This window comes from Heterodontus francisci, chromosome 16 (genome assembly GCF_036365525.1).
Source record: "Heterodontus francisci isolate sHetFra1 chromosome 16, sHetFra1.hap1, whole genome shotgun sequence".
Classification (NCBI taxonomy): domain Eukaryota; kingdom Metazoa; phylum Chordata; class Chondrichthyes; order Heterodontiformes; family Heterodontidae; genus Heterodontus; species Heterodontus francisci.
In genome coordinates this window covers 12,078,659-12,149,861 of record NC_090386.1, presented here as the reverse complement: position 1 = coordinate 12,149,861, position 71,203 = coordinate 12,078,659, and positions in this window count along the sequence as shown.

Genomic DNA, 71,203 nt, shown 5'->3' with positions numbered 1-71,203 from the left:
GGCAGTCAGTTACTCCGGAAACAGGGCATTCAGTTACCCTGGAAACAGGGCAGTCAGTTATCTTGGAAACAGGGCAGTCAGTTATCCCGGAAACAGGGTGATCTGTTACCCGGGAAACAGGTTATTCAGTTACTCTGGAAACTGGGCAGTCAGTTACCCTGGAAACAGGGCAGTCAGTTATCCCGGAAACAGGGTTATCAGTTACCCTGGAAACAGGGCAGTCAGTTATCCCGGAAACAGGGCAGTCAGTTACCCTGGAAACAGGGAAGTCAGTTACCCCGGAAACTGGGCAGTCAGTTACCCCGGAAACAGGGTGATCAGTTATCCCGGAAACAGGGCAGTTAGTTATCCCGGAAACAGGGTGATAATTTACCCTGGAAACAGGGCGGTCAGTTACCCTGGAAACAGGGCAGTCAATTATCCTGGAAACAGGGTGATCAGTTACACTGGAAGGTGGGCTGTCAGATTCCCTGGAAACAGAGCAGTCAGTTACCCTGGAAACTGGGCAGTCAGTTACCCCGGAAACAGGGCAGTTAGTTACCCTGGAAACTGGGCAGTCAGTTACCCTGGAAACTGGGCAGTCAGTTCCCCCGGAAACAGGGCGGTCAGTTGCCCTGGAAACAGGGCAGTCAGTTACCCCGGAAACATGGTGATCCGTTGCACTGGAAACAGGGAGATCAGTTACCCTGGAAACAGGGCAGTCAGTTACCCAGGAAACAGGGCAGTCAGTTACCCGGAAACAGGGAGATCAGTTACCCTGGAAATAGGGCTTTCAGTTATCCTGGAAACAGGGTGGTCAGTGACCCTGGAAACAGGGCGGTCAGTTACCCCGGAAACAGGGCAGTCAGTTACCCCGGAAACAGGGAGATCAGTTACCCCGGAAACAGGGCAGTCCGTTACCCTGGAAACAGGGAAGTCAGTTATCCTGGAAACAGGGTGGTCAGTGACCCTGGAAACAGGGTGGTCAGTTACCCCGGAAACAGGGTGATCAGTTATCCTGGAAACATGGCAGTCAGTTACCCCGGAAACAGGGTGATCCGTTATCCTGGAAACAGGGCAGTCAGTTAGCCTGGAAACAGGGCAGTCAGTTACCCCGGAAACAGGGCAGTCAGTTACCCTGGAAACAGGGCAGTCAGTTATCTTGGAAACAGGGCAGTCAGTTATCCCGGAAACAGGGTGATCTGTTACCCTGGAAACAGGGCAGTCAGTTAGCCTGGAAACAGGGTAAGTCAGTTACCCTGGAAACAGGGCAGTCAGTTATCCCGGAAACAGGGCAGTCAGTTATCCCGGAAACAGGGTGATCAGTTATCCTGGAAACAGGGCAGTCAGTTAGCCTGGAAACAGGGTAAGTCAGTTACCCTGGAAACAGGGCAGTCAGTTATCCCGGAAACAGGGCAGTCAGTTATCCCGGAAACAGGGTGATCAGTTATCCTGGAAACAGGGCAGTCAGTTAGCCTGGAAACAGGGCAGTCAGTTACCCCGGAAACAGGGCAGTCAGTTACCCTGGAAACAGGGCAGTCAGTTATCCCGGAAACAGGGCAGTCAGTTACCCTGGAAACAGGGCACTCAGTTATCCCGGAAACAGGGCAGTCAGTTACCCTGGAAACAGGGTATTCAGTTACTCTGGAAACTGGGCAGTCAGTTACCCTGGAAACAGGGCAGTCAGTTACCCCGGAAACAAGGCAGTCAGTTAACCTGGAAACAGGGCGGTCAGTTATCCAGTAAACAGGGCAGTCAGTTATCCCGGAAACAGGGCAGTCAGTTATCCTGGAAACAGGGCGGTCAGTTACCCCGGAAACAGGCAGATCTGTTACCCCGGAAACAGGATGGTCAGTTACACTGGAAACAGGGTGATCAGTTATCCTGGAAACAGGGCGGTCAGTTACCCCGGAAACAGGGCAGTCAGTTACCCCAGAAACAGGGCTATCAGTAACCCTGGAAACAGATTAGTCAGTTACCCCGGAAACAGGGTGGTCAGTTACCCCAGAAACAGAGTGATCAGTTACACCGGAAACAGAGTGATCAGTTATCCTGGAAACAGGGCAGTCAGTTACCCCGGAAACAGGGCAGTCAGTTACCCTGGAAACAGGGGAGTCAGTTATCCTGGAAACAGGGTGGTCAGTGACCCTGGAAACAGGGTGGTCAGTTACCCCGGAAACAGGGTGATCAGTTATCCTGGAAACAGGGCGGTCAGTTACCCCGGAAACAGGGCAGTCAGTTACCCCGGAAACAGGGTGATCTGTTATCCTGGAAACAGGGCAGTCAGTTAGCCTGGAAACAGGGCAGTCAGTTACCCCGGAAACAGGGTTATCAGTTACCCTGGAAACAGGGCAGTCAGTTATCCCGGAAACAGGGCAGTCAGTTACCCTGGAAACAGGGCAGTCAGTCACCCTGGAAACTGGTTAGTCAGTTAACCCGGAAACAGGGTGATCTGTTACCCCGGAAACAGGGCAGTCAGTTACCCTGGAAACAGGGCAGTCAGTTAACCTGGAAATAGGTAGATCAGTTATCCTGGAAACAGGGCGGTCAGTAACCCCGGAAACAGGGAGATTAGTTACCCCGGAAACAGGGCAGTCAGTTACCCTGGAAACAGGGCTTTCAGTTATCCTGGAAACAGGGTGGTCAGTGACCCTGGAAACAGGGTGGTCAGTTACCCCGGAAACAGGGTGATCAGTTATCCTGGAAACAGGGCGGTCAGTTACCCCGGAAACAGGGCAGTCAGTTACCCCGGAAACAGGATGATCAGTTATCCTGGAAACAGGGCAGTCAGTTAGCCTGGAAACAGGGCAGTCAGTTACCCCGGAAACAGGGCAGTCAGTTACCCTGGAAACAGGGCAGTCAGTTATCTTGGAAACAGGGCAGTCAGTTATCCCGGAAACAGGGTGATCTGTTACCCTGGAAACAGGTTATTCAGTTACTCTGGAAACTGGGCAGTCAGTTACCCTGGAAACAGGGCAGTCAGTTATCCCGGAAACAGGGTTATCAGTTACCCTGGAAACAGGGCAGTCAGTTAACCCGGAAACAGGGCAGTCAGTTACCCTGGAAACAGGGAAGTCAGTTACCCCGGAAACTGGGCAGTCAGTTACCCCGGAAACAGGGTGATCAGTTACCCCGGAAACAGGGCAGTCAGTTATCCCGGAAACAGGGCAGTTAGTTATCCCGGAAACAGGGTGGTAATTTACCCTGGAAACTGGACAGTCAGTTAACCTGGAAACAGGGCGGTCAGTTACCCTGGAAACAGGGCAGTCAATTATCCTGGAAACAGGGTGATCAGTTACACTGGAATGTGGGCTGTCAGTTACCCTGGAAACAGGGCAGTCAGTTACCCTGGAAACTGGGCAGTCAGTTACCCCGGAAACAGGGCAGTTAGTTACCCTGGAAACTGGGCAGTCAGTTACCCTGGAAACTGGGCAGTCAGTTCCCCCGGAAACAGGGCGGTCAGTTGCCCTGGAAACAGGGCAGTCAGTTACCCCGGAAACATGGTGATCCGTTGCACTGGAAACAGGGAGATCAGTTACCCTGGAAACATGGCAGTCATTTACACCGGAAACAGGGCAGTCAGTTACCCGGAAACAGGGAGATCAGTTACCCCGGAAACAGGGAGATCAGTTACCCTGGAAACAGGGCTTTCAGTTATCCTGGAAACAGGGTGGTCAGTGACCCTGGAAACAGGGCGGTCATTTCCCCCGGAAACCGGGCAGTCAGTTACCCCGGAAACAGGGTGATCAGTTATCCTGGAAACAGGGCAGTCAGTTAGCCTGGAAACAGGGCAGTCAGTTACCCCGGAAACAGGGTAAGTCAGTTACCCTGGAAACAGGGCAGTCAGTTATCCCGGAAACGGCAGTCAGTTATCCCGGAAACAGGCTGATCAGTTACCCTTGAAACAGGGCAGTCAGTTACCCCGGAAACTGGGCAGACAGTTGCCCTGGAAACAGGGCAGTCAGTCACCCTGGAAACTGGTTAGTCAGTTACCCCGGAAACAGGGTGATCTGTTACCCCGGAAACAGGGCAGTCAGTTCCCCTGGGAACAGGGCAGTCAGTTATCCTGGAAACAGGGCAGTCAGTTAACCTGTAAATAGGTTGGTCAGTTATCCTGGAAACAGGGCGGTCAGTAACCCCGGAAACAGGGAGATCAGTTACCCCGGAAACAGGGCAGTCAGTTATCCTGGAAACAGGGTGGTCAGTGACACTGGACACAGGGTGGTCAGTTACCCCGGAAACAGGGTGGTCAGTTACCCCGGAAACAGGGTGATCAGTTATCCTGGAAACAGGGCGGTCAGTTACCCCGGAAACAGGGCAGTCAGTTACCCCGGAAACAGGGTGATCAGTTATCCTGGAAACAGGGCAGTCAGTTAGCCTGGAAACAGGGCAGTCAGTTATTCCGGAAACAGGGCATTCAGTTACCCTGGAAACAGGGCAGTCAGTTATCTTGGAAACAGGGCAGTCAGTTATCCCGGAAACAGGGTGATCTGTTACCCGGGAAACAGGTTATTCAGTTACTCTGGAAAGTGGGCAGTCAGTTACCCTGGAAACAGGGCAGTCAGTTATCCCGGAAACAGGGTTATCAGTTACCCTGGAAACAGGGCAGTCAGTTATCCCGGAAACAGGGCAGTCAGTTACCCTGGAAACAGGGAAGTCAGTTACCCCGGAAACTGGGCAGTCAGTTACCCCGGAAACAGGGTGATCAGTTATCCCGGAAACAGGGCAGTTAGTTATCCCGGAAACAGGGTGATAATTTACCCTGGAAACAGGGCGGTCAGTTACCCTGGAAACAGGGCAGTCAATTATCCTGGAAACAGGGTGATCAGTTACACTGGAAGGTGGGCTGTCAGATTCCCTGGAAACAGAGCAGTCAGTTACCCTGGAAACTGGGCAGTCAGTTACCCCGGAAACAGGGCAGTTAGTTACCCTGGAAACTGGGCAGTCAGTTACCCTGGAAACTGGGCAGTCAGTTCCCCCGGAAACAGGGCGGTCAGTTGCCCTGGAAACAGGGCAGTCAGTTACCCCGGAAACATGGTGATCCGTTGCACTGGAAACAGGGAGATCAGTTACCCTGGAAACAGGGCAGTCAGTTACCCAGGAAACAGGGCAGTCAGTTACCCGGAAACAGGGAGATCAGTTACCCTGGAAATAGGGCTTTCAGTTATCCTGGAAACAGGGTGGTCAGTGACCCTGGAAACAGGGCGGTCAGTTACCCCGGAAACAGGGCAGTCAGTTACCCCGGAAACAGGGAGATCAGTTACCCCGGAAACAGGGCAGTCCGTTACCCTGGAAACAGGGAAGTCAGTTATCCTGGAAACAGGGTGGTCAGTGACCCTGGAAACAGGGTGGTCAGTTACCCCGGAAACAGGGTGATCAGTTATCCTGGAAACAGGGCAGTCAGTTACCCCGGAAACAGGGTGATCCGTTATCCTGGAAACAGGGCAGTCAGTTAGCCTGGAAACAGGGCAGTCAGTTACCCCGGAAACAGGGCAGTCAGTTACCCTGGAAACAGGGCAGTCAGTTATCTTGGAAACAGGGCAGTCAGTTATCCCGGAAACAGGGTGATCTGTTACACTGGAAACAGGGCAGTCAGTTAGCCTGGAAACAGGGTAAGTCAGTTACCCTGGAAACAGGGCAGTCAGTTATCCCGGAAACAGGGCAGTCAGTTATCCCGGAAACAGGGTGATCAGTTATCCTGGAAACAGGGCAGTCAGTTAGCCTGGAAACAGGGTAAGTCAGTTACCCTGGAAACAGGGCAGTCAGTTATCCCGGAAACAGGGCAGTCAGTTATCCCGGAAACAGGGTGATCAGTTATCCTGGAAACAGGGCAGTCAGTTAGCCTGGAAACAGGGCAGTCAGTTACCCCGGAAACAGGGCAGTCAGTTACCCTGGAAACAGGGCAGTCAGTTATCCCGGAAACAGGGCAGTCAGTTACCCTGGAAACAGGGCAGTCAGTTATCCCGGAAACAGGGCAGTCAGTTACCCTGGAAACAGGGTATTCAGTTACTCTGGAAACTGGGCAGTCAGTTACCCTGGAAACAGGGCAGTCAGTTACCCCGGAAACAGGGCAGTCAGTTAACCTGGAAACAGGGCGGTCAGTTATCCAGTAAACAGGGCAGTCAGTTATCCCGGAAACAGGGCAGTCAGTTATCCTGGAAACAGGCAGATCTGTTACCCCGGAAACAGGATGGTCAGTTACACTGGAAACAGGGTGATCAGTTATCCTGGAAACAGGGCGGTCAGTTACCCCGGAAACAGGGCAGTCAGTTACCCCAGAAACAGGGCTATCAGTAACCCTGGAAACAGATTAGTCAGTTACCCCGGAAACAGGGTGGTCAGTTACCCCAGAAACAGAGTGATCAGTTACACCGGAAACAGAGTGATCAGTTATCCTGGAAACAGGGCAGTCAGTTACCCCGGAAACAGGGCAGTCAGTTACCCTGGAAACAGGGGAGTCAGTTATCCTGGAAACAGGGTGGTCAGTGACCCTGGAAACAGGGTGGTCAGTTACCCCGGAAACAGGGTGATCAGTTATCCTGGAAACAGGGCGGTCAGTTACCCCGGAAACAGGGCAGTCAGTTACCCCGGAAACAGGGTGATCTGTTATCCTGGAAACAGGGCAGTCAGTTAGCCTGGAAACAGGGCAGTCAGTTACCCCGGAAACAGGGTTATCAGTTACCCTGGAAACAGGGCAGCCAGTTATCCCGGAAACAGGGCAGTCAGTTACCCTGGAAACAGGGCAGTCAGTCACCCTGGAAACTGGTTAGTCAGTTAACCCGGAAACAGGGTGATCTGTTACCCCGGAAACAGGGCAGTCAGTTACCCTGGAAACAGGGCAGTCAGTTAACCTGGAAATAGGTAGATCAGTTATCCTGGAAACAGGGCGGTCAGTAACCCCGGAAACAGGGAGATTAGTTACCCCGGAAACAGGGCAGTCAGTTACCCTGGAAACAGGGGAGTCAGTTATCCTGGAAACAGGGTGGTCAGTGACCCTGGAAACAGGGTGGTCAGTTACCCCGGAAACAGGGTGATCAGTTATCCTGGAAACAGGGCGGTCAGTTACCCCGGAAACAGGGCAGTCAGTTACCCCGGAAACAGGATGATCAGTTATCCTGGAAACAGGGCAGTCAGTTAGCCTGGAAACAGGGCAGTCAGTTACCCCGGAAACAGGGCAGTCAGTTACCCTGGAAACAGGGCAGTCAGTTATCTTGGAAACAGGGCAGTCAGTTATCCCGGAAACAGGGTGATCTGTTACCCTGGAAACAGGTTATTCAGTTACTCTGGAAACTGGGCAGTCAGTTACCCTGGAAACAGGGCAGTCAGTTATCCCGGAAACAGGGTTATCAGTTACCCTGGAAACAGGGCAGTCAGTTAACCCGGAAACAGGGCAGTCAGTTACCCTGGAAACAGGGAAGTCAGTTACCCCGGAAACTGGGCAGTCAGTTACCCCGGAAACAGGGTGATCAGTTACCCCGGAAACAGGGCAGTCAGTTATCCCGGAAACAGGGCAGTTAGTTATCCCGGAAACAGGGTGATAATTTACCCTGGAAACTGGACAGTCAGTTAACCTGGAAACAGGGCGGTCAGTTACCCTGGAAACAGGGCAGTCAATTATCCTGGAAACAGGGTGATCAGTTACACTGGAATGTGGGCTGTCAGTTACCCTGGAAACAGGGCAGTCAGTTACCCTGGAAACTGGGCAGTCAGTTACCCCGGAAACAGGGCAGTTAGTTACCCTGGAAACTGGGCAGTCAGTTACCCTGGAAACTGGGCAGTCAGTTCCCCCGGAAACAGGGCGGTCAGTTGCCCTGGAAACAGGGCAGTCAGTTACCCCGGAAACATGGTGATCCGTTGCACTGGAAACAGGGAGATCAGTTACCCTGGAAACATGGCAGTCATTTACACCGGAAACAGGGCAGTCAGTTACCCGGAAACAGGGAGATCAGTTACCCCGGAAACAGGGAGATCAGTTACCCTGGAAACAGGGCTTTCAGTTATCCTGGAAACAGGGTGGTCAGTGACCCTGGAAACAGGGCGGTCATTTCCCCCGGAAACCGGGCAGTCAGTTACCCCGGAAACAGGGTGATCAGTTATCCTGGAAACAGGGCAGTCAGTTAGCCTGGAAACAGGGCAGTCAGTTACCCCGGAAACAGGGTAAGTCAGTTACCCTGGAAACAGGGCAGTCAGTTATCCCGGAAACGGCAGTCAGTTATCCCGGAAACAGGCTGATCAGTTACCCTTGAAACAGGGCAGTCAGTTACCCCGGAAACTGGGCAGACAGTTGCCCTGGAAACAGGGCAGTCAGTCACCCTGGAAACTGGTTAGTCAGTTACCCCGGAAACAGGGTGATCTGTTACCCCGGAAACAGGGCAGTCAGTTCCCCTGGGAACAGGGCAGTCAGTTATCCTGGAAACAGGGCAGTCAGTTAACCTGTAAATAGGTTGGTCAGTTATCCTGGAAACAGGGCGGTCAGTAACCCCGGAAACAGGGAGATCAGTTACCCCGGAAACAGGGCAGTCAGTTATCCTGGAAACAGGGTGGTCAGTGACACTGGACACAGGGTGGTCAGTTACCCCGGAAACAGGGTGGTCAGTTACCCCGGAAACAGGGTGATCAGTTATCCTGGAAACAGGGCGGTCAGTTACCCCGGAAACAGGGCAGTCAGTTACCCCGGAAACAGGGTGATCAGTTATCCTGGAAACAGGGCAGTCAGTTAGCCTGGAAACAGGGCAGTCAGTTATTCCGGAAACAGGGCATTCAGTTACCCTGGAAACAGGGCAGTCAGTTATCTTGGAAACAGGGCAGTCAGTTATCCCGGAAACAGGGTGATCTGTTACCCGGGAAACAGGTTATTCAGTTACTCTGGAAACTGGGCAGTCAGTTACCCTGGAAACAGGGCAGTCAGTTATCCCGGAAACAGGGTTATCAGTTACCCTGGAAACAGGGCAGTCAGTTATCCCGGAAACAGGGCAGTCAGTTACCCTGGAAACAGGGAAGTCAGTTACCCCGGAAACTGGGCAGTCAGTTACCCCGGAAACAGGGTGATCAGTTATCCCGGAAACAGGGCAGTTAGTTATCCCGGAAACAGGGTGATAATTTACCCTGGAAACAGGGCGGTCAGTTACCCTGGAAACAGGGCAGTCAATTATCCTGGAAACAGGGTGATCAGTTACACTGGAAGGTGGGCTGTCAGATTCCCTGGAAACAGAGCAGTCAGTTACCCTGGAAACTGGGCAGTCAGTTACCCCGGAAACAGGGCAGTTAGTTACCCTGGAAACTGGGCAGTCAGTTACCCTGGAAACTGGGCAGTCAGTTCCCCCGGAAACAGGGCGGTCAGTTGCCCTGGAAACAGGGCAGTCAGTTACCCCGGAAACATGGTGATCCGTTGCACTGGAAACAGGGAGATCAGTTACCCTGGAAACAGGGCAGTCAGTTACCCAGGAAACAGGGCAGTCAGTTACCCGGAAACAGGGAGATCAGTTACCCTGGAAATAGGGCTTTCAGTTATCCTGGAAACAGGGTGGTCAGTGACCCTGGAAACAGGGCGGTCAGTTACCCCGGAAACAGGGCAGTCAGTTACCCCGGAAACAGGGAGATCAGTTACCCCGGAAACAGGGCAGTCCGTTACCCTGGAAACAGGGAAGTCAGTTATCCTGGAAACAGGGTGGTCAGTGACCCTGGAAACAGGGTGGTCAGTTACCCCGGAAACAGGGTGATCAGTTATCCTGGAAACAGGGCGGTCAGTTACCCCGGAAAAAGGGCAGTCAGTTACCCCGGAAACAGGGTGATCCGTTATCCTGGAAACAGGGCAGTCAGTTAGCCTGGAAACAGGGCAGTCAGTTACCCCGGAAACAGGGCAGTCAGTTACCCTGGAAACAGGGCAGTCAGTTATCTTGGAAACAGGGCAGTCAGTTATCCCGGAAACAGGGTGATCTGTTACCCTGGAAACAGGGCAGTCAGTTAGCCTGGAAACAGGGTAAGTCATTTAACCTGGAAACAGGGCAGTCAGTTATCCCGGAAACAGGGCAGTCAGTTATCCCGGAAACAGGGTGATCAGTTATCCTGGAAACAGGGCAGTCAGTTAGCCTGGAAACAGGGTAAGTCAGTTACACTGGAAACAGGGCAGTCAGTTATCCCGGAAACAGGGCAGTCAGTTATCCCGGAAACAGGGTGATCAGTTACCCTGGCAACAGGGCAGTCAGTTACCCCGGAAGCAGGGCAGTCAGTTACCCTGGAAACAGGGCAGTCATTTCTCCCGGAAACAGGGCAGTCAGTTCTCCCAGAAACAGGGTGATCATTTACCCTGGAAACTGGGCAGTCAGTTACCCTGGAAAATGGGCAGTCAGTTATCCCGGAAACAGGGCAGACTGTTATCCCGGAAACAGGGTGATCAGTTACCCTGGAAACAGGGCAGTCAGTTATCCCGGAAAAAGGGCAGTCAGTTATCGCGGAAACAGGGCAGTCAGTTATCCCGTAAAAAGGTTGATCAGTTACCCTGGAAACTGGGCAGTCAGTTACCCTGGAAACAGGCCAGTCAGTTACCCCGGAAGCAGGGCAGTCAGTTACCCAGGAAACAGGGCAGACAGTTTTCCCGGAAACAGGGCAGTCAGTTACCATGGAAACAGGGCTTTCAGTTATCCTGGAAACAGGGTGGTCAGTGACCCTGGAAACAGGATGGTCAGTTACTCCGGAAACAGGGCAGTCTGTTACCCTGGAAACTGGGCAGTCAGTTATCCCGGAAACAGGGCAGACAGTTATCCCGGAAACAGGGTGATCAGTTACCCTGGAAACAGGGCAGTCAGTTATCCCGGAAACAGGGCAGTCAGTTATCCCGGAAAAAGGGTGATCAGTTACCCTGGAAACTGGGCAGTCAGTTACCCTGGAAACAGGCCAGTCAGTTACCCCGGAAACAGGGAGATCAGTTACCCTGGAAATAGGGCTTTCAGTTATCCTGGAAACAGGGTGGTCAGTGACCCTGGAAACAGGGCGGTCAGTTACCACGGAAGCAGGGCAGTCAGTTACCCTGGAAACAGGACAGTCATTTCTCCCAGAAACAGGGCAGTCAGTTCTCCCAGAAACACGGTGATCAGTTACCCTGGAAACTGGGCAGTCAGTTACCCTGGAAACAGGGCAGTCAGTTACCCCGGAAACAGGGCAGTCAGTTACCCTGGAAACTGGGCAGTCAGTTATCCCGTAAACAGGGCAGACAGTTATCCCGGAAACAGGGTGATCAGTTACCCTGGAAACAGGGCAGTCAGTTATCCCGGAAACAGGGCAGTTAGTTATCCCGGAAACAGGGTGATAATTTACCCTGGAAACTGGGCAGTCAGTTACCCTGGAAACAGGGCGGTCAGTTACCCTGGAAACAGGGCAGTCAATTATCCTGGAAACAGGGTGATCAGTTACACTGGAAGGTGGGCTGTCAGTTACCCTGGAAACAGGGCAGTCAGTTACCCTGGAAACTGGGCAGTCAGTTACCCCGGAAACAGGGCAGTTAGTTACCCTGGAAACTGGGCAGTCAGTTACCCTGGAAACTGGGCAGTCAGTTCCCCCGGAAACAGGGCGGTCAGTTGCCCTGGAAACAGGGCAGTCAGTTACCCCGGAAACATGGTGATCCGTTGCACTGGAAACAGGGAGATCAGTTACCCTGGAAACAGGGCAGTCAGTTACCCCGGAAACAGGGCTGTCAGTTACCCGGAAACAGGGTGATCAGTTACCCCGGAAACAGGGAGATCAGTTACCCTGGAAACAGCACTTTCAGTTATCCTGGAAACAGGGTGGTCAGTGACCCAGGAAACAGGGCGGTCAGTTACCCCGGAAACAGGGCGGTCAGTTACCCCGGAAACAGGGTGATCAGTTATCCTGGAAACAGGGCAGTCAGTTAGCCTGGAAACAGGGCAGTCAGTTACCCCGGAAACAGGGTAAGTCAGTTACCCTGGAAACAGGGCAGTCAGTTATCCCGGAAACAGGGCAGTCAGTTATCCCGGAAACAGGGTGATCAGTTACCCTGGAAACAGGGCAGTCAGTTACCCCGGAAGCAGGGTAGTCAGTTACCCTGGAAACAGGGCAGTCATTTCTCCCGGAAACAGGGCAGTCAGTTCTCCCAGAAACAGGGTGATCATTTACCCTGGAAACTGGGCAGTCAGTTACCCTGGAAACTGGGCAGTTAGTTATCCCGGAAACAGGGCAGACAGTTATCCCGGAAACAGGGTGATCAGTTACCCTGGAAACAGGGCAGTCAGTTATCCCGGAAACAGGGCAGTCAGTTATCCCGGAAAAAGGTTGATCAGTTACCCTGGAAACTGGGCAGTCAGTTACCCTGGAAACAGGCCAGTCAGTTACCCCGGAAGCAGGGCAGTCAGTTACCCAGGAAACAGGGCAGACAGTTTTCCCGGAAACAGGGCAGTCAGTTACCATGGAAACAGGGCTTTCAGTTATCCTGGAAACAGGGTGGTCAGTGACCCTGGAAACAGGATGGTCAGTTACTCCGGAAACAGGGCAGTCTGTTACCCTGGAAACTGGGCAGTCAGTTATCCCGGAAACAGGGCAGACAGTTATCCCGGTAACAGGGTGATCAGTTACCCTGGAAACTGGGCAGTCAGTTATCCCGGAAACAGGGCAGACAGTTATCCCGGAAACAGGGTGATCAGTTACCCTGGAAACTGGGCAGTCAGTTCCCCCGGAAACAGGGCGGTCAGTTGCCCTGGAAACTGGGCAGTCAGTTACCCCGGAAACAGGGTGATAATTTACCCTGGAAACTGGGCAGTCAGTTACCCTGGAAACAGGGCGGTCAGTTACCCTGGAAACAGGGCAGTCAATTATCCTGGAAACAGGGTGATCAGTTACACTGGAAGGTGGGCTGTCAGTTACCCTGGAAACAGAGCAGTCAGTTACCCTGGAAACTGGGCAGTCAGTTACCCTGGAAACAGGGCAGTTAGTTACCCTGGAAACTGGGCAGTCAGTTACCCTGGAAACTGGGCAGTCAGTTCCCCCGGAAACAGGGCGGTCAGTTGCCCTGGAAACAGGGCAGTCAGTTACCCCTGAAACATGGTGATCCGTTGCACTGGAAACAGGGAGATCAGTTACCCTGGAAACAGGGCAGTCAGTTACCCCGGAAACAGGGCAGTCAGTTACCCGGAAACAGGGTGATCAGTTACCCCGGAAACAGGGAGATCAGTTACCCTGGAAATAGGGCTTTCAGTTATCCTGGAAACAGGGTGGTCAGTGACCCTGGAAACAGGGTGGTCAGTTACCCCGGAAAAAGGGTGATCAGTTACCCTGGAAACTGGGCAGTCAGTTACCCTGGAAACAGGGCAGTCAGTTACCCCGGAAGCAGGGCAGACAGTTACCCAGGAAACAGGGCAGTCAGTTAACCCGGAAACTGGGCAGTCAGTTACCCTGGAAACAGGGCAGTCAGTCACCCTGGAAACTGGTTAGACAGTTACACCGGAAACAGGGTGATCAGTTACCCCGGAAACAGGGCAGTCAGTAATCCCGGAAACAGGGCAGTCAGTTATCACGGAAAAAGGGTGATCAGTTACCCTGGAAACTGGGCAGTCAGTTACCCTGGAAACAGGGCAGTCAGTTACCCCGGAAGCAGGGCAGTCAGTTACTCAGGAAACAGGGAGATCAGTTACCCTGGAAACAGGGCAGTCAGTTACCCCGGAAACAGGGCAGTCAGTTACCCGGAAACAGGGTGATCAGTTACCCCGGAAACAGGGAGATCAGTTACCCTGGAAATAGGGCTTTCAGTTATCCTGGAAACAGGGTGGTCAGTGACACTGGAAACAGGGCGGTCAGTTACCCCGGAAACAGGGCAGTCAGTTACCCTGGAAACAGGGCAGTCATTTCTCCCAGAAACAGGGCAGTCAGTTCTCCCGGAAACAGGGTGATCAGTTACCCTGGAAACTGGGCAGTCAGTTACCCTGGAAACAGGACAGTCAGTTACCCCGGAAACAGGGCAGTCAGTTACCCTGGAAACTGGGCAGTCAGTTATCCCGGAAACAGGGCAGTCAGTTATCCCGGAAACAGGGTGATCAGTTACCCTGGAAACAGGGCAGTCAGTTATCCCGGAAACAGGGCAGTCAGTTATCCCGGAAAAAGGGTGATCAGTTACCCTGGAAACTGGGCAGTCAGTTACCCTGGAAACAGGGCAGTCAGTTACCCCGGAAGCAGGGCAGACAGTTACCCAGGAAACAGGGCAGTCAGTTAACCCGGAAACTGGGCAGTCAGTTACCCTGGAAACAGGGCAGTCAGTCACCCTGGAAACTGGTTAGACAGTTACCCCGGAAACAGGGTGATCAGTTACCCCGGAAACAGGGCAGTCAGTAATCCCGGAAACAGGGCAGTCAGTTATCACGGAAAAAGGGTGATCAGTTACCCTGGAAACTGGGCAGTCAGTTACCCTGGAAACAGGGCAGTCAGTTACCCCGGAAGCAGGGCAGTCAGTTACTCAGGAAACAGGGCAGTCAGTTCCCCCGGAAACTGGGCAGTCAGTTACCCTGGAAACATGGGAGTCAGTTATCCCGGAAACAGGGTGATCAGTTACCCTGGAAACAGGGCAGTCAGTTATCCCGGAAACAGGGCAGTCAGTTATCCCGGAAAAAGGGTGATCAGTTACCCTGGAAACTGGGCAGTCAGTTAACCTGGAAACTGGGCAGTCAATTACCCAGGAAGCAAGGCAGTCAGTTACCCCGGAAACTGGGCAGTCAGTTACCCTGGAAACAGGGCAGTCAGTCACCCTGGAAACTGGTTAGTCAGTTACCCCGGATACAGGGTGATCATTTACCCCGGAAACAGGGCAGTCAGTTCCCCTGGAAACAGGGCAGTCAGTTACCCTGGAAACAGGGTGATCAGTTACCCTGGAAACAGGGCAGTCAGTTATCCCGGAAACAGGGCAGTCAGTTACCCTGGAAACAGGGTATTCAGTTACTCTGGAAACTGGGCAGTCAGTTACCCTGGAAACAGGGCATTCAGTTACCCCGGAAACAGGGCAGTCAGTTAACCTGGAAACAGGGCGGTCAGTTTTCCAGTAAACAGGGCAGTCAGTTATCCCGGAAACAGGGCAGTCAGTTATCCTGGAAACAGGGCAGTCAGTTACCCCGGAAATAGGGCGGTCAGTTATCCTGGAAACAGGGCGGTCAGTTACCCCGGAAACAGGGAGATCTGTTACCCCGGAAACAGGGCAGTCAGTTACCCTGGAAACTGGGCAGTCAGTTACCCTGGAAACAGGATGGTCAGTTGCACTGGAAACAGGGTGATTAGTTATCCTGGAAACAGGGCGGTCAGTTACCCCGGAAACAGGGCAGTCAGTTACCCCAGAAACAGGGCTGTCAGTAACCCTGGAAACAGAGTGATCAGTTACCCCGGAAACAGAGTGATCAGTTATCCTGGAAACAGGGCAGTCAGTTACCCCGGAAACAGGGCAGTCAGTTACCCTGGAAACAGGGCAGTCAGTTACCCTGGAAACAGGGGAGTCAGTTATCCTGGAAACAGGGTGGTCAGTGACCCTGGAAACAGGGTGGTCAGTTAACCCGGAAACAGGGTGATCAGTTATCCTGGAAACAGGGCGGTCAGTTACCCCGGAAACAGGGCAGTCAGTTACCCCGGAAACAGGGTGATCAGTTATCCTGGAAACAGGGCAGTCAGTTAGCCTGGAAACAGGGCAGTCAGTTACCCCGGAAACAGGGTTATCAGTTACCCTGGAAACAGGGCAGTCAGTTACCCCGGAAACAGGGCAGTCAGTTATCCCGGAAACAGGGTGATTATTTACCCTGGAAACTGGGCAGTCAGTTACCCTGGAAACAGGGCGGTCAGTGACCCTGGAAACAGGGCAGTCAATTATCCTGGAAACAGTGTGATCAGTTACACTGGAAGGTGGGCTGTCAGTTACCCTGGAAACAGGGCAGTCAGTTACCCTGGAAACTGGGCAGTCAGTTACCCCGGAAACAGGGCAGTTAGTTACCCTGGAAACTGGGAAGTCAGTTACCCTGGAAACTGGGCATTCAGTTCCCCCGGAAACAGGGCGGTCAGTTGCCCTGGAAACAGGGCAGTCAGTTACCCCGGAAACATGGTGATCCGTTGCACTGGAAACAGGGAGATCAGTTACCCTGGAAACAGGGCAGTCAGTTACCCTGGAAACAGGGCTGTCAGTTACCCGGAAACAGGGTGATCAGTTACCCCGGAAACAGGGAGATCAGTTACCCTGGAAACAGCACTTTCAGTTATCCTGGAAACAGGGTGGTCAGTGACCCAGGAAACAGGGCGGTCAGTTACCCCGGAAACAGGGCGGTCAGTTACCCCGGAAACAGGGTGATCAGTTATCCTGGAAACAGGGCAGTCAGTTAGCCTGGAAACAGGGCAGTCAGTTACCCCGGAAACAGGGTAAGTCAGTTACCCTGGAAACAGGGCAGTCAGTTATCCCGGAAACAGGGCAGTCAGTTATCCCGGAAACAGGGTGATCAGTTACCCTGGAAACAGGGCAGTCAGTTACCCCGGAAGCAGGGCAGTCAGTTACCCTGGAAACAGGGCAGTCATTTCTCCCGGAAACAGGGCAGTCAGTTCTCCCAGAAACAGGGTGATCATTTACCCTGGAAACTGGGCAGTCAGTTACCCTGGAAACTGGGCAGTCAGTTATCCCGGAAACAGGGCAGACTGTTATCCCAGAAACAGGGTGATCAGTTACCCTGGAAACAGGGCAGTCAGTTATCCCGGAAACAGGGCAGTCAGTTATCCCGGAAAAAGGTTGATCATTTACCCTGGAAACTGGGCAGTCAGTTACCCTGGAAACAGGCCAGTCAGTTACCCCGGAAGCAGGGCAGTCAGTTACCCAGGAAACAGGGTAGACAGTTTTCCCGGAAACAGGGCAGTCAGTTACCATGGAAACAGGGCTTTCAGTTATCCTGGAAACAGGGTGGTCAGTGACCCTGGAAACAGGATGGTCAGTTACTCCGGAAACAGGGCAGTCTGTTACCCTGGAAACTGGGCAGTCAGTTATCCCGGAAACAGGGCAGACAGTTATCCCGGAAACAGGGTGATCAGTTACCCTGGAAACAGGGCAGTCAGTTATCCCGGAAACAGGGCAGTCAGTTATCCCGGAAAAAGGGTGATCAGTTACCCTGGAAACTGGGCAGTCAGTTACCCTGGAAACAGGCCAGTCAGTTACCCCGGAAACAGGGCAGTCAGTTACCCGGAAACAGGGTGATCAGTTACCCCGGAAACAGGGAGATCAGTTACCCTGGAAATAGGGCTTTCAGTTATCCTGGAAACAGGGTGGTCAGTGACCCTGGAAACAGGGCGGTCAGTTACCCCGGAAGCAGGGCAGTCGGTTACCCTGGAAACAGGGCATTCATTTCTCCCAGAAACAGGGCAGTCAGTTCTCCCGGAAACACGGTGATCAGTTACCCTGGAAACTGGGCAGTCAGTTACCCTGGAAACAGGGCAGTCAGTTACCCCGGAAACAGGGCAGTCAGTTACCCTGGAAACTGGGCAGTCAGTTATCCCGGAAACAGGGCAGACAGTTATCCCGGAAACAGGGTGATCAGTTACCCCGGAAACAGGGCAGTCAGTTATCCCGGAAACAGGGCAGTCAGTTATCCCGGAAAAAGGGTGATCAGTTACCCTGGAAACTGGGCAGTCAGTTACCCTGGAAACAGGGCAGTCAGTTCCCCCGGAAGCAGGGCAGACAGTTACCCAGGAAACAGGGCAGTCAGTTAACCCGGAAACTGGGCAGTCAGTTACCCTGGAAACAGGCCAGTCAGTGACCCTGGAAACAGGGTGGTCAGTTACCCCGGAAACAGGGTGATCAGTTATCCTGGAAACAGGGCGGTCAGTTACCCCGGAAAAAGGGCAGTCAGTTCCCCCGGAAACAGGGTGATCAGTTATCCTGGAAACAGGGCAGTCAGTTAGCCTGGAAACAGGGCAGTCAGTTACCCCGGAAACAGGGTTATCAGTTACCCTGGAAACAGGGCAGTCAGTTACCCCGGAAACAGGGCAGTCAGTTATCCCGGAAACAGGGCAGTTAGTTATCCCGGAAACAGGGTGATAATTTACCCTGGAAACTGGGCAGTCAGTTACCCTGGAAACAGGGCGGTCAGTTACCCTGGAAACAGGGCAGTCAATTATCCTGGAAACAGGGTGATCAGTTACACTGGAAGGTGGGCTGTCAGTTACCCTGGAAACAGGGCAGTCAGTTACCCTGGAAACTGGGCAGTCAGTTACCCCGGAAACAGGGCAGTTAGTTACCCTGGAAACTGGGCAGTCAGTTACCCTGGAAACTGGGCAGTCAGTTCCCCCGGAAACAGGGCGGTCAGTTGCCCTGGAAACAGGGCAGTCAGTTACCCCGGAAACATGGTGATCCGTTGCACTGGAAACAGGGAGATCAGTTATCCTGGAAACAGGGCAGTCAGTTACCCCGGAAACAGGGCTGTCAGTTACCCGGAAACAGGGTGATCAGTTACCCCGGAAACAGGGAGATCAGTTACCCTGGAAACAGCACTTTCAGTTATCCTGGAAACAGGGTGGTCAGTGACCCAGGAAACAGGGCGGTCAGTTACCCCGGAAACAGGGCGGTCAGTTACCCCGGAAACAGGGTGATCAGTTATCCTGGAAACAGGGCAGTCAGTTAGCCTGGAAACAGGGCAGTCAGTTACCCCGGAAACAGGGTAAGTCAGTTACCCTGGAAACAGGGCAGTCAGTTATCCCGGAAACAGGGCAGTCAGTTATCCCGGAAACAGGGTGATCAGTTACCCTGGAAACAGGGCAGTCAGTTACCCCGGAAGCAGGGCAGTCAGTTACCCTGGAAACAGGGCAGTCATTTCTCCCGGAAACAGGGCAGTCAGTTCTCCCAGAAACAGGGTGATCATTTACCCTGGAAACTGGGCAGTCAGTTACCCTGGAAACTGGGCAGTCAGTTATCCTGGAAACAGGGCAGACTGTTATCCCGGAAACAGGGTGATCAGTTACCCTGGAAACAGGGCAGTCAGTTATCCCGGAAACAGGGCAGTCAGTTATCCCGGAAAAAGGTTGATCAGTTACCCTGGAAACTGGGCAGTCAGTTACCCTGGAAACAGGCCAGTCAGTTACCCCGGAAGCAGGGCAGTCAGTTACCCAGGAAACAGGGCAGACAGTTTTCCCGGAAACAGGGCAGTCAGTTACCATGGAAACAGGGCTTTCAGTTATCCTGGAAACAGGGTGGTCAGTGACCCTGGAAACAGGATGGTCAGTTACTCCGGAAACAGGGCAGTCTGTTACCCTGGAAACTGGGCAGTCAGTTATCCCGGAAACAGGGCAGACAGTTATCCCAGAAACAGGGTGATCAGTTACCCTGGAAACAGGGCAGTCAGTTATCCCGGAAACAGGGCAGTCAGTTATCCCGGAAAAAGGGTGATCAGTTACCCTGGAAACTGGGCAGTCAGTTACCCTGGAAACAGGCCAGTCAGTTACCCCGGAAACAGGGCAGTCAGTTACCCGGAAACAGGGTGATCAGTAACCCCGGAAACAGGGAGATCAGTTACCCTGGAAATAGGGCTTTCAGTTATCCTGGAAACAGGGTGGTCAGTGACCCTGGAAAAAGGGCGGTCAGTTACCCCGGAAGCAGGGCAGTCAGTTACCCTGGAAACAGGGCAGTCATTTCTCCCAAAAACAGGGCAGTCAGTTCTCCCGGAAACAGGGTGATCAGTTACCCTGGAAACTGGGCAGTCAGTTACCCCGGAAACAGGGCAGTCAGTTACCCTGGAAACTGGGCAGTCAGTTATCCCGGAAACAGGCCAGACAGTTATCCCGGAAACAGGGTGATCAGTTACCCTGGAAACAGGGCAGTCAGTTATCCCGGAAACAGGGCAGTCAGTTATCCCGGAAAAAGGGTGATCAGTTACCCTGGAAACTGGGCAGTCAGTTACCCTGGAAACAGGGCAGTCAGTTACCCCGGAAGCAGGGCAGACAGTTACCCAGGAAACAGGGCAGTCAGTTAACCCAGAAACTGGGCAGTCAGTTACCCTGGAAACAGGGCAGTCAGTCACCCTGGAAACTGGGCAGTCAGTTACCCTGGAAACAGGACAGTCAGTTACCCCGGAAACAGGGCAGTCAGTTACCCTGGAAACTGGGCAGTCAGTTATCCCGGAAACAGGGCAGACAGTTATCCCGGAAACAGGGTGATCAGTTACCCTGGAAACAGGGCAGTCAGTTATCCCGGAAACAGGGCAGTCAGTTATCCCGGAAAAAGGGTGATCAGTTACCCTGGAAACTGGGCAGTCAGTTACCCTGGAAACAGGGCAGTCAGTTACCCCGGAAGCAGGGCAGACAGTTACCCAGGAAACAGGGCAGTCAGTTAACCCGGAAACTGGGCAGTCAGTTACCCTGGAAAAAGGGCAGTCAGTCACCCTGGAAACTGGTTAGACAGTTACCCCAGAAACAGGGTGATCAGTTACCCCGGAAACAGGGCAGTCAGTAATCCCGGAAACAGGGAAGTCAGTTATCACGGAAAAAGGGTGATCAGTTACACTGGAAACTGGGCAGTCAGTTACCCTGGAAACAGGGCAGTCAGTTACCCCGGAAGCAGGGCAGTCAGTTACTCAGGAAACAGGGCAGTCAGTTCCCCCGGAAACTGGGCAGTCAGTTACCCTGGAAACATGGGAGTCAGTTATCCCGGAAACAGGGTGATCAGTTACCCTGGAAACAGGGCAGTCAGTTATCCCGGAAACAGGGCAGTCAGTTATCCCGGAAAAAGGGTGATCAGTTACCCTGGAAACTGGGCAGTCAGTTAACCTGGAAACTGGGCAGTCAATTACCCAGGAAACAGGGCAGTCAGTTACCCCGGAAACTGGGCAGTCAGTTACCCTGGAAACAGGGCAGTCAGTCACCCTGGAAACTGGTTAGTCAGTTACCCCGGATACAGGGTGATCATTTACCCCGGAAACAGGGCAGTCAGTTCCCCTGGAAACAGGGCAGTCAGTTACCCTGGAAACAGGGTGATCAGTTACCCTGGAAACAGGGCAGTCAGTTATCCCGGAAACAGGGCAGTCAGTTACCCTGGAAACAGGGTATTCAATTACTCTGGAAACTGGGCAGTCAGTTACCCTGGAAACAGGGCAGTCAGTTACCCCGGAAACAGGGCAGTCAGTTAACCTGGAAACAGGGCGGTCAGTTTTCCAGTAAACAGGGCAGTCAGTTATCCCGGAAACAGGGCAGTCAGTTATCCTGGAAACAGGGCAGTCAGTTACCCCGGAAATAGGGCGGTCAGTTATCCTGGAAACAGGGCGGTCAGTTACCCCGGAAACAGGGAGATCTGTTACCCCGGAAACAGGGCAGTCAGTTACCCTGGATACTGGGAAGTCAGTTACCCTGGAAACAGGGTGGTCAGTTGCACTGTAAACAGGGTGATTCGTTATCCTGGAAACAGGGCGGTCAGTTACCCCGGAAACAGGGCAGTCAGTTACCCCAGAAACAGGGCTGTCAGTAACCCTGGAAACAGATTAGTCAGTTACCTCGGAAACAGGGTGGTCAGTTACCCCGGAAACAGAGTGATCAGTTACCCCGGAAACAGAGTGATCAGTTATCCTGGAAACAGGGCAGTCAGTTACCCCGGAAACAGGGCAGTCAGTTACCCTGGAAACAGGGCAGTCAGTTACCCTGGAAACAGGGGAGTCAGTTACCCTGGAAACTGGGCAGTCAGTTCTCCCGGAAACAGGGCAGACTGTTATCCCGGAAACAGGGTGATCAGTTACCCTGGAAACAGGGCAGTCAGTTATCCCGGAAACAGGGCAGTCAGTTATCCCGGAAAAAGGTTGATCAGTTACCCTGGAAACTGGGCAGTCAGTTACCCTGGAAACAGGCCAGTCAGTTACCCCAGAAGCAGGGCAGTCAGTTACCCAGGAAACAGGGCAGACAGTTTTCCCGGAAACAGGGCAGTCAGTTCCCATGGAAACAGGGCTTTCAGTTATCCTGGAAACAGGGTGGTCAGTGACCCTGGAAACAGGATGGTCAGTTACTCCGGAAACAGGGCAGTCTGTTACCCTGGAAACTGGGCAGTCAGTTATCCCGGAAACAGGGCAGACAGTTATCCCGGAAACAGGGTGATCAGTTACCCTGGAAACAGGGCAGTCAGTTATCCCGGAAACAGGGCAGTCAGTTATCCCGGAAAAAGGGTGATCAGTTACCCTGGAAACTGGGCAGTCAGTTACCCTGGAAACAGGCCAGTCAGTTACCCCGGAAACAGGGCAGTCAGTTACCCGGAAACAGGGTGATCAGTTACCCCGGAAACAGGGAGATCAGTTACCCTGGAAATAGGGCTTTCAGTTATCCTGGAAACAGGGTGGTCAGTGACCCTGGAAACAGGGCGGTCAGTTACCCCGGAAGCAGGGCAGTCAGTTACCCTGGAAACAGGGCAGTCATTTCTCCCAGAAACAGGGCAGTCAGTTCTCCCGGAAACACGGTGATCAGTTACCCTGGAAACTGGGCAGTCAGTTACCCTGGAAACAGGGCAGTCAGTTACCCCGGAAACAGGGCAGTCAGTTACCCAGGAAACTGGGCAGTCAGTTATCCCGGAAACAGGGCAGACAGTTATCCCGGAAACAGGGTGATCAGTTACCCCGGAAACAGGGCAGTCAGTTATCCCGGAAACAGGGCAGTCAGTTATCCCGGAAAAAGGGTGATCAGTTACCCTGTAAACTGGGCAGTCAGTTACCCTGGAAACAGGGCAGTCAGTTACCCCGGAAGCAGGGCAGACAGTTACCCAGGAAACAGGGCAGTCAGTTAACCCGGAAACTGGGCAGTCAGTTACCCTGGAAACAGGCCAGTCAGTGACCCTGGAAACAGGGTGGTCAGTTACCCCGGAAACAGGGTGATCAGTTATCCTGGAAACAGGGCGGTCAGTTACCCTGGAAACAGGGCAGTCAGTTACCCCGGAAACAGGGTGATCAGTTATCCTGGAAACAGGGCAGTCAGTTAGCCTGGAAACAGGGCAGTCAGTTACCCCGGAAACAGGGTTATCAGTTACCCTGGAAACAGGGCAGTCAGTTACCCCGGAAACAGGGCAGTCAGTTATCCCGGAAACAGGGTGATAATTTACCCTGGAAACTGGGCAGTCAGTTACCCTGGAAACAGGGCGGTCAGTTACCCTGGAAACAGGGCAGTCAATTATCCTGGAAACAGGGTGATCAGTTACACTGGAAGGTGGGCTGTCAGTTACCCTGGAAACAGGGCAGTCAGTTACCCTGGAAACTGGGCAGTCAGTTACCCCGGAAACAGGGCAGTTAGTTACCCTGGAAACTGGGCAGTCAGTTACCCTGGAAACTGGGCAGTCAGTTCCCCCGGAAACAGGGCGGTCAGTTGCCCTGGAAACAGGGCAGTCAGTTACCCCGGAAACATGGTGATCCGTTGCACTGGAAACAGGGAGATCAGTTACCCTGGAAACAGGGCAGTCAGTTACCCCGGAAACAGGGCTGTCAGTTACCCGGAAACAGGGTGATCAGTTACCCCGGAAACAGGGAGATCAGTTACCCTGGAAACAGCACTTTCAGTTATACTGGAAACAGGGTGGTCAGTGACCCAGGAAACAGGGCGGTCAGTTACCCCGGAAACAGGGCGGTCAGTTACCCCGGAAACAGGGTGATCAGTTATCCTGGAAACAGGGCAGTCAGTTAGCCTGGAAACAGGGCAGTCAGTTACCCCGGAAACAGGGTAAGTCAGTTACCCTGGAAACAGGGCAGTCAGTTATCCCGGAAACAGGGCAGTCAGTTATCCCGGAAACAGGGTGATCAGTTACCCTGGAAACAGGGCAGTCAGTTACCCCGGAAGCAGGGCAGTCAGTTCCCCCGGAAACAGGGCGGTCAGTTGCCCTGGAAACAGGGCAGTCAGTTACCCCGGAAACATGGTGATCCGTTGCACTGGAAACAGGGAGATCAGTTACCCTGGAAACAGGGCAGTCATTTCTCCCGGAAACAGGGCAGTCAGTTCTCCCAGAAACAGGGTGATCAGTTACCCTGGAAACTGGGCAGTCAGTTATCCCGGAAACAGGGCAGATTGTTATCCCGGAAACAGGGTGATCAGTTACCCTGGAAACAGGGCAGTCAGTTATCCCGGAAACAGGGCAGTCAGTTATCCCGGAAAAAGGTTGATCAGTTACCCTGGAAACTGGGCAGTCAGTTACCCTGGAAACAGGCCAGTCAGTTACCCCGGAAGCAGGGCAGTCAGTTACCCAGGAAACAGGGCAGACAGTTTTCCCGGAAACAGGGCAGTCAGTTACCATGGAAACAGGGCTTTCAGTTATCCTGGAAACAGGGTGGTCAGTGACCCTGGAAACAGGATGGTCAGTTACTCCGGAAACAGGGCAGTCTGTTACCCTGGAAACTGGGCAGTCAGTTATCCCGGAAACAGGGCAGACAGTTATCCCGGAAACAGGGTGATCAGTTACCCTGGAAACAGGGCAGTCAGTTATCCCGGAAACAGGGCAGTCAGTTATCCCGGAAAAAGGGTGATCAGTTACCCTGGAAACTGGGCACTCAGTTACCCTGGAAACAGGCCAGTCAGTTACCCCGGAAACAGGGCAGTCAGTCATCCCGGAAACAGGGCAGTCAGTTATCCCGGAAAAAGGGTGATCAGTTACCCTGTAAACTGGGCAGTCAGTTACCCTGGAAACAGGGCAGTCAGTTACCCCGGAAGCAGGGCAGACAGTTACCCAGGAAACAGGGCAGTCAGTTAACCCGGAAACTGGGCAGTCAGTTACCCTGTAAACAGGCCAGTCAGTGACCCTGGAAACAGGGTGGTCAGTTACCCCGGAAACAGGGTGATCAGTTATCCTGGAAACAGGGCGGTCAGTTACCCTGGAAACAGGGCAGTCAGTTACCCCGGAAACAGGGTGATCAGTTATCCTGGAAACAGGGCAGTCATTTAGCCTGGAAACAGGGCAGTCAGTTACCCCGGAAACAGGGTTATCAGTTACCCTGGAAACAGGGCAGTCAGTTACCCCGGAAACAGGGCAGTCAGTTATCCCGGAAACAGGGCAGTTAGTTATCCCGGAAACAGGGTGATCATTTACCCTGGAAACTGGGCAGTCAGTTACCCTGGAAACTGGGCAGTCAGTTATCCCGGAAACAGGGTAAGTCAGTTACCCTGGAAACAGGGCAGTCAGTTATCCCGGAAACAGGGCAGTCAGTTATCCCGGAAACAGGGTGATCAGTTACCCTGGAAACAGGGCAGTCAGTTCCCCCGGAAGCAGGGCAGTCAGTTCCCCCGGAAACAGGGCGGTCAGTTGCCCTGGAAACAGGGCAGTCAGTTACCCCGGAAACATGGTGATCCGTTGCACTGGAAACAGGGAGATCAGTTACCCTGGAAACAGGGTAGTCATTTCTCCCGGAAACAGGGCAGTCAGTTCTCCCAGAAACAGGGTGATCATTTACCCTGGAAACTGGGCAGTCAGTTACCCTGGAAACTGGGCAGTCAGTGATCCCGGAAACAGGGCAGACTGTTATCCCGGAAACAGGGTGATCAGTTACCCTGGAAACAGGGCAGTCAGTTATCCCGGAAACAGGGCAGTCAGTTATCCCGGAAAAAGGTTGATCAGTTACCCTGGAAACTGGGCAGTCAGTTACCCTGGAAACAGGCCAGTCAGTTACCCCGGAAGCAGGGCAGTCAGTTACCCAGGAAACAGGGCAGACAGTTTTCCCGGAAACAGGGCAGTCAGTTACCATGGAAACAGGGCTTTCAGTTATCCTGGAAACAGGGTGGTCAGTGACCCTGGAAACAGGATGGTCAGTTACTCCGGAAACAGGGCAGTCTGTTACCCTGGAAACTGGGCAGTCTGTTATCCCGGAAACAGGGCAGACAGTTATCCCGGAAACAGGGTGATCAGTTACCCTGGAAACTGGGCAGTCAGTTATCCCGGAAACAGGGCAGACAGTTATCCCGGAAACAGGGTGATCAGTTACCCTGGAAACAGGGCAGTCATTTCTCCCAGAAACAGGGCAGTCAGTTCTCCCGGAAACAGGGTGATCAGTTACCCTGGAAACTGGGCAGTCAGTTACCCTGGAAACAGGCCAGTCAGTTACCCCGGAAACAGGGCAGTCAGTTACCCGGAAACAGGGTGATCAGTTACCCCGGAAACAGGGAGATCAGTTACCCTGGAAATAGGGCTTTCAGTTATCCTGGAAACAGGGTGGTCAGTGACCCTGGAAACAGGGCGGTCAGTTACCCCGGAAGCAGGGCAGTCAGTTACCCTGGAAACAGGGCAGTCATTTCACCCAGAAACAGGGCAGTCAGTTCTCCCGGAAACAGGGTGATCAGTTACCCTGGAAACTGGGCAGTCAGTTACCCCGGAAACAGGGCAGTCAGTTACCCTGGAAACTGGGCAGTCAGTTATCCCGGAAACAGGGCAGACAGTTATCCCGGAAACAGGGTGATCAGTTACCCTGGAAACAGGGCAGTCAGTTATCCCGGAAACAGGGCAGTCAGTTATCCCGGAAAAAGGGTGATCAGTTACCCTGGAAACTGGGCTGTCAGTTACCCTGGAAACAGGGCAGTCAGTTACCCCGGAAGCAGGGCAGACAGTTACCCAGGAAACAGGGCAGTCAGTTAACCCGGAAACTGGGCAGTCAGTTACCCTGGAAACAGGGCAGTCAGTCACCCTGGAAACTGGTTAGACAGTTACCCCGGAAACAGGGTGATCAGTTACCCCGGAAACAGGGCAGTCAGTAATCCCGGAAAAAGGGCAGTCAGTTATCACAGAAAAAGGGTGATCAGTTACCCTGGAAACTGGGCAGTCAGTTACCCTGGAAACAGGGCAGTCAGTTACGCCGGTAGCAGGGCAGTCAGTTACTCAGGAAACAGAGCAGTCAGTTCCCCCGGAAACTGGGCAGTCAGTTACCCTGGAAACAGGGGAGTCAGTTATCCCGGAAACTGGGCAGTCAGTGACCCTGGAAACAGGGCAGTCAGTTAACCTGGAAACTGGGCAGTCAATTACCCAGGAAACAGGGCAGTCAGTTACCCCGGAAACTGGGCAATCAGTTACCCTGGAAACAGGGCAGTCAGTCACCCTGGAAACTGGTTAGTCAGTTACCCCGGAAACAGGGTGATCATTTACCCCGGAAACAGGGCAGTCAGTTCCCCTGGAAACAAGGCAGTCAGTTACCCTGGAAACAGGGCTGTCAGTTAACCTGGAAACAGGGCAGTCAGTTATCCTGGCAACAGGGCGGTCAGTTACCCCGGAAACAGGGCAGTCAGTTACCCTGGAAACAGGGGAGTCAGTTATCCCGGAAACAGGGTGATCAGTTATCCTGGAAACAGGGCAGTCAGTTAGCCTGGAAACAGGGCAGTCAGTCACCCCGGAAACAGGGCAGTCAGTTACCCTGGAAACAGGGCAGTCAGTTATCCCGGAAACAGGGCAGTCAGTTACCCTGGAAACAGGGTATTCAGTTACTCTGGAAACTGGGCAGTCAGTTACCCTGGAAACAGGGCAGTCAGTTACCCCGGAAACAGGGCTGTCAATTAACCAGGAAACAGGGCGGTCAGTTATCCAGTAAACAGGGCAGTCAGTTATCCCGGAAACAGGGCAGTCAGTTATCCTGGAAACAGGGCAGTCAGTTACCCCGGAAATAGGGCGGTCAGTTATCCTGGAAACAGGGCGGTCAGTTACCCCGGAAACAGGGAGATCTGTTACCCCGGAAACAGGGCAGTCAGTTACCCTGGAAACTGGGCAGTCAGTTACCCTGGAAACAGGATGGTCAGTTACACTGGAAACCGGGTGATCAGTTATCCTGGAAACAGGGCGGTCAGTTACCCCGGAAACAGGGCAGTCAGTTACCCCAGAAACAGGGCTGTCAGTAACCCTGGAAACAGATTAGTCAGTTACCCCGGAAACAGGGTGGTCAGTTACCCCGGAAAAAGAGTGATCAGTTACCCCGGAAACAGAGTGATCAGTTATCCTGGAAACAGGGTGATCAGTTACCCCGGAAACAGGGAGATCAGTTACCCTGGAAACAGCACTTTCAGTTATCCTGGAAACAGGGTGGTCAGTGACCCTGGAAACAGGGCGGTCAGTTACCCCGGAAACAGGGCGGTCAGTTACCCCGGAAACAGGGTGATCAGTTATCCTGGAAACAGGGCAGTCAGTTAGCCTGGAAACAGGGCAGTCAGTTACCCCGGAAACAGGGAAAGTCAGTTACTCTGGAAACAGGGCAGTCAGTTATCCCGGAAACAGGGCAGTCAGTTATCCCGGAAACAGGGTGATCAGTTACCCTGGAAACCGGGCAGTCAGTTACCCCGGAAGCAGGGCAGTCAGTTACCCTGGAAACAGGGCAGTCATTTCTCCCGGAAACAGGGCAGTCAGTTCTCCCGGAAAAAGGGTGATCAGTTACCCTGGAAACTGGGCAGTCAGTTACCCTGGAAACAGGGCAGTCAGTTACCCCGGAAACAGGGCAGTCTGTTACCCTGGAAACTGGGCAGTCAGTTATCCTGGAAACAGGGCAGACAGTTATCCCGGAAACAGGGTGATCAGTTATCCTGGAAACAGGGCAGTCAGTTATCCCGGAAACAGGGCATTCAGTTATCCCGGAAAAAGGTTGATCAGTTACCCTGGAAACTGGGCAGTCAGTTACCCTGGAAACAGGCCAGTCAGTTACCCCGGAAGCAGGGCAGTCAGTTACCCAGGAAACAGGGCAGACAGTTTTCCCGGAAACAGGGCAGTCAGTTACCCTGGAAACAGGGCTTTCAGTTATCCTGGAAACAGGGTGGTCAGTGACCCTGGAAACAGGATGGTCAGTTACTCCGGAAACAGGGCAGTCTGTTACCCTGGAAACTGGGCAGTCAGTTATCCCGGAAACAGGGCAGACAGTTATCCCGGAAACAGGGTGATCAGTTACCCTGGAAACAGGGCAGTCAGTTATCCCGGAAACAGGGCAGTCAGTTATCCCGGAAAAAGGGTGATCAGTTACCCTGGAAACTGGGCAGTCAGTTACCTTGGAAACAGGCCAGTCAGTTACCCCGGAAACAGGGCAGTCAGTTACCCGGAAACAGGGTGATCAGTTACCCCGGAAACAGGGAGATCAGTTACCCTGGAAATAGGGCTTTCAGTTATCCTGGAAACAGGGTGGTCAGTGACCCTGGAAACAGGGCGGTCAGTTACCCCGGAAGCAGGGCAGTCAGTTACCCTGGAAACAGGGCAGTCATTTCTCCCAGAAACAGGGCAGTCAGTTCTCCCGGAAACAGGGTGATCAGTTACCCTGGAAACTGGGCAGTCAGTTGCCCTGGAAACAGGACAGTCAGTTACCCCGGAAACAGGGCAGTCAGTTACCCTGGAAACTGGGCAGTCAGTTATCCCGGAAACAGGGCAGGCAGTTATCCCGGAAACAGGGCTGTCAATTAACCAGGAAACAGTGCGGTCAGTTATCCAGTAAACAGGGCAGTCAGTTATCCCGGAAACAGGGCAGTCAGTTATCCTGGAAACAGGGCAGTCAGTTACCCCGGAAATAGGGCGGTCAGTTATCCTGGAAACAGGGCGGTCAGTTACCCCGGAAACAGGGAGATCTTTTACCCCGGAAACAGGGCAGTCAGTTACCCTGGAAACTGGGCAGTCAGTTACCCTGGAAACAGGATGGTCAGTTACACTGGAAACAGGGTGATCAGTTATCCTGGAAACAGGGCGGTCAGTTACCCCGGAAACAGGGCAGTCAGTTACCCCAGAAACAGGGCTGTCAGTAACCCTGGAAACAGATTAGTCAGTTACCCCAGAAACAGGGTGGTCAGTTACCCCGGAAAAAGAGTGATCAGTTACCCCGGAAACAGAGTGATCAGTTATCCTGGAAACAGGGTGATCAGTTACCCCGGAAACAGGGAGATCAGTTACCCTGGAAACAGCACTTTCAGTTATCCTGGAAACAGGGTGGTCAGTGACCCTGGAAACAGGGCGGTCAGTTACCCCGGAAACAGGGCGGTCAGTTACCCCGGAAACAGGGTGATCAGTTATCCTGGAAACAGGGCAGTCAGTTAGCCTGGAAACAGGGCAGTCAGTTACCCCGGAAACAGGGAAAGTCAGTTACCCTGGAAACAGGGCAGTCAGTTATCCCGGAAACAGGGCAGTCAGTTATCCCGGAAACAGGGTGATCAGTTACCCTGGAAACAGGGCAGTCAGTTACCCCGGAAGCAGGGCAGTCAGTTACCCTGGAAACAGGGCAGTCATTTCTCCCGGAAACAGGGCAGTCAGTTCTCCCGGAAAAAGGGTGATCAGTTACCCTGGAAACTGGGCAGTCAGTTACCCTGGAAACAGGGCAGTCAGTTACCCCGGAAGCAGGGCAGACAGTTACCCAGGAAACAGGGCAGTCAGTTAACATGGAAACTGGGCAGTCAGTTACCCTGGAAACAGGGCAGTCAGTCACCCTGGAAACTGGTTAGACAGTTACCCCGGAAACAGGGTGATCAGTTACCCCGGAAACAGGGCAGTCAGTAATCCCGGAAACAGGGCAGTCAGTTATCACGGAAAAAGGGTGATCAGTTACCCTGGAAACTGGGCAGTCAGTTACCCTGGAAACAGGGCAGTCAGTTACCCCGGAAGCAGGGCAGTCAGTTACTCAGGAAACAGGGCAGTCAGTTCCCCCGGAAACTGGGCAGTCAGTTACCCTGGAAACATGGGAGTCAGTTATCCCGGAAACAGGGTGATCAGTTACCCTGGAAACAGGGCAGTCAGTTATCCCGGAAACAGGGCAGTCAGTTATCCCGGAAAAAGGGTGATCAGTTACCCTGGAAACTGGGCAGTCAGTTAACCTGGAAACTGGGCAGTCAATTACCCAGGAAACAGGGCAGTCAGTTACCCCGGAAACTGGGCAGTCAGTTACCCTGGAAACAGGGCAGTCAGTCACCCTGGAAACTGGTTAGTCATTTACCCCGGAAACAGGGTGATCATTTACCCCGGAAACAGGGCAGTCAGTTCCCCTGGAAACAGGGCAGTCAGTTACCCAGGAAACAGGGTTATCAGTTACCCTGGAAACAGGGCAGTCAGTTATCCCGGAAACAGGGCAGTCAGTTACCCTGGAAACAGGGTATTCAGTTACTCTGGAAACTGGGCAGTCAGTTATCCCGGAAACAGGGCAGTCAGTTACCCTGGAAACAGGGCAGTCAGTTACCCCGGAAACAGGGCAGTCAGTTAACCTGGAAACAGGGCGGTCAGTTTTCCAGTAAACAGGGCAGTCAGTTATCCCGGAAACAGGGCAGTCAGTTATCCTGGAAACAGGGCAGTCAGTTACCCCGGAAATAGGGCGGTCAGTTATCCTGGAAACAGGGCGGTCAGTTACCCCGGAAACAGGGAGATCTGTTACCCCGGAAACAGGGCAGTCAGTTACCCTGGAAACTGGGCAGTCAGTTACCCTGGAAACAGGATGGTCAGTTGCACTGGAAACAGGGTGATCAGATATCCTGGAAACAGGCCGGTCAGTTACCCCGGAAACAGGGCAGTCAGTTACCCCAGAAACAGGGCTGTCAGTAACCCTGGAAACAGATTAGTCAGTTACCCCGGAAACAGGGTGGTCAGTTACCCCGGAAACAGGGTGGTCAGTTACCCCGGAAAAAGTGTGATCAGTTACCCCGGAAACAGAGTGATCAGTTATCCTGGAAACAGGGTGATCAGTTACCCCGGAAACAGGGAGATCAGTTACCCTGGAAACAGCACTTTCAGTTATCCTGGAAACAGGGTGGTCAGTGACCCTGGAAACAGGGCGGTCAGTTACCCCGGAAACAGGGCGGTCAGTTACCCCGGAAACAGGGTGATCAGTTATCCTGGAAACAGGGCAGTCAGTTAGCCTGGAAACAGGGCAGTCAGTTACCCCGGAAACAGGGAAAGTCAGTTACTCTGGAAACAGGGCAGTCAGTTATCCCGGAAACAGGGCAGTCAGTTATCCCGGAAACAGGGTGATCAGTTACCCTGGAAACCGGGCAGTCAGTTACCCCGGAAGCAGGGCAGTCAGTTACCCTGGAAACAGGGCAGTCATTTCTCCCGGAAACAGGGCAGTCAGTTCTCCCGGAAAAAGGGTGATCAGTTACCCTGGAAACTGGGCAGTCAGTTACCCTGGAAACAGGGCAGTCAGTTACCCCGGAAACAGGGCAGTCTGTTACCCTGGAAACTGGGCAGTCAGTTATCCTGGAAACAGGGCAGACAGTTATCCCGGAAACAGGGTGATCAGTTATCCTGGAAACAGGGCAGTCAGTTATCCCGGAAACAGGGCATTCAGTTATCCCGGAAAAAGGTTGATCAGTTACCCTGGAAACTGGGCAGTCAGTTACCCTGGAAACAGGCCAGTCAGTTACCCCGGAAGCAGGGCAGTCAGTTACCCAGGAAACAGGGCAGACAGTTTTCCCGGAAACAGGGCAGTCAGTTACCCTGGAAACAGGGCTTTCAGTTATCCTGGAAACAGGGTGGTCAGTGACCCTGGAAACAGGATGGTCAGTTACTCCGGAAACAGGGCAGTCTGTTACCCTGGAAACTGGGCAGTCAGTTATCCCGGAAACAGGGCAGACAGTTATCCCGGAAACAGGGTGATCAGTTACCCTGGAAACAGGGCAGTCAGTTATCCCGGAAACAGGGCAGTCAGTTATCCCGGAAAAAGGGTGATCAGTTACCCTGGAAACTGGGCAGTCAGTTACCTTGGAAACAGGCCAGTCAGTTACCCCGGAAACAGGGCAGTCAGTTACCCGGAAACAGGGTGATCAGTTACCCCGGAAACAGGGAGATCAGTTACCCTGGAAATAGGGCTTTCAGTTATCCTGGAAACAGGGTGGTCAGTGACCCTGGAAACAGGGCGGTCAGTTACCCCGGAAGCAGGGCAGTCAGTTACCCTGGAAACAGGGCAGTCATTTCTCCCAGAAACAGGGCAGTCAGTTCTCCCGGAAACAGGGTGATCAGTTACCCTGGAAACTGGGCAGTCAGTTGCCCTGGAAACAGGACAGTCAGTTACCCCGGAAACAGGGCAGTCAGTTACCCTGGAAACTGGGCAGTCAGTTATCCCGGAAACAGGGCAGGCAGTTATCCCGGAAACAGGGCTGTCAATTAACCAGGAAACAGGGCGGTCAGTTATCCAGTAAACAGGGCAGTCAGTTATCCCGGAAACAGGGCAGTCAGTTATCCTGGAAACAGGGCAGTCAGTTACCCCGGAAATAGGGCGGTCAGTTATCCTGGAAACAGGGCGGTCAGTTACCCCGGAAACAGGGAGATCTGTTACCCCGGAAACAGGGCAGTCAGTTACCCTGGAAACTGGGCAGTCAGTTACCCTGGAAACAGGATGGTCAGTTACACTGGAAACAGGGTGATCAGTTATCCTGGAAACAGGGCGGTCAGTTACCCCGGAAACAGGGCAGTCAGTTACCCCAGAAACAGGGCTGTCAGTAACCCTGGAAACAGATTAGTCAGTTACCCCAGAAACAGGGTGGTCAGTTACCCCGGAAAAAGAGTGATCAGTTACCCCGGAAACAGAGTGATCAGTTATCCTGGAAACAGGGTGATCAGTTACCCCGGAAACAGGGAGATCAGTTACCCTGGAAACAGCACTTTCAGTTATCCTGGAAACAGGGTGGTCAGTGACCCTGGAAACAGGGCGGTCAGTTACCCCGGAAACAGGGCGGTCAGTTACCCCGGAAACAGGGTGATCAGTTATCCTGGAAACAGGGCAGTCAGTTAGCCTGGAAACAGGGCAGTCAGTTACCCCGGAAACAGGGAAAGTCAGTTACCCTGGAAACAGGGCAGTCAGTTATCCCGGAAACAGGGCAGTCAGTTATCCCGGAAACAGGGTGATCAGTTACCCTGGAAACAGGGCAGTCAGTTACCCCGGAAGCAGGGCAGTCAGTTACCCTGGAAACAGGGCAGTCATTTCTCCCGGAAACAGGGCAGTCAGTTCTCCCGGAAAAAGGGTGATCAGTTACCCTGGAAACTGGGCAGTCAGTTACCCTGGAAACAGGGCAGTCAGTTACCCCGGAAGCAGGGCAGACAGTTACCCAGGAAACAGGGCAGTCAGTTAACACGGAAACTGGGCAGTCAGTTACCCTGGAAACAGGGCAGTCAGTCACCCTGGAAACTGGTTAGACAGTTACCCCGGAAACAGGGTGATCAGTTACCCCGGAAACAGGGCAGTCAGTAATCCCGGAAACAGGGCAGTCAGTTATCACGGAAAAAGGGTGATCAGTTACCCTGGAAACTGGGCAGTCAGTTACCCTGGAAACAGGGCAGTCAGTTACCCCGGAAGCAGGGCAGTCAGTTACTCAGGAAACAGGGCAGTCAGTTCCCCCGGAAACTGGGCAGTCAGTTACCCTGGAAACATGGGAGTCAGTTATCCCGGAAACAGGGTGATCAGTTACCCTGGAAACAGGGCAGTCAGTTATCCCGGAAACAGGGCAGTCAGTTATCCCGGAAAAAGGGTGATCAGTTACCCTGGAAACTGGGCAGTCAGTTAACCTGGAAACTGGGCAGTCAATTACCCAGGAAACAGGGCAGTCAGTTACCCCGGAAACTGGGCAGTCAGTTACCCTGGAAACAGGGCAGTCAGTCACCCTGGAAACTGGTTAGTCATTTACCCCGGAAACAGGGTGATCATTTACCCCGGAAACAGGGCAGTCAGTTCCCCTGGAAACAGGGCAGTCAGTTACCCAGGAAACAGGGTTATCAGTTACCCTGGAAACAGGGCAGTCAGTTATCCCGGAAACAGGGCAGTCAGTTACCCTGGAAACAGGGTATTCAGTTACTCTGGAAACTGGGCAGTCAGTTATCCCGGAAACAGGGCAGTCAGTTACCCTGGAAACAGGGCAGTCAGTTACCCCGGAAACAGGGCAGTCAGTTAACCTGGAAACAGGGCGGTCAGTTTTCCAGTAAACAGGGCAGTCAGTTATCCCGGAAACAGGGCAGTCAGTTATCCTGGAAACAGGGCAGTCAGTTACCCCGGAAATAGGGCGGTCAGTTATCCTGGAAACAGGGCGGTCAGTTACCCCGGAAACAGGGAGATCTGTTACCCCGGAAACAGGGCAGTCAGTTACCCTGGAAACTGGGCAGTCAGTTACCCTGGAAACAGGATGGTCAGTTGCACTGGAAACAGGGTGATCAGTTATCCTGGAAACAGGCCGGTCAGTTACCCCGGAAACAGGGCAGTCAGTTACCCCAGAAACAGGGCTGTCAGTAACCCTGGAAACAGATTAGTCAGTTACCCCGGAAACAGGGTGGTCAGTTACCCCGGAAACAGGGTGGTCAGTTACCCCGGAAAAAGTGTGATCAGTTACCCCGGAAACAGAGTGATCAGTTATCCTGGAAACAGGGTGATCAGTTACCCCGGAAACAGGGAGATCAGTTACCCTGGAAACAGCACTTTCAGTTATCCTGGAAACAGGGTGGTCAGTGACCCTGGAAACAGGGCGGTCAGTTACCCCGGAAACAGGGCGGTCAGTTACCCCGGAAACAGGGTGATCAGTTATCCTGGAAACAGGGCAGTCAGTTAGCCTGGAAACAGGGCAGTCAGTTACCCCGGAAACAGGGTAAGTCAGTTACCCTGGAAACAGGGCAGTCAGTTATCCCGGAAACAGGGCAGTCAGTTATCCCGGAAACAGGGTGATCAGTTACCCTGGAAACAGGGCAGTCAGTTACCCCGGAAGCAGGGCAGTCAGTTACCCTGGAAACAGGGCAGTCATTTCTCCCGGAAACAGGGCAGTCAGTTCTCCCGGAAACAGGGTGATCAGTTACCCTGGAAACAGGGTATTCAGTTACTCTGGAAACTGGGCAGTCAGTTACCCTGGAAACAGGGCAGTCAGTTACCCCGGAAACAGGGCTGTCAATTAACCAGGAAACAGGGCGGTCAGTTATCCAGTAAACAGGGCAGTCAGTTATCCCGGAAACAGGGCAGTCAGTTATCCTGGAAACAGGGCAGTCAGTTACCCCGGAAATAGGGCGGTCAGTTATCCTGGAAACAGCGCGGTCAGTTACCCCGGAAACAGGGAGATCTGTTACCCCGGAAACAGGGCAGTCAGTTACCCTGGAAACTGGGCAGTCAGTTACCCTGGAAACAGGATGGTCAGTTACACTGGAAACAGGGTGATCAGTTATCCTGGAAACAGGTCGGTCAGTTACCCCGGAAACAGGGCAGTCAGTTACCCCAGAAACAGGGCTGTCAGTAACCCTGGAAACAGATTAGTCAGTTACCCCAGAAACAGGGTGGTCAGTTACCCCGGAAAAAGAGTGATCAGTTACCCCGGAAACAGAGTGATCAGTTATCCTGGAAACAGGGTGATCAGTTACCCCGGAAACAGGGAGATCAGTTACCCTGGAAACAGCACTTTCAGTTATCCTGGAAACAGGGTGGTCAGTGACCCTGGAAACAGGGCGGTCAGTTACCCCGGAAACAGGGCGGTCAGTTACCCCGGAAACAGGGTGATCAGTTATCCTGGAAACAGGGCAGTCAGTTAGCCTGGAAACAGGGCAGTCAGTTACCCCGGAAACAGGGAAAGTCAGTTACCCTGGAAACAGGGCAGTCAGTTATCCCGGAAACAGGGCAGTCAGTTATCCCGGAAACAGGGTGATCAGTTACCCTGGAAACAGGGCAGTCAGTTACCCCGGAAGCAGGGCAGTCAGTTACCCTGGAAACAGGGCAGTCATTTCTCCCGGAAACAGGGCAGTCAGTTCTCCCGGAAAAAGGGTGATCAGTTACCCTGGAAACTGGGCAGTCAGTTACCCTGGAAACAGGGCAGTCAGTTACCCCGGAAACAGGGCAGTCTGTTACCCTGGAAACTGGGCAGTCAGTTATCCCGGAAACAGGGCAGACAGTTATCCCGGAAACAGGGTGATCAGTTATCCTGGAAACAGGGCAGTCAGTTATCCCGGAAACAGGGCAGTCAGTTACCCCGGAAAAAGGTTGATCAGTTACCCTGGAAACTGGGCAGTCAGTTACCCTGGAAACAGGCCAGTCAGTTACCCCGGAAGCAGGGCAGTCAGTTACCCAGGAAACAGGGCAGACAGTTTTCCCGGAAACAGGGCAGTCAGTTACCCTGGAAACAGGGCTTTCAGTTATCCTGGAAACAGGGTGGTCAGTGACCCTGGAAACAGGATGGTCAGTTACTCCGGAAACAGGGCAGTCTGTTACCCTGGAAACTGGGCAGTCAGTTATCCCGGAAACAGGGCAGACAGTTATCCCGGAAACAGGGTGATCAGTTACCCTGGAAACAGGGCAGTCAGTTATCCCGGAAACAGGGCAGTCAGTTATCCCGGAAAAAGGGTGATCAGTTACCCTGGAAACTGGGCAGTCAGTTACCTTGGGAACAGGCCTGTCAGTTACCCCGGAAACAGGGCAGTCAGTTACCCGGAAACAGGGTGATCAGTTACCCCGGAAACAGGGAGATCAGTTACCCTGGTAATAGGGCTTTCAGTTATCCTGGAAACAGGGTGGTCAGTGACCCTGGAAACAGGGCGGTCAGTTACCCCGGAAGCAGGGCAGTCAGTTACCCTGGAAACAGGGCAGTCATTTCTCCCAGAAACAGGGCAGTCAGTTCTCCTGGAAACAGGGTGATCAGTTACCCTGGAAACTGGGCAGTCAGTTGCCCTGGAAACAGGACAGTCAGTTACCCCGGAAACAGGGCAGTCAGTTACCCTGGAAACTGGGCAGTCAGTTATCCCGGAAACAGGGCAGACAGTTATCCCGGAAACAGGGTGATCAGTTACCCTGGAAACAGGGCAGTCAGTTATCCCGGAAACAGGGCAGTCAGTTATCCCGGAAAAAGGGTGATCAGTTACCCTGGAAACTGGGCAGTCAGTTACCCTGGAAACAGGGCAGTCAGTTACCCCGGAAGCAGGGCAGACAGTTACCCAGGAAACAGGGCAGTCAGTTAACCCGGAAACTGGGCAGTCAGTTACCCTGGAAACAGGGCAGTCAGTCACCCTGGAAACTGGTTAGACAGTTACCCCGGAAACAGGGTGATCAGTTACCCCGGAAACAGGGCAGTCAGTAATCCCGGAAACAGGGCAGTCAGTTATCACGGAAAAAGGGTGATCAGTTACCCTGGAAACTGGGCAGTCAGTTACCCTGGAAACAGGGCAGTCAGTTACCCCGGAAGCAGGGCAGTCAGTTACTCAGGAAACAGGGCAGTCAGTTCCCCCGGAAACTGGGCAGTCAGTTACCCTGGAAACATGGGAGTCAGTTATCCCGGAAACAGGGTGATCAGTTACCCTGGAAACAGGGCAGTCAGTTATCCCGGAAACAGGGCAGTCAGTTGTCCCGGAAAAAGGGTGATCAGTTACCCTGGAAACTGGGCAGTCAGTCACCCTGGAAACTGGTTAGTCAGTTACCCCGGAAACAGGGTGATCATTTACCCCGGAAACAGGGCAGTCAGTTCCCCTGGAAACAGGGCAGTCAGTTACCCAGGAAACAGGGTGATCAGTTACCCTGGAAACAGGGCAGTCAGTTATCCCGGAAACAGGGCAGTCAGTTACCCTGGAAACAGGGTATTCAGTTACTCTGGAAACTGGGCAGTCAGTTATCCCGGAAACAGGGCAGTCAGTTACCCTGGAAACAGGGCAGTCAGTTACCCCGGAAACAGGGCAGTCAGTTAACCTGGAAACAGGGCGGTCAGTTTTCCAGTAAACAGGGCAGTCAGTTATCCCGGAAACAGGGCAGTCAGTTATCCTGGAAACAGGGCAGTCAGTTACCCCGGAAATAGGGCGGTCAGTTATCCTGGAAACAGGGCGGTCAGTTACCCCGGAAACAGGGAGATCTGTTACCCCGGAAACAGGGCAGTCAGTTACCCTGGAAACTGGGCAGTCAGTTACCCTGGAAACAGGATGGTCAGTTGCACTGGAAACAGGGTGATCAGTTATCCTGGAAACAGGGCGGTCAGTTACCCCGGAAACAGGGCAGTCAGTTACCCCAGAAACAGGGCTGTCAGTAACCCTGGAAACAGATTAGTCAGTTACCCCGGAAACAGGGTGGTCAGTTACCCCGGAAACAGAGTGATCAGTTACCCCGGAAACAGAGTGATCAGTTATCCTAGAAACAGGGCTGTCAGTAACCCTGGAAACAGATTAGTCAGTTACCCCGGAAACAGGGTGGTCAGTTACCCCGGAAAAAGTGTGATCAGTTACCCCGGAAACAGAGTGATCTGTTATCCTGGAAACAGGGTGATCAGTTACCCCGGAAACAGGGAGATCAGTTACCCTGGAAACAGCACTTTCAGTTATCCTGGAAACAGGGTGGTCAGTGACCCTGGAAACAGGGCGGTCAGTTACCCCGGAAACAGGGCGGTCAGTTACCCCGGAAACAGGGTGATCAGTTATCCTGGAAACAGGGCAGTCAGTTACCCTGGAAACAGGGCAGTCAGTTACCCCGGAAACAGGGTAAGTCAGTTACCCTGGAAACAGGGCAGTCAGTTATCACGGAAACAGGGCAGTCAGTTATCCCGGAAACAGGGTGATCAGTTACCCTGGAAACAGGCCAGTCAGTTACCCCGGAAGCAGGGCAGTCAGTTACCCTGGAAACAGGGCAGTCATTTCTCCCGGAAACAGGGCAGTCAGTTCTCCCGGAAACAGGGTGATCAGTTACCCTGGAAACTGGGCAGTCAGTTACCCTGGAAACAGGGCAGTCAGTTACCCCGGAAAGTGGGCAGTCTGTTACCCTGGAAACTGGGCAGTCAGTTATCCCGGAAACAGGGCAGACAGTTATCCCGGAAACAGGGTGATCAGTTACCCTGGAAACAGGGCAGTCAGTTATCCCGGAAACAGGGCAGTCAGTTATCCCGGAAAAAGGTTGATCAGTTACCCTGGAAACTGGGCAGTCAGTTACCCTGGAAACAGGCCAGTCAGTTACCCCGGAAGCAGGGCAGTCAGTTACCCAGGAAACAGGGCAGACAGTTTTCCCGGAAACAGGGCAGTCAGTTACCCTGGAAACAGGGCTTTCAGTTATCCTGGAAACAGGGTGGTCAGTGACCCTGGAAACAGGATGGTAAGTTACTCCGGAAACAGGGCTGTCTGTTACCCTGGAAACTGGGCAGTCAGTTATCCCGGAAACAGGGCAGACAGTTATCCCGGAAACAGGGTGATCAGTTACCCTGGAAACAGGGCAGTCAGTTATCCCGGAAACAGGGCAGTCAGTTATCCCGGAAAAAGGGTGATCAGTTACCCTGGAAACTGGGCAGTCAGTTACCCTGGAAACAGGCCAGTCAGTTACCCCGGAAACAGGGCAGTCAGTTACCCGGAAACAGGGTGATCAGTTACCCCGGAAACAGGGAGATCAGTTACCCTGGAAATAGGGCTTTCAGTTATCCTGGAAACAGGGTGGTCAGTGACCCTGGAAACAGGGCCGTCATTTACCCCGGAAACAGGGTGATCCGTTACCCCGGAAACAGGGTGAACAGTTACCCTGGAAACTGGGCAGTCTGTTAACCCGGAAACAGGGCGGTCACTTGCCCTGGAAACCGGGCAGTCAGTTACCCTGGAAACTGGGCAGTCAATTGCCCTGGAAACAGGGCAGTCAGTTATCCCAGAAACAGGGTGATCAGTTACCCTGGAAACTGGGCAGTCAGTTGCCCTGGAAACAGGGTATTCAGTTATCCCGGAAACAGGGTGATCAGTTACCCCGGAAACAGGGCAGTTAGTTACCCTGGAAACTGGGCAGTCAGTTACCCTGGAAACTGGGCAGTCAGTTACCCTGGAAACAGGGCAGTCAGTTACGCTGGAAACTGGGCAGTCAGTTACCCCGGAAACAGGGCAGTCAGGAACCCTGGAAAAAGATTACTCAGTTACTCCGGAAACAGGGTGATCAGTTATACTGGAAACAGGGCGGTCAGTTACCCTGGAAACAGGGCAGTTTTTTACCCTGGAAATAGGGCTCACAGTTATCCCTGAAACAGGGCGGTCAGTTACCCTGGAAACAGGGCAGTCATTTACCCCGGAAACAGGGTGATCCGTTACCCCGGAAACAGGGTGAACAGTTACCCTGGAAACTGGGCAGTCAGTTACCCCAGAAACAGGGCGGTCAGTTGCCCTGGAAACAGGGCAGTCAGTTACCCCGGAAACATGGTGATCCGTTGCACTGGAAACAGGGAGATCAGTTACCCTGGAAACAGGGCAGTCAGTTACCCCGGAAACAGGGTGATCAGTTACCCTGGAAACAGGGACATCAGATACCCTGGAAACAGGGTATTCAGTTATCCCGGAAACAGGGTGATCAGTTACCCCGGAAACAGGGCAGTTAGTTACCCTGGAAACTGGGCAGTCAGTTACCCTGGAAACTGGGCAGTCAGTTACCCTGGAAACAGGGCAGTCAGTTACGCCGGAAACTGGGCAGTCAGTTACCCCGGAAACAGGGCAGTCAGTAACCCTGGAAAAAGATTACTCAGTTACTCCGGAAACAGGGTGATCAGTTATACTGGAAACAGGGCGGTCAGTTACCCTGGAAACAGGGCAGTTTTTTACCCTGGAAATAGGGCTCACAGTTATCCCTGAAACAGGGCGGTCAGTTACCCTGGAAACAGGGCAGTCATTTACCCCGGAAACAGGGTGATCCGTTACCCCGGAAACAGGGTGAACAGTTACCCTGGAAACTGGGCAGTCAGTTACCCCGGAAACAGGGCGGTCAGTTGCCCTGGAAACAGGGCAGTCAGTTACCCCGGAAACATGGTGATCCGTTGCACTGGAAACAGGGAGATCAGTTACCCTGGAAACAGGGCAGTCAGTTACCCCGGAAACAGGGTGATCAGTTACCCTGGAAACAGGGACATCAGATACCCTGGAAACAGGGCAGTCAGTTACCCGGAAACAGGGTGATCAGTTACCCCGGAAACAGGGAGATCAGTTACCCTGGAAACAGGGCTTTCAGTTATCCTGGAAACAGGGTGGTCAGTGACCCTGGAAACAGGGTGGTCAGTTACCCCGGAAACAGGGTGATCAGTTATCCTGGAAACAGGGCGGTCAGTTACCCCGGAAACAGGGCAGTCAGTTATCCCGGAAACAGGGTGATCAGTTATCCTGGAAACAGGGCAGTCAGTTAGCCTGGAAACAGGGCAGTCAGTTACCCCGGAAACAGGGCAGTCAGATATCCTGGAAACAGGGCAGTCAGTTATCCCGGAAACAGGGCAGTCTTTTATCCCGTAAACAGGGTGATCAGTTACCCTGGAAACAGGGCAGTCAGTTACCCCGGAAACAGGGCAGTCAGTTACCCTGGAAACAGGGCAGTCATTTATCCCGTAAACAGGGTGATCAGTTACCCTGGAAACAGGGCAGTCAGTTACCCCGGAAACAGGCAGTCAGTTACCCTGGAAACTGGGCAGTCAGTTACCCTGGAAACAGGGGAGTCAGTTATCCCGGAAACAGGGCAGTTAGTTATCCCGGAAACAGGGTGATAATTTACCCTGGAAACTGGGCAGTCAGTTACCCTGGAAACAGGGGAGTCAGTTATCCCGGAAACAGGGCAGTTAGTTACCCCGGAAACAGGGTGATCAGTTACCCCGGAAACAGGGCAGTCAGTTATCCCGGAAACAGGGCAGTTAGTTATCCCGGAAACAGGGTGATAATTTACCCTGGAAACTGGGCAGTCAGTTACCCTGGAAACAGGGCGGTCAGTTACCCTGGAAACAGGGCAGTCAATTATCCTGGAAACAGGGTGATCAGTTACACTGGAAGGTGGGCTGTCAGTTACCCTGGAAACAGAGCAGTCAGTTACCCTGGAAACTGGGCAGTCAGTTACCCCGGAAACAGGGTGATCAGTTATCCTGGAAACAGGGCGGTCAGTTACCCCGGAAGCAGGGCAGTTTTTTACCCTGGAAACAGGGCACACAGTTATCCCTGAAACAGGGCGGTCAGTTACCCCGGAAACAGGGCAGTCATTTATCCCGTAAACAGGGTGATCAGTTACCCTGGAAACAGGGCAGTCAGTTACCCCGGAAACAGGCAGTCAGTTACCCTGGAAACTGGGCAGTCAGTTACCCTGGAAACAGGGGAGTCAGTTATCCCGGAAACAGGGCAGTTAGTTATCCCGGAAACAGGGTGATAATTTACCCTGGAAACTGGGCAGTCAGTTACCCTGGAAACAGGGGAGTCAGTTATCCCGGAAACAGGGCAGTTAGTTACCCCGGAAACAGGGTGATCAGTTACCCCGGAAACAGGGCAGTCAGTTATCCCGGAAACAGGGCAGTTAGTTATCCCGGAAACAGGGTGATAATTTACCCTGGAAACTGGGCAGTCAGTTACCCTGGAAACAGGGCGGTCAGTTACCCTGGAAACAGGGCAGTCAATTATCCTGGAAACAGGGTGATCAGTTACACTGGAAGGTGGGCTGTCAGTTACCCTGGAAACAGAGCAGTCAGTTACCCTGGAAACTGGGCAGTCAGTTACCCCGGAAACAGGGTGATCAGTTATCCTGGAAACAGGGCGGTCAGTTACCCCGGAAGCAGGGCAGTTTTTTACCCTGGAAACAGGGCACACAGTTATCCCTGAAACAGGGCGGTCAGTTACCCCGGAAACAGGGCCGTCATTTACCCCGGAAACAGGGTGATCCGTTACCCCGGAAACAGGGTGAACAGTTACCCTGGAAACTAGGCAGTCTGTTAACCCGGAAACAGGGCGGTCACTTGCCCTGGAAACAGGGCAGTCAGTTACCCTGGAAACTGGGCAGTCAGTTGCCCTGGAAACAGGGCAGTCAGTTATCCCAGAAACAGGGTGATCAGTTACCCTGGAAACTGGGCAGTCAGTTGCCCTGGAAACAGGGTATTCAGTTATCCCGGAAACAGGGTGATCAGTTACCCCGGAAACAGGGCAGTTAGTTACCCTGGAAACTGGGCAGTCAGTTACCCCGGAAACAGGGCGGTCAGTTGCCCTGGAAACAGGGCAGTCAGTTATCCCGGAAACATGGTGATCCGTTGCACTGGAAACAGGGAGATCAGTTACCCTGGAAACAGGGCAGTCAGTTACCCCGGAAACAGGGTGATCAGTTACCCTGGAAAATGGGACATCAGATACCCTGGAAACAGGGCAGTCAGTTACCCGGAAACAGGGTGATCAGTTACCCCGGAAACAGGGAGATAAGTTACTCTGGAAACAGGGCTTTCAGTTATCCTGGAAACAGGGTGGTCAGTGACCCTGGAAACAGGGTGGTCAGTTACCCCGGAAACAGGGTGATCAGTTATCCTGGAAACAGGGCGGTCAGTTGCCCCGGAAACAGGGCAGTCAGTTATCCCGGAAACAGGGTGATCAGTTATCCTGGAAACAGGGCAGTCAGTTAGCCTGGAAACAGGGCAGTCAGTTACCCCGGAAACAGGGCAGTCAGTTGTCCTGGAAACAGGGCAGTCAGTTATCCCGGAAACAGGGCAGTCATTTATCCCGTAAACAGGGTGATCAGTTACCCTGGAAACAGGGCAGTCAGTTACCCCGGAAACAGGGCAGTCAGTTACCCTGGAAACAGGGCAGTCATTTCTCCCGCAAACAGGGCAGTCAGTTATCCCGGAAACAGGGGGATCAGTCACCCTGGAAACTGGGCAGTCAGTTACCCTGGAAACAGGGCAGTCAGTTACCCCGGAAACAGGGCAGTCAGTTACCCTGGAAACTGGGCAGTCAGTTACCCTGGAAACAGGGCAGTCAGTTACCCCGGAAACAGGGCAGTCAGTTACGCTGGAAACTGGGCAGTCAGTTACCCCGGAAACAGGGCAGTCAGTAACCCTGGAAAAAGATTACTCAGTTACTCCGGAAACAAGGTGATCAGTTATACTGGAAACAGGGCGGTCAGTTACCCTGGAGACAGGGCAGTTTTTACCCTGGAAATAGGGCTCACAGTTATCCCTGAAACAGGGCGGTCAGTTACCCTGGAAACAGGGCAGTCATTTACCCCGGAAACAGGGCGGTCAGTTGCCGTGGAAACAGGGCAGTCAGTTACCCCGGAAACAGGGCGGTCAGTTGCCCTGGAAACAGGGCAGTCAGTTATCCCGGAAACATGGTGATCCGTTGCACTGGAAACAGGGAGATCAGTTACGCTGGAAACAGGGCAGTCAGTTACCCCGGAAACAGGGTGATCAGTTACCCTGGAAAATGGGACATCAGATACCCTGGAAACAGGGCAGTCAGTTACCCGGAAACAGGGTGATCAGTTACCCCGGAAACAGGGAGATAAGTTACTCTGGAAACAGGGCTTTCAGTTATCCTGGAAACAGGGTGGTCAGTGACCCTGGAAACAGGGTGGTCAGTTACCCCGGAAACAGGGTGATCAGTTATCCTGGAAACAGGGCGGTCAGTTACCCCGGAAACAGGGCAGTCAGTTATCCCGGAAACAGGGTGATCAGTTATCCTGGAAACAGGGCAGTCAGTTAGCCTGGAAACAGGGCAGTCAGTTACCCCGGAAACAGGGCAGTCAGTTGTCCTGGAAACAGGGCAGTCAGTTATCCCGGAAACAGGGCAGTCATTTATCCCGTAAACAGGGTGATCAGTTACCCTGGAAACAGGGCAGTCAGTTACCCCGGAAACAGGGCAGTCAGTTACCCTGGAAACAGGGCAGTCATTTCTCCCGCAAACAGGGCAGTCAGTTATCCCGGAAACAGGGGGATCAGTCACCCTGGAAACTGGGCAGTCAGTTACCCTGGAAACAGGGCAGTCAGTTACCCCGGAAACAGGGCAGTCAGTTACCCTGGAAACTGGGCAGTCAGTTACCCTGGAAACAGGGGAGTCAGTTATCCCGTAAACTGGGTGATCAGTTACCCTGGAAACAGGGCAGTCAGTCATCCCGGAAACAGGGCAGTCAGTTATCCCGGGAAAAGGGTGATCAGTTACCCTGGAAACTGGGCAGTCAGTTAACCTGGAAACAGGGCAGTCAGTTACCCCGGAAGCAGGGCAGTCAACTACCCAGGAAACAGGGCAGTCAGTTACCCCGGAAACTGGGCAGTCAGTTACCCTGGAAACAGGGCAGTCAGTCACCCTGGAAACTGGTTAGTCAGTTACCCCGGAAACAGGGTGATCATTTACCCCGGAAACAGGGCAGTCAGTTCCCCTGGAAATAGGGCAGTCAGTTACACTGGAAACAGGGCAGTCAGTTAACCTGGAAACAGGGCAGTCAGTTATCCTGGAAACAGGGCGGTCAGTTACCCCGGAAACATTTAGGTCAGTTATCCTGGAAACAGGGCAGTCAGTTACCCCGGAAACAGGGCAGTCAGTTACCCTGGAAACAGGGGAGTCAGTTATCCTGGAAACAGGGTGGTCAGTGACCCTGGAAACAGGGTGGTCAGTTACCCCGGAAACAGGGTGTTCAGTTATCCTGGAAACAGGGCAGTCAGTTACCCCGGAAACAGGGCAGTCAGTTACCCTGGAAACAGGGTGATCAGTTATCCTGGAAACAGGGCAGTCAGTTATCCTGGAAACAGGGCAGTCAGTTACCCCGGAAACAGGGCAGTCAGTTACCCTGGAAACAGGGCAGTCAGTAATCCCGGAAACAGGGCAGTCAGTTATCCCGGAAACAGGGTGATCTGTTACCCTGGAAACAGGGCAGTCAGTTACCCCGGAAACAGGGCAGTCAGTTACCCTGGAAAATGGGGCGTTCAGTTATCCTGGAAACAGTGCGGTCAGTTACACCGGAAACAGGGAGATCTGTTACCCCGGAAACAGGGCAGTCAGTTACCCTGGAAACTGGGCAGTCAGTTACCCTGGAAACAGGGTAGTCAGTTATTCGGGAAACAGGGTGATCAGTTACCCTGGAAACTGGGCAGTCAGTTACCCCGGAAACAGGGCAGTCAGTTACCCTGGAAACTGGGCAGTCAGTTACCCTGGAAACAGGGCAGTCAGTTATCCCGGAAACAGGGCAGTCAGTTATCCCGGAAACAGGGTGATCAGTTACCCTGGAAACAGGGCAGTCAGTTACCCCGGAAGCAGGGCAGTCAGTTCCCCCGGAAACAGGGCGGTCAGTTGCCCTGGAAACAGGGCAGTCAGTTACCCCGGAAACATGGTGATCCGTTGCACTGGAAACAGGGAGATCAGTTACCCTGGAAACAGGGCAGTCATTTCTCCCGGAAACAGGGCAGTCAGTTCTCCCAGAAACAGGGTGATCAGTTACCCTGGAAACTGGGCAGTCAGTTATCCCGGAAACAGGGCAGATTGTTATCCCGGAAACAGGGTGATCAGTTACCCTGGAAACAGGGCAGTCAGTTATCCCGGAAACAGGGCAGTCAGTTATCCCGGAAAAAGGTTGATCAGTTACCCTGGAAACTGGGCAGTCAGTTACCCTGGAAACAGGCCAGTCAGTTACCCCGGAAGCAGGGCAGTCAGTTACCCAGGAAACAGGGCAGACAGTTTTCCCGGAAACAGGGCAGTCAGTTACCATGGAAACAGGGCTTTCAGTTATCCTGGAAACAGGGTGGTCAGTGACCCTGGAAACAGGATGGTCAGTTACTCCGGAAACAGGGCAGTCTGTTACCCTGGAAACTGGGCAGTCAGTTATCCCGGAAACAGGGCAGACAGTTATCCCGGAAACAGGGTGATCAGTTACCCTGGAAACAGGGCAGTCAGTTATCCCGGAAACAGGGCAGTCAGTTATCCCGGAAAAAGGGTGATCAGTTACCCTGGAAACTGGGCACTCAGTTACCCTGGAAACAGGCCAGTCAGTTACCCCGGAAACAGGGCAGTCAGTCATCCCGGAAACAGGGCAGTCAGTTATCCCGGAAAAAGGGTGATCAGTTACCCTGTAAACTGGGCAGTCAGTTACCCTGGAAACAGGGCAGTCAGTTACCCCGGAAGCAGGGCAGACAGTTACCCAGGAAACAGGGCAGTCAGTTAACCCGGAAACTGGGCAGTCAGTTACCCTGTAAACAGGCCAGTCAGTGACCCTGGAAACAGGGTGGTCAGTTACCCCGGAAACAGGGTGATCAGTTATCCTGGAAACAGGGCGGTCAGTTACCCTGGAAACAGGGCAGTCAGTTACCCCGGAAACAGGGTGATCAGTTATCCTGGAAACAGGGCAGTCATTTAGCCTGGAAACAGGGCAGTCAGTTACCCCGGAAACAGGGTTATCAGTTACCCTGGAAACAGGGCAGTCAGTTACCCCGGAAACAGGGCAGTCAGTTATCCCGGAAACAGGGCAGTTAGTTATCCCGGAAACAGGGTGATCATTTACCCTGGAAACTGGGCAGTCAGTTACCCTGGAAACTGGGCAGTCAGTTATCCCGGAAACAGGGTAAGTCAGTTACCCTGGAAACAGGGCAGTCAGTTATCCCGGAAACAGGGCAGTCAGTTATCCCGGAAACAGGGTGATCAGTTACCCTGGAAACAGGGCAGTCAGTTCCCCCGGAAGCAGGGCAGTCAGTTCCCCCGGAAACAGGGCGGTCAGTTGCCCTGGAAACAGGGCAGTCAGTTACCCCGGAAACATGGTGATCCGTTGCACTGGAAACAGGGAGATCAGTTACCCTGGAAACAGGGTAGTCATTTCTCCCGGAAACAGGGCAGTCAGTTCTCCCAGAAACAGGGTGATCATTTACCCTGGAAACTGGGCAGTCAGTTACCCTGGAAACTGGGCAGTCAGTGATCCCGGAAACAGGGCAGACTGTTATCCCGGAAACAGGGTGATCAGTTACCCTGGAAACAGGGCAGTCAGTTATCCCGGAAACAGGGCAGTCAGTTATCCCGGAAAAAGGTTGATCAGTTACCCTGGAAACTGGGCAGTCAGTTACCCTGGAAACAGGCCAGTCAGTTACCCCGGAAGCAGGGCAGTCAGTTACCCAGGAAACAGGGCAGACAGTTTTCCCGGAAACAGGGCAGTCAGTTACCATGGAAACAGGGCTTTCAGTTATCCTGGAAACAGGGTGGTCAGTGACCCTGGAAACAGGATGGTCAGTTACTCCGGAAACAGGGCAGTCTGTTACCCTGGAAACTGGGCAGTCTGTTATCCCGGAAACAGGGCAGACAGTTATCCCGGAAACAGGGTGATCAGTTACCCTGGAAACTGGGCAGTCAGTTATCCCGGAAACAGGGCAGACAGTTATCCCGGAAACAGGGTGATCAGTTACCCTGGAAACAGGGCAGTCATTTCTCCCAGAAACAGGGCAGTCAGTTCTCCCGGAAACAGGGTGATCAGTTACCCTGGAAACTGGGCAGTCAGTTACCCTGGAAACAGGCCAGTCAGTTACCCCGGAAACAGGGCGGTCAGTTGCCCTGGAAACAGGGCAGTCAGTTACCCCGGAAACATGGTGATCCGTTGCACTGGAAACAGGGAGATCAGTTACCCTGGAGACAGGGCAGTCAGTTACCACGGAAACAGGGCAGTCAGTTACCCGGAAACAGGGTGATCAGTTACCCCGGAAACAGGGAGATCAGTTACCCTGGAAATAGGGCTTTCAGTTATCCTGGAAACAGGGTGGTCAGTGACCCTGGAAACAGGGCGGTCAGTTACCCCGGAAGCAGGGCAGTCAGTTACCCTGGAAACAGGGCAGTCATTTCACCCAGAAACAGGGCAGTCAGTTCTCCCGGAAACAGGGTGATCAGTTACCCTGGAAACTGGGCAGTCAGTTACCCCGGAAACAGGGCAGTCAGTTACCCTGGAAACTGGGCAGTCAGTTATCCCGGAAACAGGGCAGACAGTTATCCCGGAAACAGGGTGATCAGTTACCCTGGAAACAGGGCAGTCAGTTATCCCGGAAACAGGGCAGTCAGTTATCCCGGAAAAAGGGTGATCAGTTACCCTGGAAACTGGGCTGTCAGTTACCCTGGAAACAGGGCAGTCAGTTACCCCGGAAGCAGGGCAGACAGTTACCCAGGAAACAGGGCAGTCAGTTAACCCGGAAACTGGGCAGTCAGTTACCCTGGAAACAGGGCAGTCAGTCACCCTGGAAACTGGTTAGACAGTTACCCCGGAAACAGGGTGATCAGTTACCCCGGAAACAGGGCAGTCAGTAATCCCGGAAAAAGGGCAGTCAGTTATCACAGAAAAAGGGTGATCAGTTACCCTGGAAACTGGGCAGTCAGTTACCCTGGAAACAGGGCAGTCAGTTACGCCGGTAGCAGGGCAGTCAGTTACTCAGGAAACAGAGCAGTCAGTTCCCCCGGAAACTGGGCAGTCAGTTACCCTGGAAACAGGGGAGTCAGTTATCCCGGAAACTGGGCAGTCAGTGACCCTGGAAACAGGGCAGTCAGTTAACCTGGAAACTGGGCAGTCAATTACCCAGGAAACAGGGCAGTCAGTTACCCCGGAAACTGGGCAATCAGTTACCCTGGAAACAGGGCAGTCAGTCACCCTGGAAACTGGTTAGTCAGTTACCCCGGAAACAGGGTGATCATTTACCCCGGAAACAGGGCAGTCAGTTCCCCTGGAAACAAGGCAGTCAGTTACCCTGGAAACAGGGCTGTCAGTTAACCTGGAAACAGGGCAGTCAGTTATCCTGGCAACAGGGCGGTCAGTTACCCCGGAAACAGGGCAGTCAGTTACCCTGGAAACAGGGGAGTCAGTTATCCCGGAAACAGGGTGATCAGTTATCCTGGAAACAGGGCAGTCAGTTAGCCTGGAAACAGGGCAGTCAGTCACCCCGGAAACAGGGCAGTCAGTTACCCTGGAAACAGGGCAGTCAGTTATCCCGGAAACAGGGCAGTCAGTTACCCTGGAAACAGGGTATTCAGTTACTCTGGAAACTGGGCAGTCAGTTACCCTGGAAACAGGGCAGTCAGTTACCCCGGAAACAGGGCTGTCAATTAACCAGGAAACAGGGCGGTCAGTTATCCAGTAAACAGGGCAGTCAGTTATCCCGGAAACAGGGCAGTCAGTTATCCTGGAAACAGGGCAGTCAGTTACCCCGGAAATAGGGCGGTCAGTTATCCTGGAAACAGGGCGGTCAGTTACCCCGGAAACAGGGAGATCTGTTACCCCGGAAACAGGGCAGTCAGTTACCCTGGAAACTGGGCAGTCAGTTACCCTGGAAACAGGATGGTCAGTTACACTGGAAACCGGGTGATCAGTTATCCTGGAAACAGGGCGGTCAGTTACCCCGGAAACAGGGCAGTCAGTTACCCCAGAAACAGGGCTGTCAGTAACCCTGGAAACAGATTAGTCAGTTACCCCGGAAACAGGGTGGTCAGTTACCCCGGAAAAAGAGTGATCAGTTACCCCGGAAACAGAGTGATCAGTTATCCTGGAAACAGGGTGATCAGTTACCCCGGAAACAGGGAGATCAGTTACCCTGGAAACAGCACTTTCAGTTATCCTGGAAACAGGGTGGTCAGTGACCCTGGAAACAGGGCGGTCAGTTACCCCGGAAACAGGGCGGTCAGTTACCCCGGAAACAGGGTGATCAGTTATCCTGGAAACAGGGCAGTCAGTTAGCCTGGAAACAGGGCAGTCAGTTACCCCGGAAACAGGGAAAGTCAGTTACTCTGGAAACAGGGCAGTCAGTTATCCCGGAAACAGGGCAGTCAGTTATCCCGGAAACAGGGTGATCAGTTACCCTGGAAACCGGGCAGTCAGTTACCCCGGAAGCAGGGCAGTCAGTTACCCTGGAAACAGGGCAGTCATTTCTCCCGGAAACAGGGCAGTCAGTTCTCCCGGAAAAAGGGTGATCAGTTACCCTGGAAACTGGGCAGTCAGTTACCCTGGAAACAGGGCAGTCAGTTACCCCGGAAACAGGGCAGTCTGTTACCCTGGAAACTGGGCAGTCAGTTATCCTGGAAACAGGGCAGACAGTTATCCCGGAAACAGGGTGATCAGTTATCCTGGAAACAGGGCAGTCAGTTATCCCGGAAACAGGGCATTCAGTTATCCCGGAAAAAGGTTGATCAGTTACCCTGGAAACTGGGCAGTCAGTTACCCTGGAAACAGGCCAGTCAGTTACCCCGGAAGCAGGGCAGTCAGTTACCCAGGAAACAGGGCAGACAGTTTTCCCGGAAACAGGGCAGTCAGTTACCCTGGAAACAGGGCTTTCAGTTATCCTGGAAACAGGGTGGTCAGTGACCCTGGAAACAGGATGGTCAGTTACTCCGGAAACAGGGCAGTCTGTTACCCTGGAAACTGGGCAGTCAGTTATCCCGGAAACAGGGCAGACAGTTATCCCGGAAACAGGGTGATCAGTTACCCTGGAAACAGGGCAGTCAGTTATCCCGGAAACAGGGCAGTCAGTTATCCCGGAAAAAGGGTGATCAGTTACCCTGGAAACTGGGCAGTCAGTTACCTTGGAAACAGGCCAGTCAGTTACCCCGGAAACAGGGCAGTCAGTTACCCGGAAACAGGGTGATCAGTTACCCCGGAAACAGGGAGATCAGTTACCCTGGAAATAGGGCTTTCAGTTATCCTGGAAACAGGGTGGTCAGTGACCCTGGAAACAGGGCGGTCAGTTACCCCGGAAGCAGGGCAGTCAGTTACCCTGGAAACAGGGCAGTCATTTCTCCCAGAAACAGGGCAGTCAGTTCTCCCGGAAACAGGGTGATCAGTTACCCTGGAAACTGGGCAGTCAGTTGCCCTGGAAACAGGACAGTCAGTTACCCCGGAAACAGGGCAGTCAGTTACCCTGGAAACTGGGCAGTCAGTTATCCCGGAAACAGGGCAGGCAGTTATCCCGGAAACAGGGCTGTCAATTAACCAGGAAACAGGGCGGTCAGTTATCCAGTAAACAGGGCAGTCAGTTATCCCGGAAACAGGGCAGTCAGTTATCCTGGAAACAGGGCAGTCAGTTACCCCGGAAATAGGGCGGTCAGTTATCCTGGAAACAGGGCGGTCAGTTACCCCGGAAACAGGGAGATCTGTTACCCCGGAAACAGGGCAGTCAGTTACCCTGGAAACTGGGCAGTCAGTTACCCTGGAAACAGGATGGTCAGTTACACTGGAAACAGGGTGATCAGTTATCCTGGAAACAGGGCGGTCAGTTACCCCGGAAACAGGGCAGTCAGTTACCCCAGAAACAGGGCTGTCAGTAACCCTGGAAACAGATTAGTCAGTTACCCCAGAAACAGGGTGGTCAGTTACCCCGGAAAAAGAGTGATCAGTTACCCCGGAAACAGAGTGATCAGTTATCCTGGAAACAGGGTGATCAGTTACCCCGGAAACAGGGAGATCAGTTACCCTGGAAACAGCACTTTCAGTTATCCTGGAAACAGGGTGGTCAGTGACCCTGGAAACAGGGCGGTCAGTTACCCCGGAAACAGGGCGGTCAGTTACCCCGGAAACAGGGTGATCAGTTATCCTGGAAACAGGGCAGTCAGTTAGCCTGGAAACAGGGCAGTCAGTTACCCCGGAAACAGGGAAAGTCAGTTACCCTGGAAACAGGGCAGTCAGTTATCCCGGAAACAGGGCAGTCAGTTATCCCGGAAACAGGGTGATCAGTTACCCTGGAAACAGGGCAGTCAGTTACCCCGGAAGCAGGGCAGTCAGTTACCCTGGAAACAGGGCAGTCATTTCTCCCGGAAACAGGGCAGTCAGTTCTCCCGGAAAAAGGGTGATCAGTTACCCTGGAAACTGGGCAGTCAGTTACCCTGGAAACAGGGCAGTCAGTTACCCCGGAAGCAGGGCAGACAGTTACCCAGGAAACAGGGCAGTCAGTTAACACGGAAACTGGGCAGTCAGTTACCCTGGAAACAGGGCAGTCAGTCACCCTGGAAACTGGTTAGACAGTTACCCCGGAAACAGGGTGATCAGTTACCCCGGAAACAGGGCAGTCAGTAATCCCGGAAACAGGGCAGTCAGTTATCACGGAAAAAGGGTGATCAGTTACCCTGGAAACTGGGCAGTCAGTTACCCTGGAAACAGGGCAGTCAGTTACCCCGGAAGCAGGGCAGTCAGTTACTCAGGAAACAGGGCAGTCAGTTCCCCCGGAAACTGGGCAGTCAGTTACCCTGGAAACATGGGAGTCAGTTATCCCGGAAACAGGGTGATCAGTTACCCTGGAAACAGGGCAGTCAGTTATCCCGGAAACAGGGCAGTCAGTTATCCCGGAAAAAGGGTGATCAGTTACCCTGGAAACTGGGCAGTCAGTTAACCTGGAAACTGGGCAGTCAATTACCCAGGAAACAGGGCAGTCAGTTACCCCGGAAACTGGGCAGTCAGTTACCCTGGAAACAGGGCAGTCAGTCACCCTGGAAACTGGTTAGTCATTTACCCCGGAAACAGGGTGATCATTTACCCCGGAAACAGGGCAGTCAGTTCCCCTGGAAACAGGGCAGTCAGTTACCCAGGAAACAGGGTTATCAGTTACCCTGGAAACAGGGCAGTCAGTTATCCCGGAAACAGGGCAGTCAGTTACCCTGGAAACAGGGTATTCAGTTACTCTGGAAACTGGGCAGTCAGTTATCCCGGAAACAGGGCAGTCAGTTACCCTGGAAACAGGGCAGTCAGTTACCCCGGAAACAGGGCAGTCAGTTAACCTGGAAACAGGGCGGTCAGTTTTCCAGTAAACAGGGCAGTCAGTTATCCCGGAAACAGGGCAGTCAGTTATCCTGGAAACAGGGCAGTCAGTTACCCCGGAAATAGGGCGGTCAGTTATCCTGGAAACAGGGCGGTCAGTTACCCCGGAAACAGGGAGATCTGTTACCCCGGAAACAGGGCAGTCAGTTACCCTGGAAACTGGGCAGTCAGTTACCCTGGAAACAGGATGGTCAGTTGCACTGGAAACAGGGTGATCAGTTATCCTGGAAACAGGCCGGTCAGTTACCCCGGAAACAGGGCAGTCAGTTACCCCAGAAACAGGGCTGTCAGTAACCCTGGAAACAGATTAGTCAGTTACCCCGGAAACAGGGTGGTCAGTTACCCCGGAAACAGGGTGGTCAGTTACCCCGGAAAAAGTGTGATCAGTTACCCCGGAAACAGAGTGATCAGTTATCCTGGAAACAGGGTGATCAGTTACCCCGGAAACAGGGAGATCAGTTACCCTGGAAACAGCACTTTCAGTTATCCTGGAAACAGGGTGGTCAGTGACCCTGGAAACAGGGCGGTCAGTTACCCCGGAAACAGGGCGGTCAGTTACCCCGGAAACAGGGTGATCAGTTATCCTGGAAACAGGGCAGTCAGTTAGCCTGGAAACAGGGCAGTCAGTTACCCCGGAAACAGGGTAAGTCAGTTACCCTGGAAACAGGGCAGTCAGTTATCCCGGAAACAGGGCAGTCAGTTATCCCGGAAACAGGGTGATCAGTTACCCTGGAAACAGGGCAGTCAGTTACCCCGGAAGCAGGGCAGTCAGTTACCCTGGAAACAGGGCAGTCATTTCTCCCGGAAACAGGGCAGTCAGTTCTCCCGGAAACAGGGTGATCAGTTACCCTGGAAACAGGGTATTCAGTTACTCTGGAAACTGGGCAGTCAGTTACCCTGGAAACAGGGCAGTCAGTTACCCCGGAAACAGGGCTGTCAATTAACCAGGAAACAGGGCGGTCAGTTATCCAGTAAACAGGGCAGTCAGTTATCCCGGAAACAGGGCAGTCAGTTATCCTGGAAACAGGGCAGTCAGTTACCCCGGAAATAGGGCGGTCAGTTATCCTGGAAACAGCGCGGTCAGTTACCCCGTAAACAGGGAGATCTGTTACCCCGGAAACAGGGCAGTCAGTTACCCTGGAAACTGGGCAGTCAGTTACCCTGGAAACAGGATGGTCAGTTACACTGGAAACAGGGTGATCAGTTATCCTGGAAACAGGTCGGTCAGTTACCCCGGAAACAGGGCAGTCAGTTACCCCAGAAACAGGGCTGTCAGTAACCCTGGAAACAGATTAGTCAGTTACCCCAGAAACAGGGTGGTCAGTTACCCCGGAAAAAGAGTGATCAGTTACCCCGGAAACAGAGTGATCAGTTATCCTGGAAACAGGGTGATCAGTTACCCCGGAAACAGGGAGATCAGTTACCCTGGAAACAGCACTTTCAGTTATCCTGGAAACAGGGTGGTCAGTGACCCTGGAAACAGGGCGGTCAGTTACCCCGGAAACAGGGCGGTCAGTTACCCCGGAAACAGGGTGATCAGTTATCCTGGAAACAGGGCAGTCAGTTAGCCTGGAAACAGGGCAGTCAGTTACCCCGGAAACAGGGAAAGTCAGTTACCCTGGAAACAGGGCAGTCAGTTATCCCGGAAACAGGGCAGTCAGTTATCCCGGAAACAGGGTGATCAGTTACCCTGGAAACAGGGCAGTCAGTTACCCCGGAAGCAGGGCAGTCAGTTACCCTGGAAACAGGGCAGTCATTTCTCCCGGAAACAGGGCAGTCAGTTCTCCCGGAAAAAGGGTGATCAGTTACCCTGGAAACTGGGCAGTCAGTTACCCTGGAAACAGGGCAGTCAGTTACCCCGGAAACAGGGCAGTCTGTTACCCTGGAAACTGGGCAGTCAGTTATCCCGGAAACAGGGCAGACAGTTATCCCGGAAACAGGGTGATCAGTTATCCTGGAAACAGGGCAGTCAGTTATCCCGGAAACAGGGCAGTCAGTTACCCCGGAAAAAGGTTGATCAGTTACCCTGGAAACTGGGCAGTCAGTTACCCTGGAAACAGGCCAGTCAGTTACCCCGGAAGCAGGGCAGTCAGTTACCCAGGAAACAGGGCAGACAGTTTTCCCGGAAACAGGGCAGTCAGTTACCCTGGAAACAGGGCTTTCAGTTATCCTGGAAACAGGGTGGTCAGTGACCCTGGAAACAGGATGGTCAGTTACTCCGGAAACAGGGCAGTCTGTTACCCTGGAAACTGGGCAGTCAGTTATCCCGGAAACAGGGCAGACAGTTATCCCGGAAACAGGGTGATCAGTTACCCTGGAAACAGGGCAGTCAGTTATCCCGGAAACAGGGCAGTCAGTTATCCCGGAAAAAGGGTGATCAGTTACCCTGGAAACTGGGCAGTCAGTTACCTTGGGAACAGGCCTGTCAGTTACCCCGGAAACAGGGCAGTCAGTTACCCGGAAACAGGGTGATCAGTTACCCCGGAAACAGGGAGATCAGTTACCCTGGTAATAGGGCTTTCAGTTATCCTGGAAACAGGGTGGTCAGTGACCCTGGAAACAGGGCGGTCAGTTACCCCGGAAGCAGGGCAGTCAGTTACCCTGGAAACAGGGCAGTCATTTCTCCCAGAAACAGGGCAGTCAGTTCTCCTGGAAACAGGGTGATCAGTTACCCTGGAAACTGGGCAGTCAGTTGCCCTGGAAACAGGACAGTCAGTTACCCCGGAAACAGGGCAGTCAGTTACCCTGGAAACTGGGCAGTCAGTTATCCCGGAAACAGGGCAGACAGTTATCCCGGAAACAGGGTGATCAGTTACCCTGGAAACAGGGCAGTCAGTTATCCCGGAAACAGGGCAGTCAGTTATCCCGGAAAAAGGGTGATCAGTTACCCTGGAAACTGGGCAGTCAGTTACCCTGGAAACAGGGCAGTCAGTTACCCCGGAAGCAGGGCAGACAGTTACCCAGGAAACAGGGCAGTCAGTTAACCCGGAAACTGGGCAGTCAGTTACCCTGGAAACAGGGCAGTCAGTCACCCTGGAAACTGGTTAGACAGTTACCCCGGAAACAGGGTGATCAGTTACCCCGGAAACAGGGCAGTCAGTAATCCCGGAAACAGGGCAGTCAGTTATCACGGAAAAAGGGTGATCAGTTACCCTGGAAACTGGGCAGTCAGTTACCCTGGAAACAGGGCAGTCAGTTACCCCGGAAGCAGGGCAGTCAGTTACTCAGGAAACAGGGCAGTCAGTTCCCCCGGAAACTGGGCAGTCAGTTACCCTGGAAACATGGGAGTCAGTTATCCCGGAAACAGGGTGATCAGTTACCCTGGAAACAGGGCAGTCAGTTATCCCGGAAACAGGGCAGTCAGTTGTCCCGGAAAAAGGGTGATCAGTTACCCTGGAAACTGGGCAGTCAGTCACCCTGGAAACTGGTTAGTCAGTTACCCCGGAAACAGGGTGATCATTTACCCCGGAAACAGGGCAGTCAGTTCCCCTGGAAACAGGGCAGTCAGTTACCCAGGAAACAGGGTGATCAGTTACCCTGGAAACAGGGCAGTCAGTTATCCCGGAAACAGGGCAGTCAGTTACCCTGGAAACAGGGTATTCAGTTACTCTGGAAACTGGGCAGTCAGTTATCCCGGAAACAGGGCAGTCAGTTACCCTGGAAACAGGGCAGTCAGTTACCCCGGAAACAGGGCAGTCAGTTAACCTGGAAACAGGGCGGTCAGTTTTCCAGTAAACAGGGCAGTCAGTTATCCCGGAAACAGGGCAGTCAGTTATCCTGGAAACAGGGCAGTCAGTTACCCCGGAAATAGGGCGGTCAGTTATCCTGGAAACAGGGCGGTCAGTTACCCCGGAAACAGGGAGATCTGTTACCCCGGAAACAGGGCAGTCAGTTACCCTGGAAACTGGGCAGTCAGTTACCCTGGAAACAGGATGGTCAGTTGCACTGGAAACAGGGTGATCAGTTATCCTGGAAACAGGGCGGTCAGTTACCCCGGAAACAGGGCAGTCAGTTACCCCAGAAACAGGGCTGTCAGTAACCCTGGAAACAGATTAGTCAGTTACCCCGGAAACAGGGTGGTCAGTTACCCCGGAAACAGAGTGATCAGTTACCCCGGAAACAGAGTGATCAGTTATCCTAGAAACAGGGCTGTCAGTAACCCTGGAAACAGATTAGTCAGTTACCCCGGAAACAGGGTGGTCAGTTACCCCGGAAAAAGTGTGATCAGTTACCCCGGAAACAGAGTGATCTGTTATCCTGGAAACAGGGTGATCAGTTACCCCGGAAACAGGGAGATCAGTTACCCTGGAAACAGCACTTTCAGTTATCCTGGAAACAGGGTGGTCAGTGACCCTGGAAACAGGGCGGTCAGTTACCCCGGAAACAGGGCGGTCAGTTACCCCGGAAACAGGGTGATCAGTTATCCTGGAAACAGGGCAGTCAGTTACCCTGGAAACAGGGCAGTCAGTTACCCCGGAAACAGGGTAAGTCAGTTACCCTGGAAACAGGGCAGTCAGTTATCACGGAAACAGGGCAGTCAGTTATCCCGGAAACAGGGTGATCAGTTACCCTGGAAACAGGGCAGTCAGTTACCCCGGAAGCAGGGCAGTCAGTTACCCTGGAAACAGGGCAGTCATTTCTCCCGGAAACAGGGCAGTCAGTTCTCCCGGAAACAGGGTGATCAGTTACCCTGGAAACTGGGCAGTCAGTTACCCTGGAAACAGGGCAGTCAGTTACCCCGGAAAGTGGGCAGTCTGTTACCCTGGAAACTGGGCAGTCAGTTATCCCGGAAACAGGGCAGACAGTTATCCCGGAAACAGGGTGATCAGTTACCCTGGAAACAGGGCAGTCAGTTATCCCGGAAACAGGGCAGTCAGTTATCCCGGAAAAAGGTTGATCAGTTACCCTGGAAACTGGGCAGTCAGTTACCCTGGAAACAGGCCAGTCAGTTACCCCGGAAGCAGGGCAGTCAGTTACCCAGGAAACAGGGCAGACAGTTTTCCCGGAAACAGGGCAGTCAGTTACCCTGGAAACAGGGCTTTCAGTTATCCTGGAAACAGGGTGGTCAGTGACCCTGGAAACAGGATGGTAAGTTACTCCGGAAACAGGGCAGTCTGTTACCCTGGAAACTGGGCAGTCAGTTATCCCGGAAACAGGGCAGACAGTTATCCCGGAAACAGGGTGATCAGTTACCCTGGAAACAGGGCAGTCAGTTATCCCGGAAACAGGGCAGTCAGTTATCCCGGAAAAAGGGTGATCAGTTACCCTGGAAACTGGGCAGTCAGTTACCCTGGAAACAGGCCAGTCAGTTACCCCGGAAACAGGGCAGTCAGTTACCCGGAAACAGGGTGATCAGTTACCCCGGAAACAGGGAGATCAGTTACCCTGGAAATAGGGCTTTCAGTTATCCTGGAAACAGGGTGGTCAGTGACCCTGGAAACAGGGCCGTCATTTACCCCGGAAACAGGGTGATCCGTTACCCCGGAAACAGGGTGAACAGTTACCCTGGAAACTGGGCAGTCTGTTAACCCGGAAACAGGGCGGTCACTTGCCCTGGAAACCGGGCAGTCAGTTACCCTGGAAACTGGGCAGTCAATTGCCCTGGAAACAGGGCAGTCAGTTATCCCAGAAACAGGGTGATCAGTTACCCTGGAAACTGGGCAGTCAGTTGCCCTGGAAACAGGGTATTCAGTTATCCCGGAAACAGGGTGATCAGTTACCCCGGAAACAGGGCAGTTAGTTACCCTGGAAACTGGGCAGTCAGTTACCCTGGAAACTGGGCAGTCAGTTACCCTGGAAACAGGGCAGTCAGTTACGCTGGAAACTGGGCAGTCAGTTACCCCGGAAACAGGGCAGTCAGGAACCCTGGAAAAAGATTACTCAGTTACTCCGGAAACAGGGTGATCAGTTATACTGGAAACAGGGCGGTCAGTTACCCTGGAAACAGGGCAGTTTTTTACCCTGGAAATAGGGCTCACAGTTATCCCTGAAACAGGGCGGTCAGTTACCCTGGAAACAGGGCAGTCATTTACCCCGGAAACAGGGTGATCCGTTACCCCGGAAACAGGGTGAACAGTTACCCTGGAAACTGGGCAGTCAGTTACCCCAGAAACAGGGCGGTCAGTTGCCCTGGAAACAGGGCAGTCAGTTACCCCGGAAACATGGTGATCCGTTGCACTGGAAACAGGGAGATCAGTTACCCTGGAAACAGGGCAGTCAGTTACCCCGGAAACAGGGTGATCAGTTACCCTGGAAACAGGGACATCAGATACCCTGGAAACAGGGTATTCAGTTATCCCGGAAACAGGGTGATCAGTTACCCCGGAAACTGGGCAGTTAGTTACCCTGGAAACTGGGCAGTCAGTTACCCTGGAAACTGGGCAGTCAGTTACCCTGGAAACAGGGCAGTCAGTTACGCCGGAAACTGGGCAGTCAGTTACCCCGGAAACAGGGCAGTCAGTAACCCTGGAAAAAGATTACTCAGTTACTCCGGAAACAGGGTGATCAGTTATACTGGAAACAGGGCGGTCAGTTACCCTGGAAACAGGGCAGTTTTTTACCCTGGAAATAGGGCTCACAGTTATCCCTGAAACAGGGCGGTCAGTTACCCTGGAAACAGGGCAGTCATTTACCCCGGAAACAGGGTGATCCGTTACCCCGGAAACAGGGTGAACAGTTACCCTGGAAACTGGGCAGTCAGTTACCCCGGAAACAGGGCGGTCAGTTGCCCTGGAAACAGGGCAGTCAGTTACCCCGGAAACATGGTGATCCGTTGCACTGGAAACAGGGAGATCAGTTACCCTGGAAACAGGGCAGTCAGTTACCCCGGAAACAGGGTGATCAGTTACCCTGGAAACAGGGACATCAGATACCCTGGAAACAGGGCAGTCAGTTACCCGGAAACAGGGTGATCAGTTACCCCGGAAACAGGGAGATCAGTTACCCTGGAAACAGGGCTTTCAGTTATCCTGGAAACAGGGTGGTCAGTGACCCTGGAAACAGGGTGGTCAGTTACCCCGGAAACAGGGTGATCAGTTATCCTGGAAACAGGGCGGTCAGTTACCCCGGAAACAGGGCAGTCAGTTATCCCGGAAACAGGGTGATCAGTTATCCTGGAAACAGGGCAGTCAGTTAGCCTGGAAACAGGGCAGTCAGTTACCCCGGAAACAGGGCAGTCAGATATCCTGGAAACAGGGCAGTCAGTTATCCCGGAAACAGGGCAGTCTTTTATCCCGTAAACAGGGTGATCAGTTACCCTGGAAACAGGGCAGTCAGTTACCCCGGAAACAGGGCAGTCAGTTACCCTGGAAACAGGGCAGTCATTTATCCCGTAAACAGGGTGATCAGTTACCCTGGAAACAGGGCAGTCAGTTACCCCGGAAACAGGCAGTCAGTTACCCTGGAAACTGGGCAGTCAGTTACCCTGGAAACAGGGGAGTCAGTTATCCCGGAAACAGGGCAGTTAGTTATCCCGGAAACAGGGTGATAATTTACCCTGGAAACTGGGCAGTCAGTTACCCTGGAAACAGGGGAGTCAGTTATCCCGGAAACAGGGCAGTTAGTTACCCCGGAAACAGGGTGATCAGTTACCCCGGAAACAGGGCAGTCAGTTATCCCGGAAACAGGGCAGTTAGTTATCCCGGAAACAGGGTGATAATTTACCCTGGAAACTGGGCAGTCAGTTACCCTGGAAACAGGGCGGTCAGTTACCCTGGAAACAGGGCAGTCAATTATCCTGGAAACAGGGTGATCAGTTACACTGGAAGGTGGGCTGTCAGTTACCCTGGAAACAGAGCAGTCAGTTACCCTGGAAACTGGGCAGTCAGTTACCCCGGAAACAGGGTGATCAGTTATCCTGGAAACAGGGCGGTCAGTTACCCCGGAAGCAGGGCAGTTTTTTACCCTGGAAACAGGGCACACAGTTATCCCTGAAACAGGGCGGTCAGTTACCCCGGAAACAGGGCCGTCATTTACCCCGGAAACAGGGTGATCCGTTACCCCGGAAACAGGGTGAACAGTTACCCTGGAAACTAGGCAGTCTGTTAACCCGGAAACAGGGCGGTCACTTGCCCTGGAAACAGGGCAGTCAGTTACCCTGGAAACTGGGCAGTCAGTTGCCCTGGAAACAGGGCAGTCAGTTATCCCAGAAACAGGGTGATCAGTTACCCTGGAAACTGGGCAGTCAGTTGCCCTGGAAACAGGGTATTCAGTTATCCCGGAAACAGGGTGATCAGTTACCCCGGAAACAGGGCAGTTAGTTACCCTGGAAACTGGGCAGTCAGTTACCCCGGAAACAGGGCGGTCAGTTGCCCTGGAAACAGGGCAGTCAGTTATCCCGGAAACATGGTGATCCGTTGCACTGGAAACAGGGAGATCAGTTACCCTGGAAACAGGGCAGTCAGTTACCCCGGAAACAGGGTGATCAGTTACCCTGGAAAATGGGACATCAGATACCCTGGAAACAGGGCAGTCAGTTACCCGGAAACAGGGTGATCAGTTACCCCGGAAACAGGGAGATAAGTTACTCTGGAAACAGGGCTTTCAGTTATCCTGGAAACAGGGTGGTCAGTGACCCTGGAAACAGGGTGGTCAGTTACCCCGGAAACAGGGTGATCAGTTATCCTGGAAACAGGGCGGTCAGTTGCCCCGGAAACAGGGCAGTCAGTTATCCCGGAAACAGGGTGATCAGTTATCCTGGAAACAGGGCAGTCAGTTAGCCTGGAAACAGGGCAGTCAGTTACCCCGGAAACAGGGCAGTCAGTTGTCCTGGAAACAGGGCAGTCAGTTATCCCGGAAACAGGGCAGTCATTTATCCCGTAAACAGGGTGATCAGTTACCCTGGAAACAGGGCAGTCAGTTACCCCGGAAACAGGGCAGTCAGTTACCCTGGAAACAGGGCAGTCATTTCTCCCGCAAACAGGGCAGTCAGTTATCCCGGAAACAGGGGGATCAGTCACCCTGGAAACTGGGCAGTCAGTTACCCTGGAAACAGGGCAGTCAGTTACCCCGGAAACAGGGCAGTCAGTTACCCTGGAAACTGGGCAGTCAGTTACCCTGGAAACAGGGCAGTCAGTTACCCCGGAAACAGGGCAGTCAGTTACGCTGGAAACTGGGCAGTCAGTTACCCCGGAAACAGGGCAGTCAGTAACCCTGGAAAAAGATTACTCAGTTACTCCGGAAACAAGGTGATCAGTTATACTGGAAACAGGGCGGTCAGTTACCCTGGAGACAGGGCAGTTTTTACCCTGGAAATAGGGCTCACAGTTATCCCTGAAACAGGGCGGTCAGTTACCCTGGAAACAGGGCAGTCATTTACCCCGGAAACAGGGCGGTCAGTTGCCGTGGAAACAGGGCAGTCAGTTACCCCGGAAACAGGGCGGTCAGTTGCCCTGGAAACAGGGCAGTCAGTTATCCCGGAAACATGGTGATCCGTTGCACTGGAAACAGGGAGATCAGTTACGCTGGAAACAGGGCAGTCAGTTACCCCGGAAACAGGGTGATCAGTTACCCTGGAAAATGGGACATCAGATACCCTGGAAACAGGGCAGTCAGTTACCCGGAAACAGGGTGATCAGTTACCCCGGAAACAGGGAGATAAGTTACTCTGGAAACAGGGCTTTCAGTTATCCTGGAAACAGGGTGGTCAGTGACCCTGGAAACAGGGTGGTCAGTTACCCCGGAAACAGGGTGATCAGTTATCCTGGAAACAGGGCGGTCAGTTACCCCGGAAACAGGGCAGTCAGTTATCCCGGAAACAGGGTGATCAGTTATCCTGGAAACAGGGCAGTCAGTTAGCCTGGAAACAGGGCAGTCAGTTACCCCGGAAACAGGGCAGTCAGTTGTCCTGGAAACAGGGCAGTCAGTTATCCCGGAAACAGGGCAGTCATTTATCCCGTAAACAGGGTGATCAGTTACCCTGGAAACAGGGCAGTCAGTTACCCCGGAAACAGGGCAGTCAGTTACCCTGGAAACAGGGCAGTCATTTCTCCCGCAAACAGGGCAGTCAGTTATCCCGGAAACAGGGGGATCAGTCACCCTGGAAACTGGGCAGTCAGTTACCCTGGAAACAGGGCAGTCAGTTACCCCGGAAACAGGGCAGTCAGTTACCCTGGAAACTGGGCAGTCAGTTACCCTGGAAACAGGGGAGTCAGTTATCCCGTAAACTGGGTGATCAGTTACCCTGGAAACAGGGCAGTCAGTCATCCCGGAAACAGGGCAGTCAGTTATCCCGGGAAAAGGGTGATCAGTTACCCTGGAAACTGGGCAGTCAGTTAACCTGGAAACAGGGCAGTCAGTTACCCCGGAAGCAGGGCAGTCAACTACCCAGGAAACAGGGCAGTCAGTTACCCCGGAAACTGGGCAGTCAGTTACCCTGGAAACAGGGCAGTCAGTCACCCTGGAAACTGGTTAGTCAGTTACCCCGGAAACAGGGTGATCATTTACCCCGGAAACAGGGCAGTCAGTTCCCCTGGAAATAGGGCAGTCAGTTACACTGGAAACAGGGCAGTCAGTTAACCTGGAAACAGGGCAGTCAGTTATCCTGGAAACAGGGCGGTCAGTTACCCCGGAAACATTTAGGTCAGTTATCCTGGAAACAGGGCGGTCAGTTACCCCGGAAACAGGGCAGTCAGTTACCCTGGAAACAGGGGAGTCAGTTATCCTGGAAACAGGGTGGTCAGTGACCCTGGAAACAGGGTGGTCAGTTACCCCGGAAACAGGGTGTTCAGTTATCCTGGAAACAGGGCAGTCAGTTACCCCGGAAACAGGGCAGTCAGTTACCCTGGAAACAGGGTGATCAGTTATCCTGGAAACAGGGCAGTCAGTTATCCTGGAAACAGGGCAGTCAGTTACCCCGGAAACAGGGCAGTCAGTTACCCTGGAAACAGGGCAGTCAGTAATCCCGGAAACAGGGCAGTCAGTTATCCCGGAAACAGGGTGATCTGTTACCCTGGAAACAGGGCAGTCAGTTACCCCGGAAACAGGGCAGTCAGTTACCCTGGAAAATGGGGCGTTCAGTTATCCTGGAAACAGTGCGGTCAGTTACACCGGAAACAGGGAGATCTGTTACCCCGGAAACAGGGCAGTCAGTTACCCTGGAAACTGGGCAGTCAGTTACCCTGGAAACAGGGTAGTCAGTTATTCGGGAAACAGGGTGATCAGTTACCCTGGAAACTGGGCAGTCAGTTACCCCGGAAACAGGGCAGTCAGTTACCCTGGAAACTGGGCAGTCAGTTACCCCGGAAACAGGGCAGTCAGTTACCCTGGAAACAGGGCAGTCAGTTACGCTGGAAACTGGGCAGTCAGTTACCCCGGAAACAGGGCAGTCAGTAACCCTGGAAACAGATTACTCAGTTACCCTGGAAACAGGGTGATCAGTTATCCTGGAAAAAGGGCAGTCAGTTACCCCAGAAACAGGGCAGTTTTTTACCCTGGAAACAGGGCACGCAGTTATGCCTGAAACAGGGCGGTCAGTTACCCTGGAAACAGGGCAGTCAGTTACCCTGGAAACAGGATGGTCTGTTACCCTGGAATAGGGTGATCAGTTATCCTGGAAACAGGGCGGTCAGTTACCCCGGAAACAGGGCACTCAGTTACCCCAGAAACAGGGCGGTCAGTAACCCTGGAAACAGATTAGTCAGTTACCCCGGACACAGGGTGGTCAGTTACCCCAGAAACAGAGTGATCAGTTATCCTGGATACAGGGCAGTCAGTTACCCCGGAAACAGGGCAGTCAGTTACCCTGGATACAGGGCAGTCAGTTATCCCCGAAACAGGGCAGTCAGTTATCCCGGAAACAGGGTGATCAGTTACGCTGGAAACAGGGCAATCAGTTACCCCGGAAACAGGGCAGTCAGTTACCCTGGAAACAGGCAGTCAGTTATCCCGGAAACAGGGCAGTCAGTTATCCCGGAAACAGGGTGATCAGTTACCCTGGAAACTGTGCAGTCAGTTACCCCGGAAACAGGGCAGTCAGTTTCCCTGGAAACTGGGCAGTCAGTTACCCTGGAAACAGGGTAGTCAGTTATCCCGGAAACAGGGTGATCAGTTACCCTGGAAACTGGGCAGTCAGTTACCCCGGAAACAGGGCAGTCAGTTACCCTGGAAACTGGGCAGTAGTTACCCCGGAAACAGGGCAGTCAGTTACCCTGGAAACAGGGCAGTCAGTTACGCTGGAAACTGGGCAGTCAGTTACCCTGGAAACAGGGCAGTCAGTAACCCTGGAAACAGATTACTCAGTTACCCCGGAAACAGGGTGATCAGTTATCCTGGAAACAGGGCGGTCAGTTACCCCGGAAACAGGGCAGTTTTTTACCCTGGAAACAGGGCACACAGTTATCCCTGAAACAGGGCGGTCACTTACCCTGTAAACAGGGCCGTCATTTACCCCGTAAACAGGGTGATCCGTTACCCCGGAAACAGGGTGAACAGTTACCCTGGAAACTGGGCAGTCTGTTACCCCGGAAACAGGGCGGTCACTTGCCCTGGAAACAGGGCAGTCAGTTACCCTGGAAACTGGGCAGTCAGTTGCCCTGCAAACAGGGTATTCAGTTATCCCGGATACAGGGTGATCAGTTACCCTGGAAAGTGGGCAGTCAGTTGCCCTGGAAACAGGGTATTCATTTATCCCGGAAACAGGGTGATCAGTTACCCCGGAAACAGGGCAGTTAGTTACACTGGAAACAGGGCAGTCAGTTAACCTGGAAACAGAGCAGTCAGTTATCCTGGAAACAGGGCAGTCAGTTACCCCGGAAACAGGGCAGTCAGTTCCCCTGGAAGGTGGGTGATCAGTTATCCTGGAAACAGGGCGGTCAGTTACCCCGGAAACAGGGCAGTCAGTTACCCCAGAAACAGGGTGATCAGTTATCCTGGAAACAGGGCAGTCAGTTAGCCTGGAAACAGGGCAGTCAGTTACACCGGAAACAGGGCAGTCAATTACCCTGGAAACAGGGCAGTCAGTTATCCCGGAAACAGGGCAGTCAGTTATCCCGGAAACAGGGTGATCAGTTACCCTGGAAACAGGGCAGTCAGTTACCCCGGAAAAAGGGCAGTCAGTTACCCTGGAAACAGGGCAGTCAGTTATCCCGGAAACAGGGCAGTCAGTTACCCTGGAAACAGGATATTCAGTTACTCTGGAAACTGGGCAGTCAGTTACCCTGGAAACAGGGCAGTCAGTTACCCCGGAAACAGGGCAGTCAGTTACCCTGGAAACTGGGCAGTCAGTTACCCTGGAAACAGGGCAGTCAGTTATCCCGGAAACAGTGTTATCAGTTACCCTGGAAACAGGGCAGTCAGTTATCCCGGAAACAGGGCAGTCAGTTACCCTGGAAACAGGGCAGTCAGTTATCCCGGAAACAGGGCAGTTAGTTAACCTGGAAACAGGGCGGTCAGTTATCCAGTAAACAGGGCAGTCAGTTATCCCGGAAACAGGGCAGTCAGTTATCCTGGAAACAGGGCGGTCAGTTACCCCGGAAATAGGGCGGTCAGTTATCCTGGAAACAGGGCGGTCAGTTACCCCGGAAACCGGGAGAACATATACCCCGGAAACAGGGCAGTCAGTTACCCTGGAAAAAGGGCAGTCTGTCACCCTGGAAACAGGATGGTCAGTTACACTGGAAACAGGGTGATCAGTTATCCTGGAAACAGGGCAGTCAGTTACCCCGGAAACAGGGCAGTCAGTTACCCCAGAAACAGGGTGGTCAGTAACCCTGGAAACAGATTAGACATTTGCCCCGGAAACAGGGTGGTCAGTTACCCCGGAAACAGAGTGATCAGTTATCCTGGAAACAGGGCAGTCAGTTACCCCGGAAATAGGGCAGTCAGTTACCCTGGAAACAGGGCAGTCAGTTACCCCTGAAACAGGGTGATCAGTTACCCTGGAAACAGGGAGATCAGTTACCCTGGAAACAGGGCAGTCAGTTACCCGGAAACAGGGTGATCAGTTACGCCGGAAACAGGGAGATCAGTTATCCTGGAAACAGGGCTTTCAGTTATCCTGGAAACAGGGTGGTCAATGACCCTGGAAACAGGGTGGTCAGTTACCCGGGAAACAGGGTGATCAGTTATCCAGGAAACAGGGCGGTCAGTTACCCCGGAAACAGGGCCGTCAGTTACCCCGGAAACAGGGTGATCAGTTATCCTGGAAACAGGCAGTCAGTTAGCCTGGAAATAGGGCAGTCAGTTACCCCGGAAACAGGGCAGTTAGTTACCCTGGAAACAGGGCAGTCATTTCTCCCGGAAACAGGGCAGTCAGTTATCCCGGAAACAGGGTGATCAGTTACCCTGGAAACTGGGCAGTCTGTTACCCTGGAAACAGGGCAGTCAGTTACCCCGGAAACAGGGCAGTCAGTTACCCTGGAAACTGGGCAGTCAGTTACCCTGGAAACAGGGGAGTCAGTTATCCCGGAAACAGGGTGATCAGTTACCCTGGAAACTGGGCAGTCAGTTAACCTGGAAACAGGGCAGTCAGTTACCCCGGAAGCAGGGCAGTGAGTTACCCAGGAAACAGGTCAGTCAGTTACCCCGGAAACTGGGCAGTCAGTTACCCTGGAAAAAGGGCAGTCAGTCTCCCTGGAAACTGGTTAGTCAGTTACCCCGGAAACAGGGTGATCAGTTACTCCGGAAACAGGGCAGTCAGTTACCCTGGAAGCAGGGCAGTCAGTTACCCTGGAAACAGGGCAGTCAGTTATCCCGGAAACAGTGTGATCTGTTACCCTGGAAACAGGTTATTCAGTTACTCTGGAAACTGGGCATTCAGTTATCCTGGAAACAGGGCAGTCAGTTATCCCGGAAACAGGGTTATCAGTTACCCTGGAAACAGGGCAGTCAGTTATCCCGGAAACAGGGCAGTCAGTTACCCTGGAAACAGGGAAGTCAGTTACCCCGGAAACTGGGCAGTCAGTTACCCCGGAAACCGGGTGATCAGTTACCCCGGAAACAGGGCAGTCAGTTATCCCGGAAACAGGGCAGTTAGTTATCCCGGAAACAGGGTGATAATTTACCCTGGAAACTGGGCAGTCAGTTACCCTGGAAACAGGGCGGTCAGTTACCCTGGAAACAGGGCAGTCAATTATCCTGGAAACAGGGTGATCAGTTACACTGGAAGGTGGGCTGTCAGTTACCCTGGAAACAGAGCAGTCAGTTACCCTGGAAACTGGGCAGTCAGTTACCCCGGAAACAGGGCAGTTAGTTACCCTGGAAACTGGGCAGTCAGTTACCCTGGAAACTGGGCAGTCAGTTCCCCCGGAAACAGGGCGGTCAGTTGCCCTGGAAACAGGGCAGTCAGTTACCCCGGAAACATGGTGATCCGTTGCACTGGAAACAGGGAGATCAGTTACCCTGGAAACAGGGCAGTCAGTTACCCCGGAAACAGGGCAGTCAGTTACCCGGAAACAGGGTGATCAGTTACCCCGGAAACAGGGAGATCAGTTACCCTGGAAATAGGGCTTTCAGTTATCCTGGAAACAGGGTGGTCAGTGACCCTGGAAACAGGGCGGTCAGTTACCCCGGAAGCAGGGCAGTCAGTTACCCTGGAAACAGGGCAGTCATTTCTCCCAGAAACAGGGCAGTCAGTTCTCCCGGAAACAGGGTGATCAGTTTCCCTGGAAACTGGGCAGTCAGTTACCCTGGAAACAGGGTAGTCAGTTATCCCGGAAACAGGGTGATCAGTTACCCTGGAAACTGGGCAGTCAGTTACCCCGGAAACAGGGCAGTCAGTTACCCTGGAAACTGGGCAGTCAGTTACCCCGGAAACAGGGCAGTCAGTTACCCTGGAAACAGGGCAGTCAGTTACGCTGGAAACTGGGCAGTCAGTTACCCTGGAAACAGGGCAGTCTGTAACCCTGGAAACTGATTACTCAGTTACCCCGGAAACAGGGTGATCAGTTATCCTGGAAACAGGGCGGTCAGTTACCCCGGAAACAGGGCAGATTTTTACCCTGGAAACAGGGCACACAGTTATCCCTGAAACAGGGCGGTCAGTTACCCTGTAAACAGGGCCGTCATTTACCCCGGAAACAGGGTGATCCGTTACCCCGGAAACAGGGTGAACAGTTACCCTGGAAACTGGGCAGTCTGTTACTCCGGAAACAGGGCGGTCACTTGCCCTGTAAACAGGGCAGTCAGTTACCCTGGAAACTGGGCAGTCAGTTACCCTGGAAACAGGGCAGTCAGTTATCCCGGAAACAGTGTTATCAGTTACCCTGGAAACAGGGCAGTCAGTTATCCCGGAAACAGGGCAGTCAGTTACCCTGGAAACAGGGCAGTCAGTTATCCCGGAAACAGGGCAGTTAGTTAACCTGGAAACAGGGCGGTCAGTTATCCAGTAAACAGGGCAGTCAGTTATCCCGGAAACAGGGCAGTCAGTTATCCTGGAAACAGGGCGGTCAGTTACCCCGGAAATAGGGCGGTCAGTTATCCTGGAAACAGGGCGGTCAGTTATCCCGGAAACAGGGAGATCATATACCCCGGAAACAGGGCAGTCAGTTACCCTGGAAACTGGGCAGTCAGTTACCCTGGAAACAGGATGGTCAGTTACACTGGAAACAGGGTGATCAGTTATCCTGGAAACAGGGCAGTCAGTTACCCCGGAAACAGGGCAGTCAGTTACCCCAGAAACAGGGTGGTCAGTAACCCTGGAAACAGATTAGTCATTTGCCCCGGAAACAGGGTGGTCAGTTACCCCGGAAACAGAGTGATCAGTTATCCTGGAAACAGGGCAGTCAGTTACCCCGGAAACAGGGCAGTCAGTTACCCTGGAAACAGGGCAGTCAGTTACCCCTGAAACTGGGTGATCAGTTACCCTGGAAACAGGGAGATCAGTTACCCTGGAAACAGGGCAGTCAGTTACCCGGAAACAGGGTGATCAGTTACGCCGGAAACAGGGAGATCAGTTA